At 45.3% G+C, this 71,468-nt stretch overlaps 2 protein-coding genes and 1 pseudogene across 2 annotated transcripts in view; 1 reads left to right on the top strand and 2 right to left on the bottom strand.

The window, feature by feature from the left end:
• The window catches only part of Adamts8 (ADAM metallopeptidase with thrombospondin type 1 motif 8), a 19,703-nt gene extending 13,745 nt beyond the window's left edge, over positions 1-5,958 (bottom strand). The window contains exon 1 of the mRNA XM_051197033.1: positions 4,750-5,958. Coding sequence (XP_051052990.1) covers positions 4,750-5,514 — 765 coding nt within the window. The 5' untranslated portion in view covers positions 5,515-5,958. The remainder of the gene's footprint in view (positions 1-4,749) is intronic.
• An 18,547-nt stretch (positions 5,959-24,505) lies between these two features.
• Positions 24,506-50,716, top strand: Adamts15 (ADAM metallopeptidase with thrombospondin type 1 motif 15). Its single transcript, XM_051196978.1, has 8 exons — positions 24,506-25,869; positions 35,657-35,789; positions 36,255-36,422; positions 36,660-36,943; positions 43,726-43,903; positions 44,974-45,155; positions 45,246-45,421; positions 47,593-50,716. The coding sequence occupies exons 1-8, from the start codon at positions 24,913-24,915 to the stop codon at positions 48,365-48,367; spliced, it is 2,853 nt and encodes a 950-aa protein (XP_051052935.1). The 5' UTR covers positions 24,506-24,912; the 3' UTR covers positions 48,368-50,716.
• An 18,376-nt stretch (positions 50,717-69,092) lies between these two features.
• The window catches only part of LOC127231343 (protein SCO1 homolog, mitochondrial-like), a 9,373-nt pseudogene continuing 6,997 nt past the window's right edge, over positions 69,093-71,468 (bottom strand).

Raw genomic sequence — 71,468 nt, 5'->3', positions numbered from 1 at the left:
ACAGATACAGGGAGCAGGCCCAGGTTCCAGTCAGAGAAAAGGTCAAATGGCTTGCTTGCTCTGCCACCTGGTGTCTATTTATACCCCACACCCCCTGCTTACCACACAAGCATGAACTGTTAGTTAAAGAGTAGAAATGAGTCTTCCCCCTGTTGTCTGAGGCCCCTGTTGTTTGGTAGACAACCTCCAAAACTATCCCAGAGTGATGGAAGCCCATAACCACCACAGGCAAGTTGAATCAACAACTTAATTTTCTGTAGGTAAAGGTGGCATTTCTGTGGAGGGGGGTCTTCTCTGTTAGTGCCCCCAGAATTCTTGGAGCTACAAGTATGAACATTCCTTCCCCAGGTTCTTGGATGTTTCTATGGCAATCAAAGCCTACCTTTGGGATCCTTGTAGAGGCTGAACCTCAGCAAAGTGCACTACTAATGGCTCCTCATCCTGGCTACAACATCACCTGCAGTACTTTATTTGCTCTCACACAGTGGATACTGAACTAAATCCTGTGTGGCATTCCAGGGGATGTCAGAAGAGTGGCAATGTATGCCCATATGTGGCGTTTCTACTCTTATTTCCTGCTGTGACTCTAGGCCCTTAGATAGTGCTGTATGGAGGAAAGGGGGAGGCAAAGGAGGGAAGAAAGAGCGAGACTCACAGTCATACTTATCTCACCTTTTTTGTCAAAACAGCAAAAGGTGTTGTTGCAAAAGCTACCCTTATTCAGAACTGCCAGAAACCAACCCTAAACACCCAGAGTTGGGGCAATCGGTAAAGATGGTCTTTCTGCCATGTGGGACAGCAAAGCTGAAAAGCAATGGCTAGCATTCCAGTGCATTATACCCACTCAGACAAATGCCTTTTATCACCAAAGGCAACTAGGAATAGCTGAGCCTTGGTGAGCACCAGACCCTGGCTCAGATGTGTTCCATGCTTCCTTACATTCTTGAGACAATCTCAGGGCTTGGCTATGACTGCTCCCATTTCCCCGTGAAGAAATCAAGGCACAGAGAGATAGATACTTGCCTAGAAACTCTCAGTTACTTCTATTTTCCTAAGTCTATATTCCTGACCACCCTACTACCATCAACCTTGGCTGTTACAAGGAAAACCAAAACCAGAGTTTGCAAGCAAATGAGCAATCCAGGCTACCCTGCCATGATCCACCCCGCCCCCACATTTGGATATTTGGGGATTTTCTTGGGGAAATAAATATGTTTGGTCATTCTGATTGCAGTAGATGCAAGAGATAGAAAGGATTCATTATTGGGAAGGGGGGCTGAACATAATTAATGTAACACAACAATCTTCTACCCATGAAGATTGACATAGCTATAAAGTTGATGAGTCCTATAACCCGTCTCTCACCCAAACTATCACTACTAACATCAAGAGATGACACTGTTTTTATTTATGCTACCAGGCAGGGATTCCTCTGGGCAAACCAGTGTATAGGGTAACTATGATACTAGTGCTTGTAAGAAGCATTCATTCCGGAAGGTAGAGGTAAATGAGATGGCCGAGACAGCCTCTTCCTGGATCATTTCGCAGAACCTTGATATCTGGGAATGCGCCAGTCTACTGTGGGGAGGAAGAACACCACTCCTAGACCCTCCCTGCTGAGAAGGCATAGGAGGTCTGCCTGCTGCTGGGACTTTGTTCTGTTCCAAGGTCACCCAGGGGACAGTTGGTAGCATCTGAGATGTAGACACAGTTATTGGACTCCCCCAAGGTGGTCCCTCCTATCAGAAAGTTCCCTTTGTTCCAACCCTGATAGGAATCACTGATGTCCAGGCCCCAGAATTCCTGAGCTACCGAAGCAGGGCATTTGGTTCTGTCACAGAAAACCAAGTCCTGATACATTAAGATTGGGCTCATTCAAACCCACTCCCTCCCTGCAGAGGCCAGTCCTTAACGTGTAACCTGCAGGGAAGTTCTGAGCAATTCATTCACACAGATAGAAAGTACTTTGGGTGTTTCTGGGTAATGAGGTGGGCAATGGTGAGGACAAGAGTCCTGATCCTCTAAGGAACAAGACACTTGGACAAGATAATGGATTCTGGTTTACACATCTGTGAGACTGCTTCATGATGAGCCCTTAACTCTGAAACCAGATAAGGAGGTGGGAGGTAGGGGCCTCTCTTGTGAAGGGATTAAGTGAACTCACAGAGTTCTGGTAAATGTCATTGTCACTAGAGTGACACCTATCGATAGCAGTGACAGTCGGGATCATAGCTGATTCTTTCTTGAAGCTTTAAAGACAACAGTGGTTTCTTCTCAGAATGGGGCTTGGCACTTTGGTGGGGCATCTTGAGACTGCTGGATTTAAAAGGAGCCATCACAAAGTAGACAGCTGTAGGAGTATGGCTAGGACCACAGAGCTTCCTCAGGAGAACATTCAGTAGGGTGCAACAACAAAGAATGCTAGCTTTAGGTTCAGGAAATCTGGGGTGTGTGGTAAATCTAGCTTGCCACACCTACTAGAATGACCTTAGGAAAGTCGCAAGTCCCCTTTGATCTGTATACCCTTCCTCTCTCAGAAGCATTTCTGTTGAGGTCCTGCATGAAAAACCACTCTTTAAATGGAGCATACTTAGAGAGGAGAAGTTGGGCTCATCACAAGGCAGTCTCAGATTCGTAGGCCAGAATCCATTACCTTGTCCAAGTGTCTTGTTCCTTAGAGGATCAGGGACTGTTGTCCTCACCATTGTCTATCTCATTAGCCAAAGACACCCCAAAGCGTCTTCTGTCTGCGTGAATGAATCACTCAGGAGCCTCCCTGCAGACTACATGTTTAGGACCAGCTTCTGTATGAAGGGGATGGGTTTCAATAAGCTGGGTCTTAAGATAGCAGGACTTGGTGGTTTTCACAGAGAAAGTCAGCTTGTATGAGCAACAAACCTGGATCTCAAGCAGAAGTCAGCATAACCTGGGACAGAACCAGATGTCCTGCTTCGGTAGCTAGGGAATTCTGGAGCCTGGACAAGTGTGAGTTTTGGAGATGCCAAGTACATCCTTGAAGGAAATGTTTCACATCTCAGGATTTAAATGAGGAGCTGAGGGAGGTGCTAGGGAGGACATCTTGGCTCAGAGTTCTGAAAAACTGACTTTCCGGCAGTTTCTCCTTGTTCTTGATCTACATTTTGGCGGTCAAGGATGTCAGAGACTGGTCCAATTGGGGGATAGAGACATAAGTTTTAGCTCTGGGTTTGTTCCTGGAGGAGTCTGGAGCCAGATGTATTGGTCTTAGAGAACTGGGAAGCCCTCTCCTCACCCTTTTTTACATCTCCAATACTTATTGGGGGAAAGAAGTCAGAAGAAGTGGCTGGTACCTTCTCTCAGGGTAGGCAGCAAATCAAATATGCATCAGCACTGATAAACCTCGCAGTGCTCTGAGCAGAGTCAATACCGCAAAAGCATGCAGGAAGCCTGCCCCAAGTTTAACTGGTCTGCGCAGTAGATAGAACAGCAATCATGCAGACTTCTCACCCACAACATTTCCTGTCCTCTCCACCTGGTTTTCACTGGAACTTTGTCATGAAGCACAGAAAGGCGGGGATGACCATATGAGAAGCAGAAGGCTGTCTGTCTGTCCCCTTGACTGGCCATTCTGCAAAGGTAGCACCCTTGCCCTTGGTACCCACAACAGTCAGGCACAGACTGAATCTTGGATAGGGACCCTAATAAAGGTGCTGTGGTGCTGGGATCTCTGACTGGGAGCCTATGATCTCTGGGCAGGTCAGTTTCCTCTAGCTGAGCTAACATTTCTGGTTCTATATGTTCCAGAAGATGGGACACTTATCCCTTCTCCTTTTGGTAAGAACTTTGTTCTTTTTTTTGGGGGGGGCACTTCTTGCTGAGTCAGCACCAACTACATGTAGTTAGGAATGCTCAGCTATTAGCTATAGTGTCCTAGACTCAGTTTTCCCTGCCCAGGACATTTGAAAGCTGATTCTGGGCTGAGGATGGCTGGGTCAGCTCTGGTTCCTTTAGACACAGTAAACTGAAAAGCCTCACCCTTTAGCCCAGCTCCCTCCCCTTTCACTGAAACTTCAGTTTCCTGGGCTGAATCCCCTAAGGCAGAAATTCTGTTCTCCTCCCTTCTTGTGCTGGATGCTGGCATTGCCAAGTTCTGCCAGGGCTGAGCGCCAGGTTGGCAAGGTAGCCCGTGCCCCTTGATCAGAACCAGCTGGGCGTACAGAAGTTGGACAGCTTCCTTCCAGGTTCCTATGACTTCTTTCACTTACAGGAATCTCAGTTCTGTACCCAAAGACAGTCCCAGCTACCTTGTCTTAGCCCAGCCCCCTGTACTAGGGAACCCCAGAGAATCACTGCCACTAGAGACTAGAGAGTTGAAGGAAGCCAGCCCTGGGAGGGTGGTGGTGGTGTAGCAGAACTCTTAAAGGAAAACAAACAAACAAACAAACAAAAAGGTGCAGTTTTCCTGTCCTTTGGGAAAAGCAGGTGCCTGGGTACTGCAGGAGACTCAGGATGCCAACTCGGAAGAATCAGAACCAGAGCCTCTACTGTAAATTGGAAGGGACTTAGGGGTTGGGAAATAGGAAGCCAGGATAGCAGAAGTTAATGGAGTTACTGTTCTTTCTCAGAAAGGAGAAAGTCCCCTTTAGGGTTGGGCTTGGGAGCTCGATGTCCCCCCCCCCCAGTGGGAAGAGAAGAATTGAAAGTCATTTGGGAAGAGATAGATGTTAGATTGTTAGCTGTTAGCGTCCGGGGAAGGCTCTTGAGTCCTACCTGCAGGTCTGTCCCATAGAAGGCAGCCATGGACGCATCAGCCACCAACAGTGTTTCCACAAAGCGAGCCTCGGAAACAAACCGTTTGCTCCTAGTTTTGGATTTTAAGGGTGGTGGCAGTTCACTGGAGTCTTCTCTCTCTTTGCGCAACCCCTCTTTGTCCTGCTCCCTGTCCTTTTCGTCCTTACTTCTCTCCGGTCCCAGCCCCTCACCCATCTCCACCTCCCACTCGAATCCTTGAGGGAGAGGGAAGACTTCAGCGGCGGCGAGCCCGGGGTCCTCCTGGTGCTGCCCGGGCCCCCAGCGTTGCAGGCGGTGAGGCTGGTCCAGGGAGTCCCCAGCGCCTTGCGGCTGGATGGTGAACTCCTCTCCTGCCAGCAAGAAAGAGCCGCTCAGCCCGCGACACAGGCTCACCGCCGCCAGCGATTCTCGCTCCCCATTCACGGTGCCAGAGAAGAAGCAACCGCGTAGCCCCGGCTCGCCCCCCGCCGCAGCTCCGGAGCCCCCGAGACGCTCGATCTTGAACTCGGGTGCTAGAAAGCTGGCGTCGGGCGCCAGGCGCAGCACGAAGCCCTGGCCGAAGGCGGACAGGTGGAAGGCGAGCTCGCTCGTGCTGCCCGGCAACCGCGTGGGCACCAGCAGCTCCGAGGCCTGTGACCCGGTTCCCGGCTCTGCCGGGGCGCCGCAGACGAGTGGCAGCGGCGGCAGCTGCAATAGCAGCAGCAGGAGGGGCGGCCACCGGGCGGCGGTGGGGTCGCGGAGCATGGGGGCAGAGGGCTGCGGAGCGCGGCAGAGGGAAGAAGGCAGCCGCGCGCAGGCAGGTGCTGGTGGCCCAAGGCCGCTCTCTCCAGGAAAAATGATCAATCAGATGGAGAGGTCCACTCGGCCAGCGGCAGCAGGCGCGGCGGTCCCCTGGCGGCCCCTCTAGTTCGCACAGCCGGCTCCTCCTGCGCCAGCCAGCCAACCTAGCGGAGCTCGAGCAGCTGGCGTCCCGGGCCGCGAGCACTCTTCTCCGCGCTGTCCAGAGCAGTCGCCTTCTTCCTCGGGAAGCACCGAGTGGGCTGCCTAGCCCTTCGTATTTATACTTCTTTCCCGGCTTTGACATAAGAGGTTTATTTTTGATCTCTCACTATTCCCGTTTCCCCTCCCCTGGGATCACAGACAGAAACAGAAAAGAGGGAGAGGATGAAAAAAAAAAAAAAAAAAAAAAAAAAAAAAGGTTGAAATGTAAAACCAATCAGGAGTCAGTGAGCCCCTCCCCATAGTTAAATAGTCAAGTGCCAACTTCAGCGTTTTTTCTTTCTACGTGAAGACTCAAGCCAATTCCTCTACTTCTGGACAGTCCCTGAATGCAAGGGGGTGGTGGGGAGATGCTAGCCTCTTACTGTGCTAGAGCCAGGTGCTGGGGACAGACACGTTCTGTTGAAGACAGCGTATCTGCATTGGTCTCAGCGACAGTATTCAGATTCCTGTACAGATCTGGCCGTGTTAAAATAAGTTTTTGGAGACTATTCTAGTGCCTTTAATGGTAAAACACAAGTGAGATGGAAAGTCACACTGAAATCACGGGGGTCACCAAGACCACCACAGAACTGAGAGAGAGAGAGAGAGAGAGAGAGAGAGAGAGAGAGAGAGAGAGAGAGAGAGAGAGAGAGAGAGAGCCGGGTGAAGGCTAGCCAGTACTCTTAATTGCTTACTTCTGAGGATACTGGGCGCTGAGAAGTAACCATCAACCAGGCAAAGCGCATTGAGTTCCCATTAAGTTCCCAGTCTGCCTGGGAGGAAGCTTTTCTTCAGTCTGTCTTCTGTTATACACTTCTGCCATCTGCCTTGGTGACATGAGGAAAGGTCCCCTTTACTGCATTGCCCACAGCGCCAAATACATACATACGAAACTAATTCACTCTGTCATACACTATATTTTCTTGTAGAAGAGTGGGATCCACGGAAAGTGATGACAGTCTTAAGACCACAAAACTCAATATTTGTATCCATTCCAGTCTTAAGGATGCAGACCTAGATTGGCTTTAGATGCCCATTCTCTCAGTACAGCCTTCTACCCTGTGTTCATTCTGAGTGACCAGCATGGAGGACACACCCTTTGCCAGCTCACCTACTCACAACTACCCAGCTTTTTGCTTATGCTGAGGGTGCCCATGGCTGAGAGAAGCCCTGAAGCCCCAAGTCCTCTCTGCTCTTACAGCAATATAAATGGGTGGTTGAGAGCCTTCAAGGTGCAGGGTCTCCTTCGTGTCCTGCACAGAGAATTGGAAGTTTTGGTCAAACACTTCTGGAGGCATGACAATGGAAAGTATCACTGCTTTAACCCTTTACCAAGAATGAAAAAAAATGCTTTTCCCACAATCATTTAATACCTCTGGGACAATGTGACTTGTATGGATAAATATATAATCCCATTTGCCTCAGGGCTGCGGTGACATTTCAATTACTAATCTTTGCTGTTAAGTCACTTGTTCACCATTTTCCAGTGTGGAACTCCCTCCCCCACTTTCTTAAGACAAGGTCTCTACTACATAGCTCAGGCTGTCCTTGAACTTCTTAGTCTCCCACCTTAGGCTCCTGAGCACTGAAGTCACAGGTATGTGCTGGAATCTTATGCCTGACTTTCAGCAGTTGATTTTCAACAGTTAGGTGCTTCACCTGTGCTTTCTTTCCCTTTGTGACTATATGAGAAGTGTCCTGCTCCTCTTTTGTCCTTAGACATCAATGGCTATAACCAAGCTAGGGGAACTGACTATCGCTGGTGCTTTCAAACAGGAAAGCTTTGGAAACTGCAGCTGCTACTGTTTTAAAATAGGAAGAAGAACCACGTTTGGATGCCCCCTTTGGAGACAGCTGCTGAACTTTGGACTTTATCTTGCCCCATTTCATCAACAACCACAACTATAATCACACAATTTCGGGCTGGCAAACTATCCCAGGAGCCAGCCTAGCTGCCCTCTGCCTACCATCCTTCTAGGAGGTAACTTCCAGGGAAGCGCCTGCCATTTGCAGTGCAACCACAAGGGGTCACCCGTACTTTAGCTATGCTTAATGCACTCCTTGCAGGGAGGGTGGATGGCTTGGAGGGGGAAACCCTTGAAGCATGGTGGATGAAATCACTATAGCAAAAATAAACACAATCACACCCACCACTGAAAATCACAAATGGGCCAATTATGGAGTTCCTATATTACCATTTTTGTTCCCTCAAGGAATAAAATTGCTGAAAGGGTAGGCAAACTGTGGTTTGTGGGCTAAGATTGTTTTTGTACACCCCACATGCTAAATAAAAACATTTTACATATTTTAAGTGGTAAATTAAAAAATAGAATGTTAATATTTCATGATACATGAAAATTCCATGAAATTCGAACTTCAATGTTTGTAAGAAAGTTTACTGACAACAGACATTCATGGACACTGGGAGCATTTGAGCTGTGAAGGGTATAGCTGGATGAGCTTAAAATATTTACTATTTGAGCCAGTTGGTGAGATGCATGCACACCCTTAATCCCAGTACCTGGGAGACAGAGGCAGGTGGATTTCTGTGAGTTCCAGGCCAGCCTGGTCTACAGGATGAGTTGAGTTCCAGGACAACCAGGGTTACACAGAGAAACCTTGTCTTAAAATGCTAATATCTATGTTACCTGGCTCTTTATATAAAGAATTGTTGACTGAAGGCAAAAGCGTGTTGGTTTGAATTCCTTAAATTTAGAGTATTGGATGTAGGTGCCACATATGTGATTCTTAGGAAGTAAAAAGGCTCAAAATAATTCTTTTGCTTTGAATATGAAATGAGAAGCTAAGATGTCTTTGTTTTGTTTTTAAATCTATATTTATCAGTCATTCATTATTTAAATATCTGTGTAAACTAATTAATTATTTAAATGTTGTTTTTGGTTTTCTTAAAATTTGTTTAGATTTATTTATTTTGCTTTGTCGGTATGAGTGTTTTGCCCACATGTATGTATGTGGACCACATGTGTTCCCATGGAGGTGCGAAGAAGGCATCAGATCACCTGGAACTGGAGTTATAGACAGTTGTGAGCTGCCATGTGGGTGCTGGGAATCACGCCGAGATCCTTTGGAAGAACAGCCAATGAATGCTCTTAACCACTCATCTGTCTCTCCAGCTCTTTGGTTTCCTAAAAGTCTTCATTTATTTATGTTCATGTTTGTGTGAGTGTATGTGCATGTGTGCATATTCTGCACATGTGTGGAGGCCAGAAGAAGGCACTGGGTATCCTACCTTATCACTCTCTACCTACTCTTTTGAGGCAGGGACTCTCCCTCAGCCTGGGACTTAACTTTTCTTGGCTAGGTTGGAAGTCACCAATCCCAGAGAAGTTTTGTCTTCATTTCCCTTGGAAGTCATTATCAGGGATGTTGGGCTTATGTGAGTGCTCATGACTATGAGGTAAGCGCTCTTAACTGGTGTGCCATCTTTGTAGTCCAGAACTCCAAGTTTTTAATTAACTCATACTATTTCTCATTTAATCACTAGAGTTTCATTCAGTGCTTATCCCATAAATGTGTAGTGGGCTCTAAATTCTGATAGTCTCTAGGCTTCCAGATTCCACTTCTGTTTGCAATTTGAAGAGGAGGGCAAAGGCAGGTTTCAGTGACTTACTCAAAGTTTTATAAACAACTATGGCTTTCCTTCCCTAAATGCTAAGGCACCTTCTGCAGAGGGGGAAAGACTGCTTTGCCCTAAAGTTTCCTTTGTGTAATTTGTGCTTTTTCATTAACACTGACTGCAAACCATGGGTGATGCATTGTCTTCTATGCTCATTTTCATTGCCTTGGTCACATTTACTCCTAAGTAGTGACAACTGTCATCCTTTGAGTGCTGGCTGTTGTGCCAAGCACTTAGCTGAGGAGGGACTCACACAGGTGGAGAAGCAGATTTGGGGTGCTGAAGTAAAATGTGCCCAGGGTTATTTGGCTAACAGGTGATAGACACAGGCTTCCTCATCAAAGTCAAATGCTAATTAAACAGAACATTTTTTTTTGAAGGAAGACCTCATACAGAGTTAACCATGGTATTAGAGAGCTAGAGAGGAATGTTGGGGTTTCATTGGGCCAGTGTCTTTCTTTGGGAGGATGCTTAGAAATCTCTTTTTCTGGACCTTGGCCCTTTCAAGGTTTCAAAGAAAGAATAAAATGGCTTCTCTCAGAGTCCAGCTATAGCCCTTAAACATAAACAAAATTCCTCCCTTCCAAATCTTTCTGTGCCCCAGAAATGGGTCATGCCCATTTTCTGTCATTTTAGCTGTCATATGATGGTCACCATTCCACCTAGAAGTAATAGGAGAAAGCACTTCCCAGTCCCTTTCTGTCCTGCCATTGGACACACATCCCAGGCATGCCACATTCCATTTACATCACCAATTTTGTGTTGTTTCACACCAGTCTTATTCAGCATGCAGAATTTGGTGTTGTCACTCATGTGTAAGAGAGGCTCCATACAAACGTCTATCTGCTCAATTATTTCTTAGTCCTAAATGAAACCCCTGGAATAGATTTCAGTATTTACAAAACTATTTGTTTATATTCTCAAGGCTACCCTGGTAAAAAAAAAATCAGTTACTCTGATCAATTCCTGCTTTCAGCTGGCTGCTATGATATTCTCAGACAGCATCCACAGGCATGCTTCCAATTGTGTTAACAGTATCAGTGAGAAGCAGACTAGCACAAACAACCTTAACATTCTCTTCCTAACACGAGTCTTTTCCTAACACGAGTTTAATTTATTTAAATACATTAAGAAACAAAAACAAGTTTTATGCTTTCGGTGTCTGCTAATATGAGTACCAAATTGCTTAAGAGATGGTCCCTGCCCTCCAAGTTAGTCTAATGAAGGAGTGTTTGGTACACACACACACACACACACACACACACACACACACACACACACGGTATTCAGGATTCCAGAAGGAATGCATTCATAGTTACAATCTGTAATTACTATGAAACTGACTTGTAAGAGTTACTTGGACATTTGAGCATACAGGTAATGACTATGGCCACACCGAGAATAGTCTTGGGGCTGCAAATGGCCAGAAGGTGGCACTGCTGGAGCTTTGTGTTTCTAGAAGTAACTATCATGTCATGGAAGAGTAGAAGAAGCAGTTCTTCCTTCTGCAGATCCGGGGATCTGAGTGCTCATCAGATTCCTGACAGCCATTCATAGAGGGAGGTAAGCTGCTTATCTTAGTTAACATAACCTACACGCTCTCTTTCCCACTAGCCTTTCTTCACTTCTATGATCTTCATTAAGACCAGTGCCTCTCAACTCAAAAGGGAGTCTAGAAGGGCAGAAAAAACTGAGATGTTCCCAGTGCCTGAGACCACCTCTAGCTCAAAAATGCCTTGGCTCCTGTACACCCAATTAGTTACCAATGCAAACAATGAATTTCCCTAAATTGTCACTATTTATTGCAACCACCAGATGGGAGTCTTGTTACATTTACCTTTTGTAGTTGCTATATGAAGGTCTGAAACTTCCTTAAACAATGGTCTCATCTCCACGTAACCATTTCTTAAACACACACACACACACACACACACACACACACACACACACACACCCATACTTTGCACCTGTTTATCCTTGTTTTGAAAGGAAAAGGAGATGAATGAAAGGAGCCACATATTTCAGGGTGGAGAATGATTTTATTTTTCAGATATGGCAGGGTACTTAGTCAAGATTATGAAGAGAGTTGATGTAAATACTACTGAATATATGTATTCATAAGTGAATATATTTACAGTAAGTTAGACTGCAAAGCGCCATGGTACATGTAAGCATATAGAAATCACCAGCAACATCCCTACCACTATTACCACCACCATCACCACCATTACACTTACCTCACACCACCGCTATCACAATGGTCATCATCTATGGTCCCATCTGGCCTGGGAGAGCAGTTGAAAAACATCTTAAATAAATCTCATTATCTTTCCACCAGGCTCTCAACCCGAGTTGTCTGGAGCCTCATCTGATCTCCTGCTTTGAGGACCAGCAGAGAATCCAGTAAGTGAGGACACTTAGCCTCCAGAGTAGCAACTGCCAGGAATGTTCGCATTGTAAGAGAGCTGAGCAAAGAGAGCCAAGAGAAATAAATGGCGAACAGGTTTTCAGGCATGTTCACTGCAGCTTGGGAGAGGCTGGGGCCACATGCTGCGTCCGCAGCAGCTGTGTTGCCTATTGCTGCTTGCATCTATGCAGAAAGAACTCTATCATTTTAATAGGGTCAGTGGAAGTATTCAAGCAACAACAAGAGACAAATGTAAGAGTTTTCAGAAGGAGGATTTGATATTGTAAAATGCACCTGTTGGAATTATCAAGTATTATTGAACAGTGGAACAGTCTGGGTAAGAAAATCTAGTTGTTATTGTTTGTTGTGATTTGAGACATCTATACTTACTGGAAATTCTTCATCTGTCTGCTAGTCTTACTTCCTTGCATTGCAAGGATTTTTTTTCCCCCAAATGTTCTTCTGGACAACCTAGTCTCTTTGGGTGTCATCCTGCTTGTTGTCATTAAATAATTTCAAAGAGGGGCATAGACAGTATAGGGAGATAGGACCTAAGAGTTCCCTCTTCTTATAGATAGGGAATGAGACTTAGGAGGCATTCAACCTAACAGAGTCACACAGCAGGTTGACAGGAGATTTGGGCTAGTCTTTGGGTTCTCAATGTCACATCTGGGCATAGTGTAACCCAGAACCCATAGCAGTCTGTTGATGGGGCTGCCAGAGGAACTGGCTCATCAGAGTTCAGGGGCTGTACCGATGGCATTTCAGCACCCTCTCTGTCACAGTGACCACATCTTCATTCTGACCTCTTCCTTTTATTTTCTGTCTTTTAAAAACAAGACTTACGTTCTAATTGTGTGTGTGTGTGTGTGTGTGTGTGTGTGTGTGTGTGTATGTATGTGTGTGCCTGCATGCATTTATGTGTACCACATGCATGCAGTTTCTTATAGAGGCCATAGGTGCTGGACCCCTTGGAACTGGGATTGTAGGTAGCTGTGAGCCTTTTGATACTGTGTTGGTAAATGAACCTGGCTCTTCTATGAGAGCAGTAAGTGCTTTGCACTGCAGAGCCATCTCTCTAGGCCTTTATGTTTGTTTCATGAAAAGAATCTTCTGTGTGGAAGAATTTGAGGTCTTCTGATTTTAGTCATATTTAGTGACCTACAAGGAAGTGCTTTAGTTGATGTGAACTCACTGAGAACATGAAATTACATCTTGCTTGCTTTAAAGGTGATTAGGAAAGAAGCCAGGCCTGAAGATACAGGAAGAGAATGGGGTTTACAACTCAATGAAACAGGGGAGGAAGGAGGAGGTAAGGACCGATGTGGCTTCTTGTGTAATCAGTACAAACATTTAAGTAATATTGAAACTTCAAATATTGAAGGATTTTCTTGGAATATTGCATTATGTGTGTATGTGGACATTCATTTACACTCAACCCACATACTCACCTGACTACACACACACACACACACACACACACACACACACACACACACACACACACGTGTGCACATGTACACGAATGCACATGTGGACACACATTGGAGTGGTGACAGTAGACAAAGGTGACTTTTCTCTTTCCCCTTTCTTACTTTTCTTCTCTTGCTCCACCCCTGGCTTCTGCCCTATTCTTCTCTTTTCCCTTCGACTTTGTTCATTTTTTCCTGCGTTCTACATTTTCTTTCTCTTCCAGCTGCTCATCACCCCTATCTTCACTTCCAGTCATTCCGTCAATCTACTGTGTGCCAGAAATGGTCCTAGACATCGGGACAAAGAAATGCAAAAGACAATTCTGGTGTTCCGAATGTCTATTTCATCAAGACTTCTCACGGTCTGCCTCAAAATAATGCAAGAATAAAGCTGCATGAAAAGTCTGGCACAGAGAATGTGAGTCCAGTGAACACTTGCAGGTGGGCTTAATAAGTTATTTGATTCCATTCCCAATGATAGCTATGCTTTGATGGGCAGAGAGCAGGTTGGGAAAGATTCCATCTGTGTGGGTTTTTTTTTCCTTCTTAACATTAATGAGTGAAGAAGATTCTACTAAGCACTAGAGGAGAAAATCTCTTAGTACATGCTCCCACACACAAAGACATTAAAGTGCCTGGTGTGTCTGACAAACTAAAGGGATTAGTTGGATGTAGGGTAGCAAGCCTGTATCTCAGTGCTAAGGAGTCAGAGGCAGGAGGGTTCAAGTTTGAGGTTAGGCTGGCCTATGTAGGAAGATCCTGATTAAAAACAAAGGGCTGAAAATGGAGCTCTGTTGTAGAGCACTTGCCTATCGTGCTCAAGGCTCTGAGTTAAACCCTCAGCATTAGAAAAAGAAAGCAGCCTCACAGGTCTGCAGTTCCAGGGACTGCTGAGGAGCACTGCTGGAGGAGCTGGCGGGGGCCACTGTGTGAAAAGATGTATTTCTTGCTCTGGGTGCTGTGAACTCTCTTGCAGATGGCAACACAGATTCACCATGGGCATTTCAGCAGGGAAACGACACAAATGCATTGCAGTAGTTGGTGATTAACAGGAAGACCTTAACTGGCCAAGGCGCAGAGAACAAGAGACTGCAGAAGTCCTAAAAGAGGCATCTGTGTCACATCTCCTCCTTCCATGGCTCAATGATCATTGCGGAAGAATGGATGGAAAGACTACAAGATCCAGAGGCTGTGGGTGACCACGAGAAAGTGTCCTCCACACAGTACACAAGTAGCTGCACATATGAACACTTGGCAATTATAAAACAATGTGCAAGTCCCATGCAAGCTCAAGTCAGAGCAAATCCCACCATGGAGAGGGAGGTCAGTATGGATGTGTGCCTGCATGTATGTCTGTGCACAGCTTGTATGCCTGGTGGTGCCTGTGGAGGCCAAAAGAGGACATCTGATCCTTTGGAAGCCTTGGAAGTGGAGTTACAGATGGTTGTGAGCTGTTTGTTGTGTTGATGCTGAAAAATCAAACCTGGATCCTGTGAAAGAGCAGCCAGTGCTCTTAATGCTGCCCCATCTCTCTAGTCCCAGTTTTCAAGCCCCTGGATTCCCAAAGCCTTTGAAGATGAGAGAATTGATTCCTATAGGGCTCATCCATATTGGTTTATGTGTACTCAGTAGTAAATTTTATCTCTACTTTAGGCTTTGCTTTCACCTTGCCATGAATGAGGTTTGTTTCCATAGTTCCCTTGCCTTTTCACGTTCAGAGTGAAATGGAGAGGCATGAAGCTTACAGGAAAGCAATGTGCATCAATTAGGTTAGTACCAAAAAGAGAATGCCCGAGAGATAAGCATCCTGCTATACAGTTCGAAATGAGCTGCCAGACAAAAGACTTGAGGGCCTGTATGCGTGTAACAGCTGTGTAGCTTGTGGGGCTCCTAGAAGTAGGATCAGAACCTGTCCCTGGCACTTAAGCTTGCTTTTGGGAAACTTTCCTTCATGCTGGAACGCCTCATCCAGCCTTGATGCAGGGGGAGGAGCTTGTTCCTGCTTTAAGTTGATATGCCATGCTTTGCTGACTCCCATAGGAGGCCTCAAGGGAGACAGGGAGGAGTGGATGGAGGTGGAGGTAGAGGGGAGGCATGGAGAGGGCGGACTGGAGGAGAGGAGGGAGGGGAAACTGCAATGGGGATGTAAAATAAATGAAATTTTTAATAAATAAAAAGATTCATACCATTAACAACAACTTGAGGGCAGTAAGTTACTGGAAGCCTCCTTGTCACAACCCTATTGGTGTCAGGGAAATGCTGGAGGGATGGAATATGGTTAGCAAGTGGGCTCAGCTGCTGCTGTATGCATTTGCCTCTGCTGATCTTCATTGATGAAAATCCTGCCCCCTAGAGTTGTGCACAGCTTATGAATCTGCTGACAATAACTCTTCCTGGGAGGGCCTCTCCTTCTAAGTACCCTGTCCTTACTGGGCATTATCTGAAACTCTACCATCAGAACTTGGCTTTGAAAAATAATTCGATTCTTTTAAGGATAAATAAATGTACACTAATGGGAACCATTTTCAAGCCGTTATCATGACTTTCTTTAACATCACTGTGAATGAAATGCTGGTAGCCCAATGCTGAGAAAAATGAGTGAAGATGTGTGGGAAGCGTGAGAGCCACAGAAAGCTTGTGGTGGAGGGGCCAGTCAGAGGATGTGTGCACAAAGGAGGGGGCAGGCATATTCTGAGGAGACAGAACTGGGGGAGCAAGGAAGTGTTTGCAGCCTCTGGGTTTGCACAGGCTATATGCCTTAGCCTCTAATTTTACCTAAACGAGATGAGCAAGAATCCACGACTCATTTTAGTTTTTTTTGGTAGAACAAATAAATTTCAAACTGCTGAAGTGAGGACTGTATTATACTTCCTAGTTATGATTCCCAAATGGTGTTACTCACTCTGTGGATCTGATGTGTCTGTGCTTGTGATAATAAGAATATTGTCTTTAAGGGGCAGAATAAGGAATTCTAAACACCAGAAGGCTGGAGCAAGGAGCTAGGTGCCTCCATAAAAGTAACACCAAACAACTGCCTGGGCCCTGGCTTTCCAAACTGCAGCTGGACTGTGAGTTGGCATGTTCTGTGCTCTTCTCTCTCCATCACCGATGGGCTGGCTCATTGAACTTAGGCTTAACACAAACCCTTCTGATTTTTCAAAGATCTTATCAATTTACCTGCTGTGGGAGAAGAGATTTTTTTCTACTTTTTGGGCAAGGACAGGGTTGGCTATCCTTATAGAAGTCAAAGACTGGGCTTCTGAAGGGCTGTATGTTCCCAAAGCTATTGGTAATATGTGTATGTGTGTGTGTATGCAGGTTTGCACGTGTGCATGTGCATGTGCTTGGGTGTTCTTTCAGGGGGAGGCACCTCACTATGATCTCCGAGGTTTCCAAATCATTAAGAATCTTTGCTGGGGCTGGAGAGATGACGCAGTAGTTAAGAGGACTGGCTGCTTTTCCAGAGGTCCTGAGTTCAATTTCCAGCAACCACAAGGTGGCTCACAACCATCTGTAATAGGATCTGATGCCCTCTTCTGGCCTGTAGGCATACATGCAGAACATTCATACATAACATATAAATCAATCAATAAATAAAAAAAAAAATGTAAAGAATCTTTGCAATAGTGTTCTGGTGGTCCATGGTGATTTCCAGTAAGTTGAGTCCTTTCAGTGGCACTGAACAGGGAGGGAAGTGAAAACAAATCCCATGGAAAATACGCTGTTGGGTTCCGATTTCTACAGTGCTGTTTTATTCTGAGGGTTCATTGTAGATCTTTGTAGAAGTTCCAGAGAATGTAGACTAAGCTACTTTAGGACTTTCATGGTAATTGTTGACCTAGGCAACTCAATGGAGTTTTAAGAATTCTATTTAAGCAAATTTGTATGAGTTTAAGGAGTGTGAGAAGTAGTGTGAGAGAGGGAGGAAGATCTAGAGTTGCCCATGGTGGATACTGTGGATAGCGAACATGGAAACACTGAGGGTTAAGGAGTCCTTGCGGTAGAACTTAAGGTATAATAAGTGCCTTAATCTTAATTCTGACACTCCTCAACAACAAGAGTTATGCCAGTCATTCAAATTCTGTGAGTCTTATTTCTTTTCTGTTTAATTATTATTTAAAACACTTATTATTCATGTTTATTATTATTGAATGAGTATATATTCGATGTATGTGTCTGACATGATGTGTGTGTGTGTTTGTCGGGGGGGGGGGGGAGCAAGAGCACATGTATGCCATGTGTGCCATGTGTATTGTGGTATGCCTGTGGAGGTCAAAGGACATTCTCCAGGAGTGGTTTTCTCCTTCCAATATGGGTTTCAGGATGCATAAGACTTGCTTAAAAATTTCTTTATCCATTGAGCTACCTTGCTAGTCCAAGGCTAAGTTTATTTTACTCAAAGTAGAAGTATTAATAAGTCCTACCAGTCCTTTGTTCAAAGTTATTTATAAGGATAAAGTGAGAAAATATGTGTGAATTCTAATTATATAGAATTTTGTATATTCTTAGTGTTTTGTAAGAAAGAAGGATGGCTTTGTGGAAGAAACTAACTTCTGTTAAATGATTAAAATTTTAAAAAGATTGTCTTTTTAAAAACAATTTCATAAATGTATACAATATATCTTGATTGTATCCCCTTCAACTTCCCACTCCCCACTCCCATTCTCTAGCATGTCCTTTTCCCACCATCTTGTCCTCTGGAATTGGTGGCTTTTATCTTCAAGATTCATCTAATGTCTAGAGGTTGTCCTGAGGCTCTTGAGGGGAAGGTACCATAGTGGATGAGCAGAGGAGAAGGAAGCTTGTTTGGCAGGACAATTGAATTGTTTTTGAAGTCTCTAGGTAGGAGTTGAGAACTTATATTTCAGTTTGTCTCCACTGAAGGCATCCATCCAGCAGAAAGCAAAGGTGTGGTTATGTAGTGAACAGCCAAGAAGTTCAAAGTAATTGACATTGGGGTATGTACATATAAAACTATAAAATAAATGACTGAATTGGGGAGCCTGAGCTATGGGGGTGGTGGCTGGTATTTAAGACTATATGAGTAGAGTTTAGGTTAGAAGAAGGACACAGTCTGGAATTACTTGTTGAGTTTGCTTAAGCCAAATCCCTTTGTTCTGATCTAGTATTCAAAGGAACTAGTACTGGAAGTAACAGAAGAACTTCTACTTAAGCTCTTAAACCCAGATAAAAGGACAAGAGTGGGTGGCTTGGAGGAAAAATAGAGTTAATATTTTCATTGAGCAATGAAGGATGGACCCAGTCCAGAGCTATAATTCATAGAGCCTTAGATGAACCTCCAGCTGCCTCAGCTATCCCCACATCTGGAAGGACAGTAGTGGAGGGCTCAAGCAGTAGTGGAATCCAGTAAGGGATCTCAACTCTATGGTTTATCATTTCCATGGTCCCCCTAGGCACTCTTTCAGCTGTGCCCACTCACATTCTGTTGCTCTGCTTTTCTCTGTAGTCTAGATTCCATAATGAGCAGATGAGATACCCATGGCTTTTAGGGATCTTTGACAAAGAATGATAAAGACATAAGGAGGCAAGGGATGAGTTGATAAGTTCATAAATTTTTTTTCATGTTGTGGTATAAAACATGATTTAAAACCTAACTTGGTGAACCAATGGTTTATAATCTTTAATCTGAGAAGTCAAAATGTTTCTGATCACTTTCCTTCCCAGAAAAACTCTTGCCCAACCAGCACAGTGCTTGTTCCCCTAGTCTCTACAGGGTTCATGTTGGTATTTTGGGAAGAACTCCCAGGATGCCCCAGGCCAACAGTCATCTTTGGTCTTGATGCTAGAAAATCGCCAGGCTTGTCTCAGAAGGAAGTGGAATCTAACCTGCCATCTAGGCTGCCATATCTGGCCTCAATGTTTCCCTTATTCAGCTGATCTGGAATGAACCTGGCCCAGTCACACACTCAGCACCTGTGCTGGAGACTGCCATGGAGATTGGCAAAGGAGGAAAGGGAGCCCTGAGTTTGATGAGTTTCATCAAACTCATGATGAACTACAGGCATGATGGCTGTAGCCCCGTCTCGGGATGAGGCTCCACATAACTAGAAAAGGGCAAGCAAATGGAACCTTTCTGTCTGAGTGCAAAGAGTGAGGGGCTTCTGTCATCTCTAGACAGGACTAGAGATTAAGGCAATATACTATGTGGGAGAAATGGCTTCTGTCGAGCTACTCACGAAGTAAGTGCTACGTGAAGCAGCCAAGCTAGTTGATTAGGTTAGAGCAGGTGTTTGGTGTTCCGATATTGTGAAGACAGGTGAGTTCATGAGCTGAGTAAGTCAGCTTGCTAGCTGGTGTACTTTATTCAAACCAATTAACTCACTTGAACTTGGGATGCCTCAACCCTGAAATGAAGGTGCTGGGTTAGGTGATGAGGTAGTGGGTTCCGGCTTGTGCCTGAGAGGTGGGGGACATGAAGAATCGCAAGATCGGCACATTGGGAGTGTACTTCATGGGGCAGGGTGACTTCATTTTGGAGGTGAACTCGCCTATCAAATATTTTATAGACTAGGATAACTGAGTGTAGAATAGGTTTAATCATTCATTCAGTATATATGGAGAGTACAGTGTGCTCAGCACCATGCCAGGTCCCAAGGGATAGAATAGTGAACAAGACACAAAAGGCCCCACTCATATTCTATCAGGGTCACAGGGAATCAATCAGTAAATAAAGAAGTAAAGATCTAGGGTCAAAGAGATGGCTCAGTGGGTAGAGGTGCTTCTGTACAGCCCTGATGACCCAAGCTCCATCCTCAGACCCCACAAGGTGGCAGGAGAGAACAGATTCCTGAGAGGTGTTTTGTGACCTACACATGTATGCTGTGGAGCACACACACACACACACACACACACACACACACACTCATATACACTCACAAATACATGTGATGAGAAAATTAGTTTTATTTAAAAATAGAGATAAATGCTAGGATCAAAACAAAGTATGCCATCATAATTACATTGTGATACTGGGTGGCTTGGAGACAGTCCTCAGAGAAGCTGCATGTCAGCTGAGACTTCAAGGGTATTGAAGACCAAACATGCTTAGAAGTGACAACATGATTAGGCTTCCAATCTTTCTCTGAGGCAGTGGTACCCTTTACTTTCCAAGAATCATTACAACATAGAGGACAGGTAAAAGCAAGAGGGTGGTAGCTGTGGGGTCCTAGCATGGAAATTGGGCAGCTGAAGCCATAAGGATGAAGGATGGTAATGATGATATTTACATAAGCCTTCTTCACTTGCCTGTAGGGAATATGGAAAGCTTCAGAAGGCCATGATGCCAGCAAGAAGGCTAAATAAGGCCTGATAGAGGCAACGAAGATGATGATGATAGCAGACAATATCCCTATTACTAGTAGATACTATTTTTTAAAATATATATATTTATTTAATGAACTTTGAGGTTTTGCCTGCATGTATGTTTATATGAGTCAGATCACCTGAAACTGGAGATAAAGACCATCGTGAGCTGCCATGTGCATGATGGGACCTGAACCCAGTCCTTTGGCTTATCTCTCCAGCCCCTTAGTAGATACTATTTTAAGAAACAATTTTTATGTGTTCCAAACACTATGGGGCTCTTTGGAAGTATTAGTTATTTAATCTTCACAACTATTGGAGCTAAGATATTATCTTTACCCTCTCCTCCATTTTAACAGTGGGGAATCTGGAGCTTAGGAAAATACTGTCATGTACCCAAGACTGTATAGTTGGTACCTGATGTAGGATTTATTACTCTGGTCTCTGTCTCCATCTCTGTCTCTGTCCATGTCTGTCTGTCTCTCTTCTCTCTGTTACACATCTGTTTATCTATGTGCCATTACATTGATCCCATGCCCTTACCCTTATACTACACTGCCTTTTGTAGATCCCAGTCAAGTACTCATAAATAGCTGACGCAGAAGTATCTTCAGAGACCAGAGCTTTCGAATGTGGTGTTCTGACAGAGCACCTCTTACCTAGATTGGTCCTTGCTTACTTGACAGACAAGGGAACCTAGAGTCTGAAAATCAGGACAGTAATAATAGCAGGGTGGATTCTGAGTTCTCCTAACTTCTGCTTGTCCATGCTTTAGATCACCATATCCCTCTGTCTCGATGTCCTCACTAGAAATCCCTGGCAAAAGTGACTGAACAGAATTGTCTTCCCAAGAGGATAGAGGCGAGTACTAAATAAGATAGTGCACATAAAATTTTTGGTGTAGTGCTTGGTTCATAGTAAGTGTGCAATATACACTAATGCCTTTGCATAAATCCACATGGTCAGGTTCCATGCTCAGCGGTGAGCTCTTTGGAGTGTGGCTTGGGAAGGGAGATTGGAAGTTTTTGGGTTGGGGGTCGTTTTCTCTCCCTGGGCTTGCCATGTTGATTGACAGACAGCAAGACCTTGTTCAAAGCCATTGTAGTGAAAGTAAAACGTGGTTGGAAGTCTTGCAACCCACCATCAAAACTGTTGGGTGTAGGAAATGAACTGCTTGCTCTAAATAAATGGCTTTTCATTGCTGAGTTGCTCTTAATTATAGGCCTTCTTTGAACACTCAAACACAAGGCCTTTGTAAACTGTAACTCCCTCTTACACACATTCCTCCCATATGCCTACTTTCCCTTTCATTTATAGAGTATAAACACGCATCTCTTACTCATTCACATAATGAATTTCAGATCCTTTGTTTCAGTTAAGGAGGGGCCTCAGTAGAATTATGGGCATCTGTCAGTCTTCCCACTCCAAAGCCCTAAAGGACTCTTCTAAGGTCCTTTACGGGCAGAAGATATTGGGCAGAAAGTGCTCTTCACTGATGGACCTGACCCAGCTTTCTCTTTCCTTTGACAATGGAACCTATTTACTTGAGCAGCACTTCTGAAACACAGTTCCCCAACCTTTTCTCACCACCTCCTTTACCATTAAAACTGTCACACTCTCTCTTTACTGGTCTCTTCCCAATGCAACCCAGGGCATTTTGAAAGACTTTCTGCTTATCAAGAGAGACTAGGTAGAAAAGCCTCCTTCCTTTGCTTGGTTTCTTCCTTGTCGGAGAAAAAAGAGATTCTGCTCAGATTTATTTATGTACAATGAGTGTTTTGCCTGCATGCATGCCTGTGCCTGAATTTGTTAGAATGCATCGGAGCCCCTTGCACTGGAGTTATTTATGGCAGTGAGTCATTATGTGGGTGCTAGGAACTGAACCTCGGACTTCTGCAAGAACAGGTGCTCTTAACCACTGAGCCATGTCTCCCATCCCAGATCATGCAAAGACATGAGAATTTTGAAGTCTAGTGCCACACATAGGTCTCCAGTTTTATCTCTATGCTGGGTAGGAACTTTACAGCACGGTTGTGCTTTCTCCAGCTGATCCATACTCTCCCACTCTAGTGCCCTGCTCTATGCTTGGACAAGGATCAATGACATATGGAAGATGCACAGCCTACTTTTTCTACTGCTCACCAGTCCCTTGTTGCTCCCTGGTAGAAGACAACTGGCATTTGCTTGTCTATCTCCTTCAGGCATTAGGATTCTGGTAAATGTTTATTAAGGGCTAGCATTAGCTGTACCTCCACCATGAATGATTTTGAGGGCCATTGCTATGTCCCTGTATGGGGAGTTGGAGGCACTAAGTGGCAGGTCATTTCTTTCTTTCTTTCTTTCTTTCTTCCTTCATTCCTTCCTTCCTCCCTCCCTCTCTCCCTCCCTTCCTTCCTTTCTTTTTTTTTTTTTGGTTTTTAAAATAAGCTTTTATTTAATTTTGTAGTATGTGCATTACAGGAAACAAAGCACAAGAAGCCAAAAACAGTCTCCAAGTCACAAGCAGCTCATCTTGATGTGTCCTAGATGCTGAAAATGTACATACATTTAGCTAATTGTGATTATACAGTATGTACCATGCTTTCCCCCACATTGTGAATATTCACCTACTAAAAACCCCACACTACATGAGTATTTTGATAACCAAGAATACAACATGTCATCTCAATCTGTCAGACAAAACTGTAATCCTGTCTTTCTTGGCAACAAAACTTTCATAGCAGACAAAAATGGCAGCAGGCTTCTAGATAGAAGAATTGGCGAAGTTACAATTAAAATTCGGCATTCCCTCAATGCTCAGCTTACCAGGAAACACAAAGCAACAGACTAACTAAGTACAGCATTCCTAAGTTTATCATTAGGTCTACATACTAAAATATCAAGGTGCGTTCCTGCTCAATAAATGTATTCCTGTGGAGTACTGAATATGCACTTGCAGCTGGGGTACTCAGGATGTCAATCTCACAGGGCTGCAGATCTTGCCCTGTGAACCTCTCTGCCCCTCAGTCAGCCTAGCAACATGTATTAACTCACTGTTCAGACATGGCTTAACAACTCAATGTTTAAGAGGCACCTATGTCTCCATCAACCTATGAAGCTATACTTTTAACCGTATGCTCTCCTTTAGGACATTCATGCAGTCCAGATGTTGTGGGACGAACTTTGTGGCAGGTCATTTCTATTCCCACCTTCCCCTGCTCTCTTCTCTGGGAGTTCTGGGTTATGGGGCAAAGGTTGATGGTCTCAGTGGCTCAAGATAGAGACAACAATCAGATAATTAGGAAGCGATGGGGTTTTGAGAGTTTATCATCTTTGTTTTAAAATACAATTTATTTAATTGTAAGTTTATATAATTCAATTTTAAATAGTGGCTGCATTTAATAGTGGCCTGGCAGAATTCCTGAAAAATCTGGCCTCCTAACTGGGCCCATACAATCACAGCACTGACCCCATAGGGCAGCCTGTGGGCCTGGGTGGCTCTGGGTTCAAGAATGGATGGCTCTGTTTCTTGGAGGTTGCTCTCCCAACACTCAGAAGTTTAGAGGAGCCAGTCTCCTTGGTTTGAGGTCTTTTAGGAGACCGGATGGTTCAGAAGCAGCGGTGGGGGCTGTTGCAAACTGGAGGAAAGAGGGGTCAGTACTGTTTTGACTCCTGACTCTGCACCCCAGTTGCCTTGAGTGGAAGAGTAAGATAGGGAGCTCACAGATGCTCATCCAGGCAGTAGTGACGGATGCATCTCAGTACTGGGGTACCTAGGACAAAATGCGAATAGATTCCAGCATTGGTTTCTTAGGTCAGCCCACGCCTCCTGCCTCAGCATAACGCCACTCCCTCCCGGCCAAGTGGCTCTTGTTCTGGAGGCGGGACCGAGTTCTCCGGTGGCCCCTGGAGGCTCCAGGCTGCGAGCTCTGGGAGGCTGGGAGGGGAGTAAGGGGAGGGGCGCTGACTGGGCAGTCCAAAGAGGAGGGGGCCTTTAATAGGCTCGCCCAACGCCTGGTTTGCTGCACCGCCAGTGGCTGCGGTTAGCGAAGCAGCCCTCTACCTCGCGCCACTTCTCCACGACAAAATTTCGCCTGTGCACTTGACAGCGATCGTACTAAAGCTCCCAGAGCGCGTTTTGCTTAGGGAGGAACAGGTAGGAGGCGCGGGCTGCCCTGTGCACGCTGGCTACTCTGGGAGGAGTCTACCCGACTTGGTTGTCTGTCCTTTCTGGTAGCTGCCGTTGTCCCGGGCGTTGGTTTGTAGGCTATAAGGAGACAGTGCCTGCTGTGGGAGCCGGGCTAAGTCCCATCCCAGAGCGCGGCTGTGCGCGGCCCGGCGCCATGCTTCTGCTGGGAGTCTCAATCCTGGCTCTAGCCTGGCGACCTGCTGGCAGCTCCGAGCCAGAGTGGGAGGTGGTCGTTCCAATTCGACGGGACCCGGACATCAATGGCCGCCACTACTATAGGAGGGGTACGGAGGACTCCGGGGATCAGGGTCTCATTTTTCAGATCACAGCTTTCCAGCAGGACTTTTACCTACACCTGACACCGGATGCCCAGTTCCTGGCTCCCGCCTTCGCTACTGAGTATCTTGGTGTCCCCCTCCAGAGGCTCACCGGCAGCTCTCTAGACCTGAGACGCTGCTTCTATTCCGGGTATGTGAACGCGGAGCCAGACTCTTTTGCTGCTGTGAGCCTGTGCGGGGGTCTCCGCGGAGCCTTCGGCTACCGAGGCGCGGAGTATGTCATTAGCCCTCTGCCCAACGCCAGCGCGCCTGCGGCGCAGCGTCACAGCCAGGGCGCACACCTTCTCCAGCGCCGGGGTGCTCCTGTAGGGCCTTCTGGAGACCTCACCTCTCGCTGCGGGGTGGCCTCGGGCTGGAACCCCGCCATCCTGAGGGCCCTGGACCCTTACAAGCCACGGCGGACGGGCGTGGGGGAGAACCACAGCCGGCTCAGGTCGGGGCGCTCCAAGCGCTTCGTGTCTATCCCACGGTACGTGGAGACACTGGTAGTGGCTGACGAGTCAATGGTCAAGTTTCACGGTGCGGACTTGGAACATTATCTCCTGACGCTGCTGGCTACAGCGGCGCGACTGTACCGCCACCCCAGCATCCTCAACCCCATCAACGTCGTTGTGGTCAAGGTGTTACTCCTAGGGGATCGTGACACTGGGCCCAAGGTCACAGGTAACGCAGCCCTGACTCTGCGTAACTTCTGCGCCTGGCAGAAAAAGCTGAACAAAGTGAGCGACAAGCACCCTGAGTACTGGGACACAGCCATCCTCTTCACCAGACAGGTGAGTTGATCGACATGTCACCTTTTAGGACTCAACCCCCTTTTCTTAAGGTCATTGCGTTTAGCTCTCCAAAGTCCCTTTGTGCCAGTCAATGCTTCCTTTAAATTGGTTTCTTCAGAATTCTAGCGTTGGAAGTTCTAATTAGAGCCCTCTCCTAAGCTCAGCAGAGCTCCACCTGACATGCTTCTGGGAGGTTGGAGGAGAGTCTGCTTCTTCTGAAGGTGTTGTCCTGATGCGGCCAATCAGGGCCTTCTGGATCAGGCGCTGAGGGGCTGGAACCCAGGAAGTTGCCGCCCCTGAACTGCAGTTTGTCTTCAAGGCCCATAGGAGGCGCTATGAGGATGGTGTTGTAGATAGTGGGAATGGGAACCTCCACTCCTATGTGGGTGGCCAAATTTTCTCTTGACATCTCCTAGCAGGCTTTTGCGGGATGCAGTACTGGAAGGCGATTCAAGGTCAGTGCCTGCTACATTTCTAGTTGGCAACACATCATCCTTTCTCTGTCTTGGGCCTGAGAATTCTGGATTGAGATAGTGGGGGATCATTGTAATAGTTTGTGGGTTGCTGGGAAAGGTCAGACTTAAGCATATACTCCATTGCTGCTTCTCCCTACATCCTGCTCTGTTGGGCCTCATCAAGTGGCTTCCATGCTATTCTGAGCATGCAATCTAGTAAGGACACCTGTTTGGAACTATTTCACTTGGAGTTTCACTTAGAACTGAGCTGGGGAAACCGTCTTCCAATTTTCTCCGATCCTTATTAGTAGATGATGACCCGTTTGCTCAGCTGTAGTCTAAGCAGCAGAGCAGACAAAACCACTTATATTCCAGTCCTAAGACCCTCCTCCCTTGCGGGCAGGGCTCCCACTCTGCCCTTGCTGTGCAAGGCTGTGTGAGCGCAGTCAAAAGCATTTGGACATTCCAGCTGCAGGGCTGGGAAGACACTGTGTTGGAACTAGAGAGACAAACCCAGATGGGAGAAGATAGCCTTGTTTTCCTCATGTCTTTACCCAACCTTCCATCTCAAGAAGCTATCAACCATTGAAGGTTTAGAGCCCTAAGTGTTGACTCAAAGGTTGGGCACTACTACGATCAGGATTCCTGAAATTCTTTAGACACTGAAGGAAAAGAATCATCCAAGGGCCCCACTTTCTGTGCTTTTGGGGGCCGTGACTTGAATCCTGGCAGTGCTCTTGTTTTTTTCTTTATCATAATCCGGTACATGGTTCTTGGTTACTTCTATGCCGCAAACTCTCCTTGTTTCTAAATGGCCACTTAGAGTTGGTCTGGCGCCCACGAGCTGGAGCTGGAGTCTTCCACAGTAACCCATTTGGCACAGCTAGTTTCTTCCTGCAATAGAACTTCCTCCTTTCCCAGCTTCTTCTCCTCCCACCACCTGGTTTCTCTAGGGAGGTCTTTGGCCTGAGCCTTGCTTCCTTGTGTTCGCTCATTCTTCCAACTGAGGTCTGTTGAGCTGCCGCAGCCCAGCCTGACAAGCCCTGCTTGAGTCATGGGGAAACTGCACAAGAAGGGGTCAACTTCTGCACCCAGAGCAGCTCTGCAGTCAGATTTCTGGGAGAAAAAGCAAAGGCCAAGAACAGGATCTCTTAATGGGTAAAGCAGCTGTTGTCCCATCTGCTACCTGAGATGCCCCATGTGGAGGTCGCTCCCTGGCTCTATCTAGAATAACAGACCTCGGTCCAGTTGTTAAAGCTGAGTTTTGGAACAAGTCCTGAGAAGATGAGCCCCTGCCGGGAAAGTAGGCCATGCCATCAGAAGAAGAAGATGGCCTTTTTTGAAGAAGAAGCAATCAAACAGCACGGAGCATGGCAGCTTCTGTTTCTCAGTGGTGTGCTAGGCCCCCAGGGGGCCATGTCATCTGTGCATAATGGGTACAAGCTGCATGGTCACTTGGATCAGAAGTGGTGATGTGCCAGATGTGACTGTTCTAAGCTGTTTTTCTCTTAGGCATTTAGAGGGCAAAGCCAGAGAGCAGGGAGTCTGTGTTGGCAGGCCTATCATCAAGGTATGTGTGCCATGCTTGTATAAACACCTCCTCCCCCATCTCCCTGCCAGCACAGATTTTGGGGCCTGCTCTACTTTCAGAGTCTTAGAAAATTGTCATTCCTGAGTCACCCCCACCCCCAATCTCCCCGGGGAAGGTACAGTATTGGATGAGAACACGAACAAACAGCTGTTCTTTCTAGAGCAAGACAAATGTGATCTCCAGGAACCTTAGCTGTCCGGAAGAGAGAATACATTGATCATACAACAAGTGTTTTGACAATTGGACGAGTTTCTGTAAAGATTCAGAATAAGTTCATGGACAAAGAGTGCACATCTGATTTTGCAAAGCAGCCAGCCTCCAGGCTCATAACAGCAGGGTGAGGTCAGCCCAGGAAAGGAGCGAGGAGCTGCCGAGGATCAGAGCCAGAGTCATTCTTACTTATTTCTAAGAGGAGCACAACATCTCTGGCTTCTCATTGCACCAGTTGCAGATGCCAGGTATTTACTGCTGTGACTCAGTAGACCCCGGTTTCCTGAGTCCTCCTTGATTTTTGGTCCAGTGTCTCTGTTGTTTCAGTAACCCTTCGTGGTAAAATGGCTTTTATTCATTCACTCATACATTCTCTTGATACTTCTTGAGCATCTATGACTCCCACATACTATTCTGTCTGGAGCTGTAAATATGAATACGTTGTGGGCCCACCCTCCCCCACAAAGAGCTCTCTCCCCCCTCTCTCTCTGTGTTTGTGTGTGTGTTCACGTCGAAGAGACTGGGTGCAGAAAGGGCTCTTGGCCCCAGGAGCACTGGAGTGGGGAGAGAAGTCTGTCCCTGTGTTGTAAGTGACCTTCATTCCTTCCACCATCTGTTTCACTATTGGTGACATTTCCTCTCTTGACATGACTTCATTTTCATTTTTACGACTTGCCGTTTATGCTTTCTTCCTGCTTTTGCTCATTTTATTTCTCTTTGCTTAGAGTCGTTTCACAGAATACCCCTTCCATTTTTTAACCTTTTGTTTCCTCCTCTTTTGTGAATATCCAGGGAAACTCAACTGTCTTTATTTTATTTTTTCATTCATACTCTGAACTTTCTGCTTTCCCAACCCCAAAGTTTGGCACTGATTTTGTTTTTGTTTTTGAGCAGTGCCAGTGTGTGTGTGTGTGTGTGTGTGTGTGTGTGTGTGTGTGTGCGTGCGCGTGCGCGCGCGTGTGCCTGCCTAAATGAGTGTAGGTGCCCATGGAGGTCAGATAGGTAAGATTTCCCCTAGAGCTGGAGCTGAAGGTGGTTTTGAGCTGTTTGACATGGGGGCTGGGAACTGAACTCAGATCTTCCACAAAAGCAATATGTGCTCTTAACTGTTAAGCCATCTTGCCAGGGTCTGTGTGGGAACATGGGATGGGGTATTTTCTAGACTGTGCAAAGTGGATTATTTCAGGGAAAAGAACCTAATGTTTTCTATAAATCAAATACTTGCAGTGGGATATGCCATTTAGTGTTCACATTAAAAGCTATGAATAATAAGATGATGATTTGTGGGTTATATCCTCCTCCCAGCATGCTAAGAAGGAATTTTTGTTTCATCAGGCTCTGTTTTGAAGTCAGACTTTGGAAGACATTAAGAGAGAGGGGACATTTGAAGATTTGGTATTGTCATTTCTTAGTCACAACATAGCAGTGTGCTGCTGCTTTTGAAATGAGAAAAGGGAGGTGGGGAAAAAAGCAAAATGGTGGAATACAGTTGTTCTGTGTCTCACGGAGTGAACACGCATCTTGTCTTTTCCTACTCCAAATAAGTAAGCCTAATATTAATGGCAGAGGATGGGGCGATGGTCGGAAAATCCTTCTTTATGTGTGGCATCTTCCTATGTATTCCTCCCTCCCTCCTTTCCTCCCTCCCTTCCTCCTTCCCTCCCTCCCTCCTTTTCTTCCTCCTTCCCTCCTTTCCTTCCTCCCTTCTTCCCTCCCTCCCTTCTCCCATCCCTTCCTTCTCTCCTTCCTCCCTCCCTCCCTCCCTGTCCCCCTCCCTCCCTCCTTCCCTCCCTCCCTCCTTTTCTTCCTCCTTCCCTCCTTTCCTTCCTCCCTTCTTTCCTCCCTCCCTGTCCCCCTTCCTCCCTTCTTCCCTCACTCTCTTCCAAGCTCCCTTCTGTCCTTTCTTTCTTTACTTCCCCCCCTCTTCTTTTTAATATATTCTTACTATACAGCTCAGGTTGGCCTTAAAGCTCCTGCACTTCCTGCCTCAGCCACCAGAGTGATGGCTTCCTGTCACTCATCCCTTTTATTAAAGAGATAAAACCTGATTTATTCATTTTTTGATGTGTATAAGAGATTTGCCTGCATGTACGCATGTGCATCACATGTGTGCTTGGTGCCCTCTTAGGTCAGAAGATGACTCTGGAGTCCCTAAAACTGGAATTGTAAATGGTTGTGAGCTACCATGTGGGTGCTGGGAACTGAATGTAGGTCAATCTGCAAGAGTGATAAGTAAAAGCAATAACCAGTGAGCCATCACTCCAGCTCCATCCATTATTTTTAATCACTGGGTTAGTTAACAAGGATGATGTCTCCTACCTTAGGGATTGCTGTCTACCTTCCTTTGAACTTCGCTGTGGTTGTTTCCTTTCCTCCATACCTCAACACTCTTCCCACTGTATCTTGATTCTTTGACTTGGACACATGGTGCAATGGAAAGAATAATTGGCTTGGCATCAAGCAGAGCTGAACTTGAATCTCAGCACTTGAACTCCCTATCAATGGATTGTGAGTCAGCTCTTAGAAGTCCACTATCCTCATCTTCGGAAGGCATAGCATCATAGTCAACTTGTGCAGCCATTTGAGGATGAGCTGCCTCATCATCTAGTCTAGGCACTCCATAGTAGCAGCTATCCTTTCATTATTTTAGCAGTTGCTTTGGTTATGTTTCTTGTTCTTAAATAAGTATATACAGGTTCCTTGCCAAAATGTAAATTTGAAATAGCCTTGATTTAAAGCATTTTGTACCATTGCCCTTGCAAGTATATCATACTTGCCTGATTAATACTCTTGTGTTTATGTGGGGATTGTGGGTGCCAGCACTTGCCAACTCCTTTAAGGCAGGCATCACATATTGTCTTTTTAGCCCCTGCACAGGCCCATGCATCTGGTGGTTCATCAAGTGCCTGGAAAGTGCAGGCTACCTGAAGCTGTTGGGTGTTTGGGTACTTTGCCTCTGCCTGAGGACCATTAATCCAGCTTTCAGGCTGTCAGACTGCAGTGTTGATTTCTTCTGGCATTTCTTCTTGGCTCTCTGCCGCCAGGCTTTGCCCTAGAGGAAGGTGGGGCCCCATCAAGGAGCATGTTAATCCACCCTGGAGTCAGTAGACAGGGTGCACAACCAGGACAGGGTCAGTGTGTCAGTGCAGGTGTGGGGCAAGGAGCCAGCAGCTTGCTCAACCAGCATGGCCTCAGCAGATGCTGTTGTTAACACTTAATCTAGCCAGTTCTCTCTCCCTGGGACTCTCCTCACCTATGGTCACCAGCACTGTCTTGACCTGGAGGGTGGGGGCTGGGGGTGATTTTTTCCCTCTTGAATATCTTCTGTACCTTCATTCTTGGAGTAGATGACCTCCAGAAGCAATAAGGAATCATGCCCAGGGGCTACACTCCCTATCTTTCAACCTCTGTTCTCCCTAACTTGGGGCTCTGTGCAACCCTGGGATAATTTCATACTTAATGCATGTCTCTTCTGTAAAACAGAGTTTAGTAATGGCATATCTTCCGAAGGGGGATTCATTGAGTAATTCAAGTAGAGCTTTTGCTGCAGTGTCTGGGACACTGTGGTCACTCAGTAACTGCTAGCTGTCATCATATAGTTGACAAGTACATTCTCCTGAAGTGCTAGCTTCTAGAGACGGTCTGCATTCCTACACGTGTTGGCTTCTGTTCTTCCTCAGTGAGGCAGTTCTTGTCCTTGGACTAGTCTAGTCCCTTGGGCAATAGGATTTTCTACTTCTGGAAGGACTTATATGATGGTGATACCATATTTGTTAATAGGAATAGTCCACCCTTCAGGCTTCACTGCCTACCTGTTTCTTTTCTTGGTTGCAAGAGCTCTGAATTGCTAGATTTCACTTCTGGAAAAGCAAAGCCATCATTAGAAATTGTAAACAAATGGATTTTGTGATGGACAAAATATATGGTTATACATGGCACAGATTTATGTGGGAAACAAGTCAGGGGCCCAGTTAATGCTTTCTGTTGGTGATCATGGTATCCTTCCCAGTAGGATACAATTTGGAGCAAAGAACACTGTTGGGCTGGCCTGAATGTCAAAAGCTATGATTTTAAGACTCAGAGCTTCGCTTAATGAATAGTACATGGCCTTGGGTGTGCAACCTCATCTCATCTGCAAAATGAGAGGTTGGTTTTGAAGTTCTCTGATGGTTCTGGACACTGGTATGTGGTTCTTACAATGAACCTTGGCTCAGGACTTGGTTATATAACACATAGATTTTTTTTTCCTCTCCCAAATTAAAACATTAATGTACTTGGGTTTTGTGGTTCCCCTTCCCCTTTCCCCCATGCTGCTGGGAAATAGTGTCCCAGTACTTATGTGTGCAGCAGAGGAGGTGAGGAAAACGTCCACAGGGATGTAGAATTTGCACAGTGGTTGTGTGTGGGGAGCAACATTGGTAAAGAGGTATCTGGTCATCACTAAGTGCCAGCCTTGTTTACATAAAGCTCCAAACCTAACTAGGAAAAGTTAGGAAAGCAGAGTCCAGGAGGATCATGTTTTTGGCTAAGATGATTCTTGGATCCTCTGGAAAAGCAGCCGTGACTATAAGAGAAATGACAAATTGCCAGAAATAGTGAATCAGGTAGGGACTTTCCCAGCAGAAAGAAACAAGGCAGTGTCTATATTTTAGAGACTGGTGCCTGAGCTAGAGAGGTTAAAGCGATTGGAGTGGTTCTGAGTTCATTCAAGGGTGGAGACATGCCGTGCCATAAATGAGGTACAGCTGGGCACTGTACAAATGCCTGTGGGCGTTCAAAGCTCCATATCTCATTCGTCATTTGCTTCCTTGATTGGGTGAAGGGGGCAGAACTTCTGACCCTAGCAGCATGTCTTCCCACCCTGAAGATGCTGGTGATGAGGGCCCTCTGTCCCCTGCTATGCCCTTCCACACAGAGACTTTGCTGGCTTTCTATGCTCCCTTTGTTTAATCCATGAAGCTGAGGTTTCTCGATAGAAAGAACAGGTTGCTTCTGCTCAGGAAGGGCCTACAGTTAAGCAACTTCCTGTAGGAAGGAGAATCTACTCTCTAAAGAGGAAAGATGCCTTGCTCAAGAGACCTCCCCACTGTAGAGTCTGCTACAGGGAAGTTAGAGTCCCATGTGAGCTCTCCCTCTGGTAGGGTCCTAGGGGCAGTGTGGGGAGGAGCAGGGGCAGAGGAGCCTGCATCTTCCTGTGAGTTGTACTGCTTGGCATGCATCAGAAGATTAGAGGCCCCTTACTGTTCATTCTGTTCTAAAAGTAGGTCATGCTGTGTGTTCCTGTCATACCAACAGGGCCAGGAGGGGCTGAGCACTTAGCATTGGAGAAGGAAGGAGAAGGGGCTCAAGATGGTGCAAGTTCTGGTTGAGAACTGGCTCTTCCCCAGAGCAGCAAACTGAGCCCTTAAGGAGAAGAGGCAGTTGGCCAGAGACACACAGCGACTTAGCAATGGGACCTACTCTCTTGGTTCTCATTTCTGAGTCCCTTGCTTGAGGTCAGCCTGAGTGTGTGGGTGGCCTGGAAGCCACAGAGTGTGCTTGTCCTAGAAGCTGCAGGCTTTAACCGTAGGGCTGAGATCTCAGATCACCACCTCCGGTAATTAGGATTGGTGCTTTAGCGTCCAAAGACATATGGGTGCTTTGGCCTAACCCCTTGTCTTAAGGAGTTAAGATATATATTAAGAAATAACATAAATACTATGTGTTTCTTCCACTTTCCCTCCTGTCCCAAGCTTGTCTGTGATCTTTTGATAGGGGTTATTTCTTAGGTTATTAGGACTCTAGGGAGGAACTTTCTGGGAGATGAAGTCTTTGAAAAGGGAAGGAAGGGAATTGAGGTCTCTTATGAAGTTCCTGGAAGTGGCATACCATTCACACAGGCAGTAAAACAAAGGGAGGGCATGCATAACGCCTGTCCCTGACTCTGGCACCTCAGGTTCAGGCTGGTCACCCTCACAGTTTTCTCTGGCCAGAAAAACTGTTAACTCATTAGATGTGATTATCACCTGACCATGGGAAGCCAAGTTTGACTGCTCGGGTGGTAAACTTCTGAGTGCTTTGGATTAAGTTTTTGCTGATTCTCTCTGTACTATGACCACTTTCTTCTCATGCCTTCTAGCCCCACTAACCCTGTTGCTTCCCACTGCCCCCCCCAGATCAGCATATGCATACACACACACACACACACACACACACACACACACACACACACACACACACACGGAGACAGGACAGAAAGAGACACACAAAGGGAACAAAACTGAGTAGAGATCACATGTCTGTTTACCTTGACCTCTTGGTCATCAAGTGTTGCTGAGCCAAATCCCCAGTCATACAGACCCTTCACTTGTGACTCTTTTGTGTGACTTGAGTCTCCCCAAGCATCAGCTTCTCTGTCTGTGGGAGGGGATAACTAGTCATTACTTCAGTGGACTGCAGTGAGGATTAGATAGGTTATACATGTGAAATTTGTGCATGGTGTTAGCTCTTAGTGAACCATGGCCCTGATTAGTTATGATCACTGGCCTTTGTTTCTTCCTTTTGCAAATAGATATGATATATCTGCCTCCTAAGACTGTTGTAAGGACCAAATCTCCATATGTTTTAAAGACAATGACAGGAAGAAGAGTATGTTAGTGTGACCTTCTGAGAGGACCAAATTGTATATGAGTGTTATCCATTTCCAACTTCTGGGTTCTCAAGGTTTCTAGATGCTTCTGTGGCCTATAATACTGCGTAAAGCTTTTGAGATTTCCAACCATGGAGTCCCATTTTTCATTTTAGCATCCTCTGGATATACTTCCTAATACAATGTGCTGCTGCGAAGCCTAGCTTCTGCACCATCAGGCTTTTAGATAGAGAAGAGGGACCCTCCCACTTAGGTGATGATCTCTATCTTTTATCTCCAGCAGCCCGTCAGCTCATGTTTCCCTTGAGCTTTGGTAGCTCATTAAACTGTGTATAGACAGTGGCTCATGTCCACCCCTCTCTGCTTCCTGTCAGCTCAAGTAAGCCAAGTCTCTGGCTGGGGTAGATCCTTGGCCGGCCAGCCTATGGCTGGGAATCTGAACTTAATTCATAGTTGTCCAAGAGGCAGCCACTCAACAAAGACAGAGATGGCTCAGAGCTGCCCATGGATGGGGAACATGGTTGCTTTTTACCCCCACATGCCTCAGAGAGCTATGATCAGAACCCCACCCTGCTGTGGGAGTCATTATTTTTCTGACCTTCTCTAAATAAAGCTGTGGCCCTCGTAGTCTAATTTTGTACCTCCTAATTTCCTCCCACAGGACTTCCCTGTGTTGGGTACAGTCTTCTCAGTGAGCCACAAGCTTTCTTCTTTGGGCCATGTCCTTTAACCTGGGCTGATTTCATGAATAACCCCACAAGCTTTTAGCAAGAAAGAGCTGGCTGAAAGATGCTGGGGCTGGATGGCAGCTCCAAGGCCCATAGGATGCCATTTATTTTCTTCAGGCTCCTTCTGTTACCATCTCTAACTTTAGTCTGGCTTTGCTTCTCCTCCACCTGGCAGGACCTATGTGGGGCTACCACCTGTGACACCTTGGGCATGGCTGATGTGGGTACCATGTGTGATCCCAAGAGAAGCTGCTCTGTCATTGAGGATGATGGGCTTCCATCAGCCTTCACCACTGCCCACGAGCTGGGTAAGCCTGGAGGGGAGGGAAGGTGACCTCTGGGATTGACCTGGATTTGTTTTGGGTGCTTTGATGAGAGAGGAAATGTTTATATTTGATTCTCATATTTTGGAGCTGTAGGAATCCATTCTTGGGGCCAGCATCTGCCTTGGCATTGGCTTTAATTTTTTCTGATTGCTGTAGCCCAGTTGACACTTGGGTACTTTGGGGAAAATACCTTAAAGGCAAGGTAACACCCTGCTGTTCTTACCTGGCTCATGGCCTGATGGAGAAGATGGGAGACACAAGCTTGTATCCTCCAAGACACAAGTTAGTTCCTAGGACATCAACAAAGAAGACAATGGATAGATGCCAATAATGAGCTTGAAAACCATCATAGGGTTTTCTTGCTTCTCCCATTTGCTCTTGTAGTGCTTCTTGTCTGTGCTCAGTCTTTTGCTCCTGCCTCCTGAATCCTCCTGTTTCACCCTACAGGCCATGTATTCAACATGCCTCATGACAATGTGAAGGTGTGCGAGGAGGTGTTTGGGAAGCTCAGAGCCAACCACATGATGTCTCCCACACTCATCCAGATTGATCGTGCCAACCCCTGGTCAGCCTGCAGTGCTGCTATCATCACTGACTTCCTGGATAGTGGGCATGGTAAGTCAGGGGACAGAGAGGAGCAGGAGTGGGAAGGCTTTCACCGCTGTCCTTGGTGGTAGTGTTCATCACCTCTTTAAATGTCTTCTGTACCTGAAAGATGACAAAGAATTGGACTCTGATATGGGTCTATTCTAGTTGCCCCTTACTTTACTTTTCCTCTACCATTTAGATTCTAAGCCAGCCAGGCCTCCCTTTCCCCAGCTTATCCTAACAAATGTCCTTGGATCTGTGCAGGTGACTGCCTCCTGGACCAGCCCAGCAAGCCCATCTCCCTGCCTGAGGACCTGCCTGGCACAAGCTACAGTTTGAGTCAGCAGTGCGAGTTGGCCTTTGGGGTGGGCTCTAAGCCCTGTCCATATATGCAGTATTGTACAAAGCTGTGGTGCACTGGCAAGGCCAAGGGGCAGATGGTATGCCAGACCCGCCACTTCCCTTGGGCAGATGGCACCAGCTGTGGTGAGGGCAAGTTCTGCCTCAAGGGGGCCTGCGTGGAGAGACATAACCCTAACAAGTACCGGGTGAGCTCTCATGTCAGAGAATGCTGGGAGAGGGATGGGCCTGGGCCTCCATTGCCTTGGTCTTCAATCTTGGTCTTCAATGGAAACTGCTGGTCTCACTATGACTGTGCCACATTGCATTGTGCCTCTGTTTCTGTCTGTGGTCTCTCTCTGTCTCTCTCTTTTGTGTGTGTATGTGTGTGTGTGATATATATATATATATATATATATATATATATATATATATATGCATGTGTATGCTTTTCCAGAGATTTATGTCAAGTTGTTTTCTTCAATGATTTTCCACTTATTTATTTATTTGGGTCTGTCATTGAATCTAGAACTTTCTAATGATCCCATGGGTTATATCTGTCTCTGCTCTGTAACACTGAAGTCACAGGCACCCATCACACCTAACTTTTATGTGAATGCTGGAGGTCTGAACTTAGGTCTCATACTTGCATAGCAAACACTTTATCCACTGAGCCTCCTCCCCAGTCCTCTGTTCTTTTTTGACACTAAGACTAGAGAAATACTACAGTAAGCCAGGCTTTGCAAACATGATAAAGCCTTTGGCAGGACTTCTCCAAGTCCTGGGCTTTCTTGTGTAGGGAGGCTGGTGCTCTGGGATAGAGCTGAAGGTCTGACCATGAGTCTTAGCTGTCTGACTCTGTCTTTCTTCCCTCATCAACCACTTCCATATCCAGGGAGGTGGGATCACACAGATGAACCAGGTATGGGATGAAATGAAGGAAAACCCTGGGCATCGTGAGCTCAGCTACAGTTGTGCTTTTATTTATTTATTTATTTATTTATTTATTTATTTATTTATTTAATTGGCTGAAATATAATTGAACAAAAGCTTGCCCCAGATTAACAAGATTATCAATTAAGCTGGACCAAGTACAGCAAAAATAATTCTCTGACTGTAATTCACAATTTATATTCTTTCCCCCCTTTTTAAATTTGAATTTGAAAGAAAATTGTTTTACATGTCAACCCCAGTTCCCTTACCCTCCCCTCCTTCCCTATCACCCTCACCAAACCCCAGCCAATCCCCTTTCTGCTTCCCAGGAAGGGTGAGGCCTTCCATGGGGAGTTTTCAAAGTCTGTCATAACTTTTGGAGCAGGGCCCAGGACCTCCCCCATGTGTCTAGGCTGAGAGAGTATTCCTCTATGTGGAATGGGCTCCCAAAGTTCATTCGTATGCTAGTGATAAATACTGATCCATTATTAGAGGCCACATAGACTGCCCAGTCCTCCTAACTAACACCTACATTCAGAGATCTGGGTCAGTCCTATGCTGGTTTCCTAGCTATTAGACTGGGGTGCATGAGTTCCCCCTTGTTCAGGTCAGCTGATTCTGTAGGCTTCTCCAGCCTGGTCTTGACCCCTTTGTGCATCACGCTTCCCTCTCTGTAACTGGATTCCAGGAGATTAGCTAGTGTTTAGCTATGGGTATCTGCTTCTGCTTCTATCAGCTACTAGATTAAGGCTCTAGGATGGCATATAAGGTAGTTGTCAATCTCATTATTGTGGAAGGGCATTAAAGGTAGCCTCTCCACTATTTCTTAGATTGTTAGTTGGGGTCATTCTTGTAGATCTCTGGGCATTTCCCTAGTGCCAGATTTTTCCTTAAATCTATAATGACTTCCTCTCTCTATTATGGTATCTCTTTTCTTGTTCTACTTTATTCTTTCCCTTTCTCAATCTTCCTGTTCCTTCATGCCCACCTCTCCCCTCATTTTATCCCCTTTTTTTCCTCCTAACTCCCTCTCCCCTCCCTCCATGCTCCCAATTTGCTTGGGAGATCTTGTCCTTTTCTCCTTCTGGGAGGGGGACCATGTATGCCTCTCTTAGGGTCCTCCTTGTTTCCTTGCTTTTCTGGTGGTGTGAATTGGAGGCTGGTAATCCTTTGCTCTATGTTTAAAATCCACATTTTAGTGAATACATACCATGTTTGTCTTTTTGTGACTGGGTTACCTCACTCAGGTTCCATCCATTTTCCTGCAAATATCAGGATTCCATTGTGTTTTTCCACTGAGTAGTACTCCATTGTGTAAATGTATCACATTTTCTCCATCCATTCTTTAGTTGAGGGACATCTAGGTTGCTTCCAGGTTCTGTGTATTACAAATAATGCTGTTATTAACATAGTTGAACAGATGTCCTTGTTGTATGAATGTGCATCTTTTGGGTGTATGCCTAAGAGTGGAATTTTAGGATCTTGAGGTAGACTAATTCCCATTTTCTTGAGGAACTCTCATACTGATTTCCAAAGTGGGTGTACGATTTTGTACATCCACCAGCAATGGAGGAGTGTGCCCCTTTCTCTACATCCTCTCCAGCATAAACTGTCTTTGGTGTTTTTGGTTTTAACTATTCTGACAGGCGTAAGATGGTATATCAGAGCTGCTTTGATTTGCATTTTCCTGATGGCTAAGGATGTTGAGCATTTTCTTAAGTGTCTTTCAGCCATTTTAGATTTTTTTTCATTGAGAATTCTTTATTTAGTTCTGTACTCCACATTTTAATTGGATTATTTGGTGTTTTGGTAACTAGCTTCTTGAGTTCTTTGTATATTTTAGAAACCAGTCCTCTGTCAGATGTGTGGTTGGTGAATATCTGTTCCCATTCTGTGGGCTGCCATTTTGTCTTTGACTGTGTCCTTTGCTTTATAGAAGCTTTTCAGTTTCAGGAGGTCCAATTTATTAATTGTCAATCTACAGGTGTTATGTTCAGGAAGCTGTCTCTTGTACCAATTTGTTCAAGGGTACCTCCCATTTTTCTTCTAAGAAGTTCAGTGTGTCAGGGTTTATGTTGAGGCCTTTGATCCATTTGGACTCAAGTTTTGTGCATGGCAATAGACATGGGTCTATGTGTAGTCTTCTACACACCAGTATCCAGTTATGCCAGCACCATTTGTTGAAGATGCTTTCTTGTTTCCATTGTATAAATTTAACTTATTTGTTAAAAGTCAAGTGTTTATAGGTGTGTAGGCTAATATCAGGATTTTAAATTAGATTTCATTGGTCTACCTGTCTATTTTTGTACCAATACTAAACTGTTTTCAGGACTTTAGAATTATAATAGAGTTTGAAGTTAGGGATGGTGATGTTCCCAGAAGTTTCTTTATTATACAGGATTGTTTGGGTTATCCTGGGTCTTTTGTTTTTCCACATAAAGTTGAGGCTTGTTCTTTTAAGGTCTGTGAAGAATTGTGCTGGGATTTTGATGGGGATTGCATTGAATCTGTAGATTGCTTTTGGCAAGATTGCCATTTTTACTATGTTGATCCTACCTATCCTAGAGCATGGGAGATCTTTCCATTTTCTGGTATCTTCTTTAAGTTCTTTCTTTACCCAATTTATATTCTTTAGGTCTCATGTTAGGAAAACAAAGAAACATGTACTTTGACCCAGGAGAGAACTGCCCCTTTCTTACCCTTGTTCATAGTTGGGAGAAGACACAATACAGAGTTTCAAAGAAACAACCTTACAAATAATTGTTTACCAAGAATCCAACCCATCCATTTTCTAGAAATGGATGTGGTACAGAATTATTTTCTTAAAATCTTGTTTTTGTGACTTGAGAATATGTATTTAACTAAATCTTTAACTACTTACTAGGCCAAATCCATAGAGTTCAGGGGTTAAGGAAACCTTTGTGATGAGAAAACAAAATATAATGCAGGCTGTCAGAAACCACAGTCTTGTGTGAGTTGTCATCAGGGTACAAGACAGAGGTGTGTGTTCTGTGTTAGGAAAGATGGGTGCAGTGCATCATGGAAGAAGTGAGGGTGGAAGATTAAGAACAACCGGAGGTTACTGAGGAACCTTTGAGGAGGAGGAAAGCTTTGAGGGACAGCAGGCTATGCTATCAATGGGTAGAGTGGGCAAGGCCAGAAGTGGGCAAAGTGAAAGATGGTGACAACAGGCTGTTTGCTATACCTTTAGGTCAGCAGCTTGGGAGCAAGGTTGTATTCAGCTTGATGGTCAAGCTGATGAGCTCAGACTAGAAGGTTCTGAGGACAGGTGTGTCATAACCAGCTTCATTTCTCCAGAAGATGGGTCCAGAGGATGCTGGATGTAGGTAGCATCGCTAGGACACATATTCTCTCCACTATAATCTCAACCACTTTTCTGAGCAGCTACTTCACCACCCTGTGAGCTGAAACCTGTCCCTTCATGAGGAATATTACCCAGACTAGCCAAAGCCCACTGGCTTATCCTATAAATGACTGCAGCCTTGAGGAAGTCCTTCAGCCTTCCTACTCTTAGCATCTGCCCAACCACAGTGTCCCATCTTCGCACTTATCTCCATGTAGGTTTTGGATTGCAGAAACTCTTCAGTCTGGATCCGTATTTGCTTGTACAACTGTCTTTCCCTGTTTCCTTCTCATGCCCCTACGTCTTCCCTGTTTCACCGAGAGACTGCAGCCCATTGTTAAATATCCCCCACCCCATCCCTCCTTGTCACAATCTCTTAGGTTAGTCACTACCTTGGTTCAGTCCAGTTCTATGTGTGCCTGCATAGGTGAATGTGGCTGGAGTAAAATGTGCAACTGTGCTCAATGGTCTCAGTTTATATGAAAAACCTGGAAACTCAAAACGGCCGATAATGCATGTGGGGGACAGAGCTTAACCTTGGATGCCATTCCTTGTGCATACTAGATAAGCTGTGTGCCCCTGAGCCTCATCTCCAGCTCTGAACTATTTCTATGTTTAAGTGAATCTTGGCAAGTCCGTTTGGACACCTGATAAACATTTTAAACATGGCAGCCATAAAACTGGGCTCCTCACCATATCCCCTAAACCTGCTTTGGCAACCGCACCTTCCACTTGTTTATGCCAAAACCCATTTGCTCATACACTTAACATCTGATATCTCAGCAATTCCCATTGACCCTGTATTCAAAGTCGACCCAGAACCTCATTTCTCACTACTTCTTTGCTGTCAAACTGTTCCAGGCCACATTCCCTCTCCTCTGGAATTTGGCAGTTTCTCCACATCTGCTCTCTACATTTCTGTTCTTACAGACTGTCGTGAACAGAGCAGCCAGTGGGATTCTTTTAAAATAGGAATTAGGCTGTAACACTTTGCTGCTTGCACCCTACAGGGCCTTCTTACTCAGCTTGAAAGGAGATAGCTTAGTCTCTGCTTCCACTGTGTACTTTTTGATTTCCTGCCTACTCTGCTGTGATGACACTGAACCCTCCATGCATCCTTTCTTGCCCGCATGTCTTGCTTCCCCGGCTTGGAATGCTCTTTCCATAGTTCCTACCCAGTCCATACCCATAGCTCTTTGAGGCAGGTGCACGTCTGAGAACCCAGCAGCCTCTTACACAGATCAGTCTACCTCACAAAGGCTTTTGTTAGCACTATTGCCTCCTACTTTTAACCTCATCAGACACACACAGACTCCAGCTCGTTTTTATTGTCTGTCTTCCTCTCACTGGGCTGTGGCAGCTTTCAGGACAAGGACTTGCTGCGTCTAGTGCCAGATATATAGAAGGAAGTCAGCAAATATGTAGTGAATGAATGGATGATTGGCAGGTGCACAATGGAAGTTTTTGTACAAACTGGTGGAAAACGTTCTATCAAATAGATATTGTCTAGAGTTCTGGATACTGAAGAGAAGGTGCAATACAAAGGCCTAGGCATGGCCACTCCTTCTTTAGATGGTCATTGCTGACTTTAGAGAGAGCACCTTGGTGAGGGGCTACCCACGTGTGGGAGGCTACTATGTGTAGGCTTCAGAGAAGCTCCGATCAGAGAAGAACAGACACAGAGATGACTCTCAGTACATGAAGGAAGGAATGTTAGCACTTCATGCAAGTAGTTCCTGCCTAGGACCATGTAGTCTGGACACATCATGGATGCTCTGTGAGTGACAGCTGTATTCCCAGCTCAGACATTTCTCTATGCCCAGCTGACACTTGCTCAGGGAGTGAGGAGCCATTGTACTATCAATCCAAATAACACAATGAAGATTATAAATCCTTTGTCCTCTTAAACAAATGAACAAACAAACAAATGAACAATTCACTGTGTGATTTATCCCAAAGCTGGACAGCAGCTTAGGGCTGCTTCATCCTCTCTAACACATGTTCTCTCAGCACAAATGTTAGCATTGCTGGTACATGTGCTGCCTTGGATTTTCTCAAAGGAGGACCTGATGGAGGTCAGAATCATTCTGGTTTGCTAGAAAGTCAAAATGATAGAACATTTCCACATGAAAATGTTACAGCCCCCATGGCAACATTGTGTATTGACTTTGTTGTTGGTTGTACCTGCCCAAGGTTGGAGATGACTGTAGATACACTAACTCCATTCAGGGAAGATGTTGAAATCCTTCACAGAGGCAGGCCAGGGGCTTTCATACATGCCACCCAATTTGAGTCTTCCAATCAACCCCAGATCTGAGTGTTTCTGGTCTCTTTTGGTATAGGTGAAACCTAAGGAGGTTTGTCTACCAGCTAAGCCCACTCCTGTGGAAAGGGCAGAGGCAGTTGTAACACTCGTTTGATTGACTGGCTTCACAGCCTAAGGCACCTCTTCCCAGAACTCTCACTTCTCACTGGGAACGGTTGGTGTTTGCTGATGAATCGGTTTAAGTGTTGGGTGGGTCTTGAACATACAGACTGTTTGCTTATCATGTTTTTTCAAACCTCATGATACAAAGTGGACTTCATTCTATTGCGGTGGGCTGGGAACTGATAGGTTTTACTGGGAGCTTCTGTAGGTGAGGGGCTGGGTGTGGCACCTGAGCCTGCTGAAGTATAACTTTCTCTTCCACCCAGGTGGATGGTTCTTGGGCCAAGTGGGAGCCTTACGGCCCCTGCTCTCGCACCTGCGGTGGGGGCGTGCAGCTGGCCCGGAGGCAATGCAGCAACCCCACCCCTGCCAACGGTGGGAAGTACTGCGAGGGAGTGAGAGTGAAATACCGATCTTGCAGCCTGGAGCCCTGCCCCAGCTCAGGTGAGACACAGCACAGCAGTAGCCCGGGCCTCTGGGCTGTGTGCCTGAAGGTCAGTTCTTGCAATCAAGAGCTCAATTCGCAGGAAAGAGCCTGGAATGAGTAAAGTGCAGACTGCCCTTGGCATCATTCCTTTAGCCGTTCAGCTTTGGCAAGGGTGCTTTCTTCTTGCTGCTCAGATGGGAGGCTAACTGGTGCAAGGGATGGGCCTCTAGAAGTTTTCATAGTTTATTACAAGCCTATCTTTTAAGCAGGAATCCAGGGGCCATGAACTTTGTGGGGGAAATTTACATTTTAATTTCCAAAGATGCTTCTAGCTAAACATAGTCCCTCTTTAAATTAGAAATTTAGTACTTTATTTTGAGACAGGGTCTTATTGTATATCCCTGGCTGGTCTGGTACTCACAAAGATCTGTCTAAAGAGTTCTGAAGTTAAAGGCTTGCACCGCCATGCCCAGCGCAGCACCTTCAAATTCACCTTTCTATCTAAAATTCATTATTTCCTTCACTTCGGCAACAAAGGACAACAGCAGTATAAGTACCTGTGACTTTGTCATCAATTGAAACTGTGAATATTTTTACATAATACTTCAACTGTTGAAGAATTCTTAAAATGCCATGATGTTCATCCTAACCTCAAAACTCACAGCAGTCATCATTGAGTATTGTTTTATTTTTAAATGCACTACAAAGAGCACATACCTCAGAAGTATGTTACAAAGTATATTGATAGTTGCTCATCAATAGAACTGGTGTTCTTGTAAATGATGTGATTTGTGTAATGCAATTAACAATCTAATGAGAAGAGATGTAATAGGTTTCATTATCCAAAGATCATGTTCGGACACCCACGATAGAGGGAATTTGAGACTAGATACTGGAGAAGGTGGCACATTGCTTATTGTGCACTGTATCTTTTGGCTCCAGGCACCTTTAATATTTTAAGATAGGGGTGACTGTCACATGTCAGAGGGGTGTTTAAGCTGGGCACCTCTGGTAGAGATGCTGTCTTTTGTACCTTTCTTGGCTCCTCTTCTTAGCATCCTTTTTTATGTGCTTTCTTCTTATCCAGCCTCTGGCAAGAGCTTCCGGGAGGAGCAATGTGAAGCTTTCAATGGTTACAATCATAGCACCAACCGGCTCACCTTAGCTGTAGCATGGGTACCCAAGTACTCAGGTGTGTCACCTCGTGACAAATGCAAACTCATCTGCCGAGCTAATGGCACTGGCTACTTCTATGTGCTAGCACCCAAGGTGAGTGTGCAGGAATAAGGGGGCAGAGGCTTGTCTTCACAGAGCACCTCATTGAACTGCCCCTCTCTTCTTTCTCTGGGGATAATGCAGGTGGTGGATGGTACCCTGTGTACTCCTGACTCCACCTCAGTCTGTGTCCAAGGCAAGTGCATCAAGGCTGGTTGTGACGGGAACCTGGGCTCCAAGAAGAAGTTTGACAAATGCGGAGTGTGTGGTGGAGACAACAAGAGCTGCAAGAGAGTCACAGGACTTTTCACCAAGCCTATGTAAGTTCTGGACCCTGGAGGGTACAGGCAAGGGAAGGGAAGTGGTCTGGTAGATATGGAATTACTCCTGGGCATTGAAAGTTTGGGTTAGGATGGAAGAAATGTTAGAATATGCATATCATTACTGTTGAGGACACTCATACTCTTTTTGGGCTGATAATTCCGTCTATGTATCCACCCATGTATTTACATATCCATCCATTCAGCTAGCAAAGATGGATGCATGAAGACACACCCCCAACAAGAGATGAGATGGAAATGTTGTTAGGATCTGTCTAGAATTCTAGAGCTGGACTGTGCTGGCTAGTTTTATGTCAACTCAAGTAAGAGTTATCAGAGAGGAGGGAGCCTCAGCTGAGAAATTGCCTTCATAAGATCAGTCTGTAGGCAAGCCTCTAGGACATTTTCTTAATTAACGATTGATAGGGGAGAACCCAGCCTATGGTGGATAATGACACATCTGGGCTGATGGTCCTGCTTCTAAGAAAGCAAGTGGAGCAAGCTAGTAAGCAGCACTCCTCCATGGCTTCTGTATCAGTTCCTGCTTCCAGGTCCCTGCCCTATTTGAGTTCCTGTTCTGACTCTCTTCAATGATGAACAGTGATATGGAAGCCTAAGCCAATTCCCCCTGGCCTCCCTGAGCTGCTTTTGCTCAGGGGGTTTCATCACAGCAATAATTACCCTAACTAAGAAACGGACAGAGGTGTTTTCCGATCTCAGTTCTCTCTGACTTCTGCATGACCTTGGGCAATGATTTATTCTTCCGTTGTCTAGACACCCATTTGTAGATGAATTTCATATTCAGTCCCATGAGGAGTAAGGAACTTAATTTTAAAAAGGTAATACAGTGCCTGTTATACATGCTTAACACATTCATAAGGGAAAAGAGGTAGCATGTGACAGCCGTGTGCTCTTGGGGGACTTGAGGTCCTGGGCCTGGGGATTGAGAAGAGAATGAGTGGAGTCCCCACTTCTAGGGAAGTGTACCCCATAATTAGCATCTTTTAGTTCAAACTCCAGTGTCTGTAGCTCAGCAGTTGGAACTTCAAGAGGTTGACCACACCATCCTTTGGAAGTCCCAACCTATGTTCTGGAAGAAGCAGGGTGAGCAAGAGTACTGGAGACCTCAGTTGGGAGCTGGGTGTATGGTTAGCCTAAAAATTCACGGGTCCAAGTGCTGAAGATAGAAAGATGAGATGGGCTTCCTAGAGTTGACTACCTCTTCTGGACATTACATCCTCTATTGAGCCCCTAGGGGTGATGCACCAGGAAATCCCCCAGCTCCTTTTCCTGAGCTCAGTTGTTGCTGATGCAGAATTTTTGAAGCTGCCTTTCTGAAGGACATGCAGTAGGGTGGTTCCATGTAGAGTCAGAGGAACTGGATGGAGCCTGAGAAAGCATCTACCTTAACTCACACTGTGTGGATGAGGATGTAGGGACCCAGAGCAACCAGCTGATTTACTTAAAGGGGTCTGATCTCTGAGTCAAGGCACTGACTTTGACTCTAAGGTCATTACTCTGACTTCACCCAACAACTAACCTTGGACTTGAGCACTGTACACTTACATCTTGTCTGTGCTCCTCCTAATAGCTGATGCCTATCGAGTCCTCTGTGTCAGGTGCTTTGCTTTGTTACTTATGTTCTGTGGGCTTCTTTTCCCTGGGATAGTTCTATGGTATGTGTGCATACGAACTCTATTTTTCTTTTCTTTCTTTTTTTAATTTTTTAAATTTCATTTTATATTTCAACCACAGTTCTCCTTCCCATCCCTCCTCCGACCCTCCTGACCTCCCTCCCAGCCCACCTCCCATCCACTCCTCCCATGGGGAGTCAACAAAGCCTGGAACATTAAGTTAAGGCAGGACCAAGCCCCTTCCCTCTTCATTAAGACTAAGCATGGCACCTCACCATAGGCAATGAGCTATGAGCTCTATTTTTCATGGATGAGGAAACAGCTTTAGAGATGTTGACAGGTATCTAAGATCAATAGCAACACTAGGTCCTACAGCCTAGGCTTTCAGCTTTCTGACAGCCCTGGATGGTGGTGGTTAAGTACCCTTACCCTCTACCACAGTTTTTGTGATGTATTCCAAACCCACAACCAGTTACTACTTTGAAGGGGGATAAAGATGCTCAAGCATCTGTATAACGTGCAATCTCTTTACTCTAGGCATGGCTACAATTTTGTAGTGGCCATCCCTGCAGGCGCCTCCAGCATTGATATCCGCCAGCGTGGCTACAAGGGGCTCATTGGGGATGACAACTACCTGGCACTGAAAAATAGCCAAGGCAAATATCTACTCAATGGACACTTCGTGGTATCTGCTGTAGAACGGGACCTGGTGGTAAAGGGCAGCCTACTACGGTACAGCGGCACTGGCACTGCAGTAGAGAGCCTACAGGCTTCTCGACCCATCCTGGAGCCGCTGACTGTGGAGGTCCTGTCTGTGGGTAAGATGACGCCGCCCCGAGTGCGCTACTCTTTCTATCTTCCCAAAGAGCCTCGGGAGGACAAGTCCTCTCGCCCCAAGGACCCTCGGGGTTCCCCAGTGTTGCGCAACAGTGTTCTCAGCCTTTCCAACCAAGTAGAGCAGCCAGACAACAGGCCTCCTTCACGTTGGGTGGCAGGCAGCTGGGGGCCTTGCTCGGTGAGCTGTGGTAGTGGCCTACAGAAGCGAGCAGTGGACTGCAGGGCCTCCCCGGGGCAGCGTGAAACCTCTGCTTGCGATGCAGCCCATCGACCAGTGGAGAAACGAGCCTGTGGGGAACCTTGCCCCACCTGGGAGTTCGGCAACTGGTCACCCTGTTCTAAGAGCTGTGGCCGTGGATTTAAAAGGCGTCCGCTCAAGTGTGTGGGTCATGGAGGCAGGCTGCTGGCTCGGGACCAGTGTGACCTACGCCGCAAGCCCCAGGAATTGGACTTCTGTGTCTTGAGACCCTGCTGAGGGGACTGTCACTTCCACTCCTTTATTCTCCACCCGCTGTTGGGCTGATGCTGCAGTCAGCTGGAGCAGAGGACAGCGGGCAGTGGCCTGTGTCACAGTGTCACTCACATCCGGAACAAGGACCATGGGTCTGGGCGAGAGGTTCCTTCCTCCTTGGACTGGGCAGGGGGAAGCTAACTAATGCAGTCTACCTCATGCCCTGCTCCTCGGGGCCCAGTTGTGGGGAGAGGCTTCAACAGATGGGTGCTGGGTAGAAGGTGCTGAAGCCCAGCTTCCGAGGAACCTGGAAGTTGGGTGCCTTCCAGGCAGAACTTCAGGGACCTTGGCCCCACTTATGGAGGTCACAGGCTGCTAGAAGAGCTATGGCCTGCAGCTTGGCACCCTCAGGTGATCCCAGAGCTCTGATCTATCCCTGAACAAGGCAGGGTTCTCATGGTGCTTTCTGCCTTCTTTCTTTTTGACTGATGTGGACCTAACTAAAGTTGTTCAGGGGTTACTAGAAGCCAAAGGGACAATGAGTTCGGGTTCATTTGGGTGCAACTTCCCTGTTTGGATCTGTACAGGGAGTTCCATGTTTGCTCTTATTCCACTTGGCACTCCTTGGAAGACCAGCACCTTGTAACCTGGATGGTGGGGCATTAGGTCAGCGGGAGGGAGCACTGTTGTGGCCCCTGATGCTTTGTGGGCAGTCAGAGAAACGACAGGGACCTCTTCTTGGTCAAGAGAGCAACTATTGCAAACAGATGCTGCCACTTAAAAGGGAGATGGTTTGGTGGCTGAAGCAGGGAGCATGAGAGATCTAGAAGGTTCTATTTTCACGGGGTGAGGATGGGTAGGTGCTGAGCTGTGGAATCTGACTTTAAAGATGTCACTCTGGGATGGAGAAAAGGAGTTCAGATACTTTTGTCATGTTGAGAGGAATGTGCAAGTGAGCCCAGTGTTGAAGACACTGCATGGCCACAGGGAACTTACACAGTGACCATAGCCCTGTACCCACTGAGAGGGAAACAGGGGTGCCTACATGGGTGAGATGCTGAACACCCATCGGCTAGCAAGTCAGCCTTCTTCTCCGGCAGCTCCTGCTGTCTCCTGTGGGCATGCTACATTACATCTCCAAGCTTTCACCTTTCTTGTAGGTAAATGGGGTTCATTGTTTGCTACCTCAGCTGCTGCTCTCTAGGACAGAAGTAACCTGGTGCTCCCACCAGGTGCTCAGTCATTATCATCACAGCTGGATCTGCCCAGCCATAGAGAGGAGTAGGTGCATGGTTTCCTGTTTCCCATAGCCTGGCTATCTGCTGGGACTCTGAATATGAAGACAGAGTGGGGTTCCTTGGGATCAGGTTTTAGGAAGCACTAAGAATCAATGCTCTGACCCAGGGACACTTGGAAGCTACCAGCAGAACTACTGGAGACCCATCTGTCATTCTTATAGACTTGTCAGGGAAATAGAAATGCAGGTGTTTCTTATAGCAGGGTATTTCTTGAAGACCTAGAAGCTCCAGTGTATAATAGGGCATCTTCAAAGAATAGGCATTGTGTCCAAGACCTCAGTGGAGGACTTGATAGAGACAAGAACAAAAACTCTTGTCTTCACTGTGGGGGAGGAGGGCCAGTGTCAATTCTTTTACATGTTCCCTGGTAGTCAAAATCTACATACTGGCCAGTGGCCAATTCAGCCTCTAGGGCAGTGGTTCTCAACCTGTAGGTTGCAACTCCTTTGGTGGTAGAGTGACCTTTTCTGATATGTGTCAGAGATCACATATCAGATATTTACATTATAATTCAAAACAGTAGTAAAATAACAATTATGAAGTAGCAATGAAAATAACTTTATGGTTGGGTTCACAACATGAGGAACTGTATTGAAGGGTCACAGCATTAGGAAGGTTGAGAACCACTATTCTAGAGTGCTATTCTAACCCTGGTCTATCTCTGATCTGGAGACCTTGGACAGAGTTTCTACAGTGGGTGAGGGGTTTGCAAACCCTCTGAGACTAGGCTACAGTCACCTTTGAAGGACAGCGAGGGGGAAGCAATCAGTACTTCAGAGCTGTATGACAAAAGGACCCCGGGGCTGAAGGGGAGCCTTGCTAGCTGATGACAGCATGGTGCCCTGTGCTTGGTGTATTCTATCCCTGTGAGGAGAGCTGGTGCTGGGCATACAGAAAGGGTTAGGAGTAGAAGCGGTGGGAAGTGAGGTGCCCTCATAGAGGTGGCTGGCCACTAAAAGAGCAGAATTGCTGTCGGCTGTTTTACACATTATTTCAAGGAGGGATGGCCACTTTTGTTCCTGACACATTCCAATGCCAGGTGTCCACACTCTTTTCTGTCACAATAGTTTTTTTTTTTTTTTTTTTTTTTTTTTTAAAGAAGTATGACGAAGACAACTTGGGAAGTTTGTCTTGGCTTTGAACAGTTTCTGTTTAACCGTGCTGAGCAGAGATGAAGTCAAGGCACAGGTTTCTTGTAATGGAATAAAAAGTCAAAGTGATGTCCAATGCCTACGGAGAAGAACATTCTTGGGGGGAGACTCCAGGAACTTCTTCACTGGGAATATGGACCAGAAAGACTTTGGGGTTGAGATCCCCGACCCTCTTTTGCCTATTGTGTGCACTGATTGGAGGATTTAAAACCAAACACCCTCTTAATGGACCTCATCCTGTTGGGAGAGGGGCTGAAAGGAGCTCACCTTGGAAGTCAGCTCCTGGAGACTCTAGACACTGTTGTTGGTAGAGCCCCTTCCCCTTTGGGCTTGCTTCTTTTGCATTTTGTGTACTGCAGATAGACAAGAGGGTATGGGGACTGGCCGAGCGTGTATACTGTGTATACATAGGAACTGGCTGCTGAGGTGACAGCAGCCTACTCCTAATAAAGTTGGATGTATTTAAAACTTGCATCTTGTTCTGTTGCTTTATCTCATCCATGGGTATGTTCTTTATGCTATGGTGGGGTGATTGAGACAACAGTGGCAATGGTAGCCACACCCTACTCTGTGAGGTCTCAAATGATTAGGAGGTAGAGCCCAGGCTAAAAAGCAAAGGGACTGTATCATGAGAGGCAGCAGTAAGTGTGAAGAAGGAACTCAACCATTTAAAAAAATCATCCAGAAACCTAGCTGGTCTGGAATCTGAGGTGAACTCTTAGAATCTAATTTCCTATGTGTAGAGTGAGAAGGGGAGATTGAACCATCCTTTACGATGCCTTGTGCTTTAGTCTTTTGGCTTCTAGGCACAGCTATGGTTGAGACATTTGGGTTCAGAAATTGATGCCTTTGTCTTTTTGACTTTCTGGCTGAGCAAGAGCATGGGGAATAATTTCTCCATAAGCTTGGCAGTCCTTTCAGGTTTGCTGGTGAGGAGAACAGAGCTTCAGTACTTAGGGGTTCCGGGGAAAGGCAGACCCAGACAGAAGAACCTAGCCTATGAAGTACCAGAAGCCTGGATAAAACATTGAAGGGCTTGGGTCAATGCCTAAGCTCAATGGATCATTGTAATAACTTGTAAAATTGCCCATAACCTGGCTATCTTCTTGGTGGTAATTTTTGTTTGCCCTGTGGTTTCCAATGCAGCAATTTCTAGTAGGACTTATCTAAGGTAAAGGTCCTATGGGCTGTTTTTGGTGGTGGTGGTGGTGGTGGTAGTAGTGGTGTGTGTGTGTGTGTGTGTGTGTGTGTGTGTGTGTGTGTGTAAATGGAGGAAACAGAATGGGCTGGGCTCACCTGAGCAGCCAGGTCTAGAGCCCCAGGAGAACAGCCAGGACAACATGGAGGCCAGTGTCCATGCAAGCTGCCTCTCGGAGCAGACAAGCCTGCTTATGTATGTTTCTAAGCTTTCTAGAGAAGGAAAGGGCACTTTTTTTTTTTTTTTTTAACTTCTCTGGCTTTTGATGAGGGGCAAGGACAGTTTGCTTTGTGATATATTTGTAGGAAGAAAATGTATCCTTTTGTCCCAGTAGAGAAAAAAAACACAGCCTGGATAACTTTGCAAACTATTCCTGACTCCCTGAGCTAAGCTCTGCCCGCCTAGTGTGTCCTGGCAGGTCCCCAGCAGGCTGAGCTGGCAGAGCCAAGGGCAGCATGGATGACCCTAGAGTCTTTCCATTGATCCTTGGCTTGTGCCCAGCCTTCCCTGGGTGAGTCAGCCCTGAAGCGGCCACCCTGGCAACAAATCCCAGAAGAACGAGTCTCCCTTCGGGGCCTTCAGATGCCACCGTGTCACCTCCCAACCCACACAACTCTGAGAGGGTTGCAATAAAATTCTCACTTCTCTCAAGCAGGAGAGACTGCTAAACAGAGCAAACCATTTCTCACCCTTCTCTGCCCACCCCAGGCCCTGGAGGATTTGCCCCACCGCTCTGCTCTTGAAGCTCTATTGGGAAGCTCTTCCATTGTCTTGTGTGGGCTATGGTCAGTAATGCAAATCAAGTTCCAAGAACTGACAGAATGTGGTTAAGAAGATAGGAGGCCTTCCAAAGGAAGAAAGAGGGGAGGAAAGGACAAAATAGGGACATGGTGAGGTAAGGAAATCTGAAAAATGAAAACAACAAAAACCCCTCCAAAAACCAAACCAAACCAAACAACAACAATAACAAAAAACCCCCAAAACAAACAAACCAAAACCAAAACCCAAAACCAAACCAAAGCAAAAAGCCTGTATTTTGGGAAATGGTTGGAGGCTGGTGAGGTTAGAGCTGTCCCTCAGATCCCAGTTTTGCTTCCTTGCCCCCCTCCATTCCCATTCTGCTTTAGTCCCAGACAAAATACAGGGCCTTGGACACTCTCCTTGACTCTGACCAACTGATCTGATGGCAGGAAGACCTCTCTCGAAGCTAGAGTAAGTAAACATGCCAGGTTTGCTGTTGGGTGGGCCATGAGAGCATAGCCTTTGGGTGTCTGGGGGAAAGGTGGCCAAGAAGCTGACCTCTTGGGAGTGCCTGCTTAGGGTGAGGTGTGCTGAGCCTCCTTCCAGATGTCCCCATGCACTTTAGGAGGACTTGTCAGTCAGGCTTCTAGGGAGGCAGGGAGTCAGCTGCCTGACCCTTTGTTTTGCCCTGAAGGCTTTCACGTATGGAGCATGTCCCTGCTCCAAGCCTCTGTGGCCCCCGAAGGGCCCATCAACACACCCTGAACATGTCCAAGATCCCTGCTATGTCTTCTATGAGGAAACCTACTCTCTTAATTGCTTTCTTGGCATAACTCCCAGTGGAGCTTCTGACATCTCAGGGTTGGGAATTGACACGTGGAAACCACTTTGCCACCAAATGAACCTTAGCTTCAGAGAAGCCCAGAAAGCTGGGATAGTCTGAGCTACTCTGAATGACAAAGGATGAGCAAAGCGTAAAAAGTGAACAAACTCTGGGCACAGGGACCCTTGTTTTCCCCAAAACATCCAGCACTATTGCCCCTTCATTTCTTTAAAAACAATTATGAAATATTGGACACATATAGAAGGTACAAAGAATAAGAAAGAAAATAAAATCTAGGTACCAATCACACAGTACATAATATAAAAACATTACTGGGTGTGTGGTATATACCTGGAATCCTAGCACTTAGGAGCTGAGGTAGAATTCAAACAAAGCAAAAACAAACAAGCAAACATCAATCAATCACTCAATCAGTTAGTCAGATATAGTGAATAGTTAAGACCTCCATAGATGTCTCTTGGGCTCTGCCCTTCTCCTGTCACAGGTAAATATTATCTTCAGTTTGGTGTTTCTCCCTCCCCATCATTCCTGTAGTCTTCTGCTGCATGCATGTATCCTAAGCAATGGATAACCTGCTTTGCGTACTTCTCGCCTGTGGATAGACAAGGTAGCCGGTTACATGCTCCTTCTTCCAAATTACCTTCTTCTTCCTCTTCTTCTTTTTAATAAAAGAAAGCATTTAACTTGGGTTTATGGTTTTAGAGAGTTAGAGTCCATGATGGCCCAGCAAAGGCATAGTAGTAGGGACAGTTGAGAGCTTACATTTTGATCCGCGAGTTGGATGCAGAGGGAGAGACAGACTGAGAATGGTCTATCCACAGTGACACACTTCCTCTGACAAAGCTATACACACCTAATCTTTCCCAAACAATTCCACCAACTGGGACCAAGCATTCAAATGCATGAACATATGGGGGCCATTCTCATTCGAGTCACCATATCTACCAAATTTGATAATTACTTTATAAGAATCTTTTAGTTATTTTTCCAACATTATATTTTTATTGATTATTTATTATTTGAGAATTTCACAACATACACTCTGATCACACTCACTTTCCAGTCCTTCCAAGTCTGCCCCCACCCTTGTGACTTCCCTGCTTCCCCCAAAAGAAGGAAAAAAAAAAAAAACCCTGCATCATGCCCTATTTGTGTTGCCTATATACTCACTGGGGCATGGTCAAACTCCCAGTAGTCAGCTCCTTAAATAGAGCTGAGTCCTTTCCCACCCTTACCCCCACCAGAAGCCATCAATTGTGGAGAGCATCCTTATCACAATTTTTAAGAATTCTCTTTGATGACTTTATGTTTAGGTTGTTACTTTTTGGGGGTGGAGTGGGGTAGGGATGGTTGCAGAAGGCTTCTACGTCCCTCTTTCTCAACTGTGAGTCTGCACTCATCAGAACCACTGAAATAGTAGCTCCCTTGCTGCTTACAGTCAGTGGGAACACTGATCATGGACTTCTACATAGTTTCTGGCAACAACACAGACAATGAATATCCACATGATCTACAGCTTCAGCACATGCCACAGACCTCAGCATGGTCTCTGGTAGCAGTGTAGACCATGGACCATGGACATCATCAACACAACCCTTTGCTTCATCATGGGCCTCAGGCACCATCATAGCCCTCAGAGACAACATGGACATCAGGGACCACAGACACTAATATGGTTTCTGGTGGTGCAGCTGAGCCCATAGATATCAACATGGCTTCGGGTGGCAGCACAGACCATGGTCATCTGCAGGGCTTTTGGTGGTAACAGGAGTCATAGATATGAACCTAGTGTCCAGCTGAAGCCGGGCCATGGACACCACCATGGCCTTTTGGGGAAGCATGGATCACAGACACCAACAAGACCTTAGGCAGCAGTACAGGCCCCTCACATCAATATGGTCTCTGGTGGCAATATGGACCAGAGTCACTAATATGGCCCCCAGAAGTAGTATGGACTACAGACATCCATCTGGTTTCTGGCCGTAGCATGAGCCTTGGACATTGACATGGCTTCCAGTGGCAGCCCAGATCACAGACATCCACATGAACCTTGGGCTTCAACATGGTCTGGGGCAGCAGACCATGGACACCAACATGGTCTGGGGCAGCAGACCATGGACACCAACATGGTCTCAATGAACAGCACAGATCACAGAGGTCTTTTGAGGGGGTCCAATCCAGAAAATAAATTTTTCTTCATCTTGGACCACCCTGTTGTTGCTCGGAGCCAGCGTGACCATGAGAATGGGCAGAATATTGGGGGGCTGAGTCCGCACAAGCTCTAGGCTGCTACACACCACCCTGCTGACCCTACTTCACAATGACTGTTCCCCGGTGAACTGTGACCTTCTCTCACACCTGTCACCACCATCCCATCTCTAGTTCTGCCTGTCATCACTGCACATGTACCACTCCATTCTTCCATTTTTTCCACCTCTCCATCTCATATTCCTTTGTCATAGTGGTATTGGAAACAGCAGTGTGTCACCAAGACTTGTCTTGGATATCCTGCTGTTGCCAAGAATTAGGGTGATATTGAGGCTAAGCAGGGCATCTTGTGGGGTAGGTTCCATGTGTGCTCCAGCAGGCACACATCCCCACCCTCAATGTCAGCCACCCTTGGCTTGTGAGGCTTGTGGAGCTTGATCTTTGTTCTTGTAGCCTGCAGGCAGCACCATTACCTTGTGCTCTCTGTTGCCCAGCAGGGCAAATGGTGTGGGCTGAAGCCATGGTGGTTTCATGCTAGGGGCTGGCCTAGCATCTGCCTTATTCATTAATGACACCTGGTTCTGCAGGACCTCACTCCAGTATCTCTTAGATAGAGTACATGTTGCAGTGGACTGACTCAAATCGTTGGATCTGGGCCCAGATGGCAGCTGAGTTGGTCAGTGCATGCATGCGGGCTCCTCTCTATTTCCTTCCTTCCTTCCTTCCTTCCTTCCTTCCTTCCTTCCTTCCTTCCTCCTTCCTTCCTTCCTCCTTCCTTCTTTCCTTCTTCCTTCCTTCCTTCTTCCTGCCTTCCTTCCTTCCTTCCTTCTTTCCTTCCTTCCTTCCTTCTTCCTGCCTTCCTTCCTTCCTTCCTTCCTTCCTTCCTTCCTTCCTTCCTTCTTCCTTCTCCTTCCTTCCTTCTTCCTTCTCCTTCCTTCCTTCTTTCCTTCTTTCCTTCTTCCTTCCTCCTTCCTCCTTCCTTCCTTCTTTCCTTCTTCCTTCCTTCTTCCTGCCTTCCTTCCTTGCTCCCTCTCTCCCTCCATCCCTTCCTTCTTTCCCTTCTTTCCTTTTTTTCGTTTATTTTCAAGACAGGGTTTCTCTGTGTAGTCTGGGCTGTCCTGGAACTCACTCTAGGCTGGCTTTGGATTTACAGAGATCTGCCTGCTTCTGCTTCCCAAGTGCAGGAAGTAAAGGCATGGGCCACCACTTTCCAGCAACATTCTTATCTAAAGCTGTGTTTGTGGGAGCCACTAGTAAGGTCACTGTTAGTTATAACACACTTATCTATGGTCTGATATATATTTTTTTCAGTGTGTGGATATGAAGCTAAATGTGTAGGCTATCCCCAGTACTTTATTGTTAACTATTTTCAAATTATTCTTCAAAGGGCTAAAAAATAAAATAAAAAAAAAAATAATCACATCAAAGTGTTTGACCATATTTTTTTTTCAGGGTCTGCCAAGCCCTCCTCCTCCTCCCCCCCCTTCGCCTTCCCCTCTACCTTCTACTGTCAGCCAGGCTTCCAGGACATATGCAGTGTATTCATTTAAGAGTGGGGTGAGAAACTCCTGGAATTCAGTTCCAGAGAGGGAGGAGTGATGAGAACAGGGGTCAAGACCAGGCTGGAGAAACCCACAGAAACTGCTAACCTGAACAAGGGGGAGCACATGGACTCCAGTCTGACAGCTGGAAAACCAGCATAGAACCAACCCAGACCCCCTGGATGTGGTGTTAGTTGGGAGGACTGGGCAGTCTATGGGGCCTCTGGTAGTGGATCAGTATTTATCCCTAGTATATGAATGGACTTTGGAAGCCCATTCCACATAGAGGGATACTCCCTCAGCCTAGACACATGGGGAAGGCTTAGGCCCTGCTCCAAATGATATGACAGACTTTGAAGACCCCCCATGGAAGGCCTCACCCTCCTTGGGGAATGGGATGGGGATTGGTGGGGGGAACGGGAGGAGAAGAGGGTAAGGGAACTGGGATAGACATGTAAAACAAGTTTGTTCCAAATTTAAATAAAAAATTATCAAAAAAAAAAAAAAAAAAAGAAAAAGAAAAATAGTTTAAAAAACAAAAAGAGTGGTATGAGGAGAGAGTTGAATAAAGAACAATTTATGGGGCCTGGCAGATAGCATAGTCAGTAAAGTGCTGACTGTACAAACATGAAAAACGGAGTCTAATCTTCAAAACCTATGCATGTGTGTTTTGTTTTTAAGCTGGGATTGATAACATATGCTTGTAATCCCAGAGCTGAGGAGGCAGAGATATCCAGATCTCCGGGGCTTGCTTGCTAACCAGCCTTGTGAGTTTCTGGATTTTGAAGGACTATCTCTCAAAAAATGGTGATGTCTCTTGAGGAATGACAGCTGAGGTTGACCTCTGGCTTCTGCACACACATGCACATATATGTACACCAAAGCAAATATACACTCTCTCTCACACACACAGAGAGAGGAGAGAGAGAGAGAGAGAGAGAGAGAGAGAGAGAGAGAGAGAGAGAGAGAGAGAGAGAGAGAGAGAGAGAGAGGGAACAATTTGCAGAAATGCAGGCAGGGGATAAGAACATTCCATGGGTTAGAGTAGCACCTAGGCTGGTAACCGAGTGTCCCAGGATGCTTCATAAGCACCACTTATGAAGAAAGAAAGCTTATTTTGCTGGTGATTTTGAAGGCTGAGCATTGGGACAGTCTGTACTAGCTCTGGTGATGGTGCCTCTGGCTACATTACATTATGACAGATGATGCCATGGTGGTGAACACGTGAGAAGGTTGACATAGCAAAACAAAACAGGAAGCAAGATAGTGGCGAGGGGCCACTGAAAACTAACCAGGGTCTCTGAAGAACTATGCACACATTTTTTGAGGGTAGTGTCCTGAAGGATCTCCCACCAGGCCCCACCTCTTAAAAGCCTCACCATTTTTCACACAACCACATTAGAGCCCATGCTTCTTACACATGGACCGTGGAGAACATGCTTAAGCCATAGCAGAAAGTGAGGCTTTGGGTTAGGAGACATGGCTTCTGGAAACTTCAAACAGCTATTGTATGAGCCAATGGGATTAGAGATTCAGTGTGGGCTTGATATAAAGTGAGTGCTCAATTTGCCCCAGCTAGACACTACTCCAGAGAGTTCTCAGGAACAAAATTTCCATAGTTGCTACTTCCAATCTGTGTGCTGTGTTAAATCAGTGGATAAAGCCAGGTGTGGTGGCACACACCTTTAGTCCCAGTACTAGATAGGCAGAGACAGGTGGATCCCTGAGTTTAAAGACAGCCTCAAACTACAGAGTGAGTTCCAAGACAGCCAGGACTTCATGGAGAAACCCTGTCTGAAAAAACCCAACCAACCAACCAACCAACCAACAAGACCCACCCCTTCAGGTTATTCTCATAGTTGTTTCCCTAATCAGTCTGGACTCTGCCTGCTCAGATTCCTGGTTCTTACAAGTCAGCAGGAAATCTGCCTCCTGGATATTGCTGATCTGATTTGGGGAGGTGACTCACCAAGATTCTGGAAACTAAATTTCTCATTCTTTTGTCAAGTGTTTAATTATAAAAAAAAAATCAGATTTCTTAAATTGCACGAACAATCTCTAAAGAATAATGCTGATGGTATAATGGACAGTCATGTGTCTCTCCCTCACAGCTTGTAATTGTTATTTTATCACATCCGATTCATCCCTTTCATAGAGAGATTTTATGTAGACAAACTAGAAGGTTGCAGACTGACACTGTACCCAGTCTGTATTTCCCAAGGTGTTAGAGACATAGAAGGCCAAGGCCTGTCTCTCCTTGATGTCAAAGATAAGCAAGATAAAGTAATAGGTGTATCCTGTTTTTGTGAAGGATCTTTCAGATACTTTTGGATTTAAGTGGACATTTAAATCCAGTTATTTTTATGATTGCATCTTTATTTATCTTGGATGAGTGTGTGTATGGATGATGTCACATTGTGTGGAGGTCAGAGGTTACAGGAGTGGCTTTGTCCTACTAACATGTGGGGCCTGGGACTCAAACTCAGGTTGTTAAGCTTCATGGTGAGCACTTTTATCTCTCAGTGGTAGAGCACATGTTTAGCATCAACTATTGATGTTTAATAAGGACCAGGAGAAACAGATAGGCCGAATAGACGTTTATTTAGGGAGAAATAACTCATAACATAGACAGATGAACACCATCAGGTTCCTGGTCCCAAGGATGCCTCCAGATCTACTCCTGTCCCTGTGCTGCAAGCAAAAGAGCTCTCAGAGCCCCCTCCTCAGACTTAGTTTCCCCAGGTAACAGCAGGCCCTGTCTCCACCCCCAATGGGCGTGGTCTGTGCCACAGGTATGGACAAGGTGAATATCTCACTACAATCCACGAAGCTCCAAGTTTAGTCTCTAGCATCAAAAAAAGAAAAAAATTAGTCCTTCATGAATCCTATAAATATCATCTATGCATCTCCCAGGTGCCAAGCACAGAGATTATAAAGAATGTACCTCTTGCTTCCTTGGCACTTCTGAGTCAGACTTATCTTTTTTTGTGGACTTTTTTAGTTCAGTATTCCCTATGAGCTCTTCTTTCTCTACTGGCCTTTACTTGCCTGTGTCCTGGATACCACGTGCACTTCAGTGGCAGAGACAGGAAGATCCTGATATGTACCTGGGCTACATATCAAAATACTGTTTTAAAAAAACGGGTGAAAAGGAATTACAAAACCAGAAAAAGGCAAAAGAGGAATGTTAAGACAGACTGGCAATAGAATCAAACTTAGCCTGCCTCACACTTTCCTAGAGGTCTCCCATGCTCACTCATTGCTTGAGGTAAAAGAGGTATATCAAAGGCTCCTGACATCTACATACTTAACTCTCTTCAGATCCCCATGGTCAGCAGCCAGGCTGTTAGCTCTGTGTGTGTGTGTGGGGGGGGGCAGTTCATAGTTATAAGAACAGAGTGAGAGACACTTAAGTTTTGGGAACTGAACATTGAAACAGTCTTTACAGGCTCTGGTAATGGTCCTCCTGGCTACATTACATCCTGGTATCATGGTGGGGAACACCACATCTGCATCTGCCCTCACTGCATGACGTGGTGCATTTCTTTTCTCTCCATTGCTACTGTAATGCAGGCCAGTATACTTATCTGGAATATATCATATTTGCCTCTGTCTTAGTTGAGGTTTCTGTTGCTGTGGAGTTACCATGATCATGACAACTCTTATAAAGAAAAACATTGAATTGGGGTTATTGCGGTTAAATAAGGATCAGGATAAACAAATAGGCTGAATAGATGTTTATTCAGGGAGAAATAATGAACACAAGCAAGTTCCACTGCATGCTCTCTCTCTGCCACCCACCAGCAAGAGAGCTCCTCCTCAGACCTCCTTCCACAGGTCACTTCCGCCCCTGGCTCCACTCCCAATGGGTGCAGTCAGTGCCACAGAAGGAGACAAAGTGAATATCCCACTACAGGGGTGGCAGCTTAGAGTTTAGAGATTTAGCCCATTATGCAGGGAGTATGGCAGCCTGAAGGCAGATATGGTGATGGAAATTTCTACATCTTGATCCAAGGGCAAACAGGAAGTGAACTGAGACACTGGGCAGTATCTTGAGCATATATGAGACCCCAAAGCCTGCCTCCACAGTGACACACTTCTGATAAGAGCACACCTATTCCAATAAGGTCACACCTCCCTTTGGAGGCCATTTTCTTTCAAACCACTGTAGCCTCCTTTGTTTCCAGTTCCATCCCTTTTCAACCCTCTGCCTAGAAAGGGCTAATAGCCTGAGAAGTAGGAGTTCCATCCAAAGCTCTCCTGGCTCCTTTTGTGTCCTCTGCCCCGATGATGCATCCATTGCTTCTCTTAGCTTATACTCTAAGGAGCTGAGACTTAATTGCCCTTGGACTAAGTAAGTGTTTGGCACACAGTAGTAATATAATAATTGTATTAGTTAGGATTCTCTAAAGGAACAGAGCTGATGGAATGAATCTATAAATATAGAAAGGGGATTTATTAGAGTGGCTTAGAGGCTATGGTCTTGCTAGTTCAACAGTGGCTACCAACAGAAACCACAAAAATCTAGTAGTTGTTTAGTCCACAAGATTGGATGTCTCATCTAGTCTTCAGCATAAAGCTGACTCCTGAAGAAGTATGCTCCAATGCCAGTGATGGAATGGACTTGCCAGGGAGAATGAGAGGAAATAGGTAAAGAGCAAGGGCTTCCACCAGAAGATGAGGCCCAAAGGTGGATCAAAGGTGGATCTTCTTACCTCAAAAGATTGGGTTAAAAGTGAGTCTTCCCACTTCAAATGATTTAATTAATAAAAAAAGTCCTCAAAGTGGGGGTAGTGGTGGTACCTTTTATCCCAGGTGGATGCCTTTAATCCCAGCATGTGGGAGGCAGAGGCAGGTGGATCTTCAGGTTTGAAGCTGGTCTGGTCTACATTGTGAGTTGCAGGACAGAGAAACCTTGTCTTGAAAAACCAAATTAAAAAAAAATTATTCCCTAACAGGTATACTCAGTCATTTGGGTTTTAGTTAATTCTAGATGTAGTCAAGCTGACAACCAAGAATAGATATCATAATAATGATAAAGGTCAACCCTTAGTGTCAACAATATATTAATGGTGATCTTAGTTAGGGTTTCTATTGCTGTGATACACAAGTAACTTGAAGAGGAAAGGGTTTGCTTAGCTTACAGTTCCAACAAAGGAAGTCAGAGTAGAACTTGAGACAGGAACCCAGAGGCAGGAACTGAAGCAGAGACCAAGGAGGACAGCTGCTTACAGGCTTGCTTCCCATGGCTTGCTCAGCCTGCTTTCTTATACACCCCAGGACAACTTGCTCAGAGGTGGCAACACCCACAGTGAACTGGGCCCTCCCATATCAACCATTGATTAAGAAACTGTTCCACAGGCTTGGCAATAGGTCAATATTTGGAGGCATTTCCTTAATTGTGGTTTCTCTTCTCAAATGACTTGAGCTTGTGTAAAACAGACAGAAAATTAACAAGACAAATACCTTTGGTTTATAACAGGGTTTTGAATTATATTCTATCATTACCCCTTCTATATATGAAGAAGCTTAAAACCAAAGATGCTAGGGACATTGTTTCTGCAGCTTCTTAGTGACAGATTTAGAAATATGTGCTGATAGTTATGGAATGAGTTGTAGAATGAATTCCCATATTCTGTTCCTCAAGAGACATCTGGAGGAGAAGATAGGTACAAGCAAGGCCTAGGAGGCAATGTGATGGGTTCTAGAGTAGAGGTTTGTGTGTTGAGTATGTTCCACCAGCAGCGTTCTTGAGGTGATCTGAAAAGACCTCACAAAGGAAATCATGCTTAAGCTGAGCCTTGAAGAATGAACAGAAGTTGTTGTGAGGAGTAGAAGGCTCCTCACATTGTTGAGTGCCATGGGAAGAACTTGCTATGCATGGACAAATACAATACACAAGAGATAGGTGGATGGGCTTGAGAGCTGGGCTAGAGTATGGTTAGGAAGAGCTCATGTGCCATGTTGGGAGCTCTTGATTTGTTTGGTATTCGACAGAGATCCATGAAAGTATTTTATATCTTTTCTTTAAATCAGAGAAGATTTTAATCAGCCCACAACTGGTGGTATGGTGTGAACCTGGTTTACAATAAGAAAAGATGGAGTGGGAAGACCAAGTAAGAGTCTCAAGCTTGAGTTAACACTTGTGTGTGACAAACTCTCTGGTGAGACACAACACACACACATCTACCCACCCTAGGGATTCCATGACAGACCAAAGTAGAGGTACCACGAAAGTCCAACTTGGTGAAGCAATGAGTTCTTTCGGGGTTCTCATGTGAGTATGGGTGAGGGGTTACTTACAGGAGCAGAAATGACTCAAAGATAGCTGCATCACCAAGGCCCATCCCTGGATGGGTGACATCTCTTGAAAGCTGGGAACCTGGAACACACTGCAAAGCCTGCAGGCAGCTCAACAGGTTGGAAAGTATCCTTTCCAGGTTATTCAGTTGGTCTAAACCTCTTCCAGGTTGCTCAGCTGGTCTCTGGAATCTTCTTTACAACTTGGTTGATTTGAGAGTCTTCTTTGCAGTTTGGCTTCTTTACCATGGCAGGGAGGGGCCTAATGAACCTGGTAAGTTTCAGGGACTTCCTGGTGCAATTTTGAATTGTTTACCTTGCCACTTTAAAAAGCTTCCCTGAAGGATGGAAAGTTCTAGTCTCCGAAGAAACTGTTACAAAATAGCACTGTGGATTACTTTTTCTCATCCCAATAACTTTTCTACTCTATGAAAGCGGTACACAATCCTAATGATTCTTTATATGGGAACATGACTGTGTAATGAGGAGAGAATAGCAGACATGTTTAATAACCTCCTGGGATTCAATTTCTAAAACTCGGTATTCAGAATTCAGAGGGAGGGGATGACTGACTTTCTACTATTCTGGACTCCCACCGTACCTCTTTACACATTGTCTTAATTTGCTTTATCACACCTCGCCCAGCTCTAGCCTTAGTGTTCTGTGGCTAAGCTTGGCTCTGCGAAAATATACACGCAGTCATGAGAAACTGAAAGAAAGGAGAATAGAGAGATCAGAGAATCTGTCAGAGAGCGTCTACATATGTTACTGTAAAGGCGACTGGATGGTATTTCAAAAGTATTTCTGCACAGGTCATATAAACATATTTATTTTTTAATATACCCCCTGTATCTTTCAATGAACTCCGTGTTGTACATAATATATTTCAGTGTTAGTATCTCAGGATGGGAATAGCAGAAGCATATGTTGGCTGAGTTCTATTAACTCTAGAGACAATATCACTGAGTTACGAGATATTGTGGCTACATGTTTCAGTAACATATGTTACCCATAAGGAACCTTGGGATTTAATGCAGAATATAGTCTGGACTGGTAAGTGGATTGGAGTCAGGCTGAAAAAATGAAAACCTTCAGAATGAGAAGTGCTACATACTATATTTGGGTCAGAAAACCTTCCTTATGTAATCTGGCTGAATCTCCTGCTCCCCAGTCTTTATCTAAAATGCAGATTCCCATTGGTTTAGGACCCTGCTCTTTTGTTCCACCAAACTGAGAAAACTTGACCGACATATATCATCTTAAAAATTGTTGGATAAATACCTTATTGCTGAATGGAAATTTCTCCTAGTTCCCATGAATCTGAGGTACTATGTTTGTTTTATTCTTATTTCTTCATAACCCATCTATTTGGAGATGGGTCCAGTGGCCTGAACAACTAATCTGATGGTTAATCTTGATTATTGATTAGACTTGATTAAGGGATGCCCAAGAAATTAGCAGAGCACACTCCTGGGTGCACCTGTGAAAGTATTTCAGAGGCAGTTAAGTAATGGTGCATGGTGGCAAAGACCCACCTCGAAGGGCTTTGATGGAATACAAAGGGGAAGCAGGAAGTCCCACTGTTTGTGTCTCCTCTGCCTCTCTGTCCATCTCTGTGTTTTTGTGTCATTCCCTTTCCCTCCTGTTTTTCCTGGCTGCTATGATGCAAATAATCTGATACCACATGCCCACCATCATGTTTTGCTTTTATCAAGACCCAGAGACAAATTGCCAGCTGACCATGGATGAAAACCTTTGAAGCTATGTGCCTCAGCAGATGCCTCGTTCTTTAAGTGTACTCTCTTGGTCATGTTTTCCCAAAAACCACAGCTCTGACAGCAAGGGACCTTGTGGGAAGGACTTGTTCTTTGAGGGCTCCACTTCTTCAGTTACTAGATGAGGCTCAGGCTTTGATCATCCTCACAGTCTCCCTTCCAAGTGCAGACTCATTTACTCCATGCATTCAAGTATCACCTCCAGGGGGGTTTTCAAGAGCATTGGTCTGATGCTTCTCAAAAAAAAAAAAAAAAAAAAAAAAAAAGGTGTGCTATTTTGATTTTGTACTTTGGAAACTTCCATGTTTCTCCACTCCTATTTGGAGTTTCCTTGCCCAAGGCATGTCTACCTGTTTTTCCATCCGTGGGCTGTCCTTCTGTGGGAGAGCAATTCACTGGGAAATCTCAGCAGAAAGGTGTACAACTGCTTATGGGGTTTTCTTAGTTCATTCAATGCTAAAAGAAGTTTTTGATGGTGAGGATCAGGAAAATGATACTTGAATGTTTCTTATCTTTTTCTTTCTTGTGCTAATTTATTTACCATGGTCCCCCTTCATACTTAGAAAAGGGACCACTTTTAACTCTGTGCTGGCAACTAGTCGGTAGCTCTCTCTATTTTAGGCTTTATCCTTTAGGAAGGTGTTATCATAATACAGCTGTTTTCTCAGCTAACAGGGTTTTCTATATGCACCTGTTAACTGTGTTTACAGATTGCACATTTGATGTGGGATGTCTTTCTGTACAGTGCAAATATGTATTGCTATTATTTATTGATGAATAAATCTGCTTTGGCCCATGGCAGGGCAGAATATAGGTATGTGGGAAATACAAGCAGAGATATAGAGAGAAAGAAGGCAGATTCAGGGAGATGCCATCCAGCCATCTAAAGAACAACATGCCAACAGACTGGTAGTGCCATGGCCATGTGTCAATATGTAGATTAATAGAAATTGGTTAGTTTCAATGTTAGAGCTGGTCTTCAGATCCACAGAGATTCTCAGCAACCGAGTTTCTGACCCAGGTGCTTGGGTGAACTCAGTGGTAGACATTACTTTCAGTTCAGTTTACAGCTGCCTGTGGCAGTGTGTGCTCAGAGACAAAGCATGGTCCTCATCCTTAAAAGGTGTGTGGTCCAGATCAGGGGATTGTGATAATGTTTACTAGAAAGTAAATAAACAGTACAGGATTGTCCAACAGTTTCATGAAAGGAGATGGAGAGAAAATTATAGGTCGAGTTTGCAGGCTTCAGAAGTGAGGGAAGATGGCCAGTGGATGATCTTGAGGCAGGGGCTATGTCCTTTCCTGTTCCTTTTCACCACCTCCTGTTCAATGTCTGTTATTTCTTCACTGTATTCCAGGAGTATGGAGTCAAGGCAATCCAATGGTGAGGCCATGGGCAGAAGTGTGAGACAGGTGTTTTCTGAAGCTTCTTTGTGGGTGATGAGGAAGGTGACTATCAGAAGGCTGTGTGCCTGATATGCTTTGGGGTGGGAGGGGAGCAGAGCTAGATTGTAGTATTCCCCAAATTCAGTCTTGATGCTGAACCATAGCCGCGGAGAGCCTGGTTTCTAAACAAGGGAATAGCATTCTGAAACCATGCGGCTGTGACTTTTTTAGGTAAGAGAAATTAGGGGAGGAAAGACGAATATGCTTTGTGTCAGAAACAAGTCTGTGTTAAATGTGTTGAGCTCTTTTAAACCAACTTTGGAGAACCCCCCTACACTGTCACACCACTGCCTTTCTCCACCCAGAACTATCCCTGGGGGCATTCAACAGTGACATATTTAGCACTGACAGCCATATTGACTGCTAGGGTTGCATTGCTCCCTAGGTCCTTAGAAATGGTCTCCAAAGTTTAAAGAATTTCTCAGAGACCTGATGAGATGAGGGCCCCCACTTTGAATCTAGAGGCACACTCCAATCTCTAGAACATACTCTTTGGTGGCCATGGAGCTGGAAGTTCTGCCAATTTCCGGGGTTAAGTATGGGAATGGCTTTTTCCATCTTCCTGTTTGAAAACTGCCTCTCTCTAGGAAGGTAAAAAACAGTCTAAGAAATAAAATGGGCAACCTAAAAAGGAAAGTAGGAAGATACTCATTTACTCAGAAAGAATGGTGATGGATTATATTTAACAGACCAGGCAAGTGAAAGCCAAAGAGTCCAGGAAACATTATAAGATAGCTTTCTTATTCAAGATGAAAACTCTTTGATGCTGAACCCGAAATACAGAAATATTCAGAAAAACATCATTTTAAAGTGATTTTTATAATTGAAAAGGAAGAGAGAGTAAATCATTTATGGTCCATTCACAACAGATGAGAAGAAACATGGTAGAGCTGTGTATAGTTTATTGGAGCAGTCAGGAAGCTTAGCAGCAGGAACTGGGTGGGCTTCTTACAGTTCTGGAAGGTACAAGTCTAAGAGCAAGGTGTCAGCAGGATTGTTTTCTTCTGAGCTGCACTTGACATGGTCTTCACTCGGTGTGTGTTTCTGTCTTATTTATTTCCTTCTCCTTCTCCCTTTGCACGACTTTCCCTGGATGGATATATGCTGTTATGACTTTGATTATGGTTTGTTTTCTCTGAAACTTAAACAGATAAATTTACCAGAGTAGAGCATATTATTGAATCTCAACTCCTGTATAACAAGAGTGAGACCAGAGGACACACACACACACACACACACACACACACACACACACACACACACACAGACTGCTCCCCTTGGCAATGGCTTCTCTAAACATTTGAGTTACATTTGCAATTGGAAAGTAATAAAACTTTTTGTGACAGTCAATTAGACAATGACAGCAATACTTGAAGTGCAATGTTTGGCACCTGTACTTGCTAGTTTTCTGTCAACTTGACACAAGTAGAGTCATCAGAAGAAGGCTCCTCAATTGAAAAAATGCCTCCATAAGATCAGGCTGTATGCAAACCTGTAGCGAATTTTCTCAATTAGTGATTGAGGTGGGAGGGCCCAGCCTATTATAGATGGTGCCATCCCCTGGCTGGTGGTCCTGGGTCCTATAAGAAAGCGGGCTGAGTAGGCCATGGGGAGCAAGCCAGTAAGCAGCATCCTTCATGGCTTCTTAATCAGCTCCTGCTTCCACATTCCTGTTCTGCTTGAGTTCCTGTCATAACTCCTTTGATGATGAACTGTAATGTGGAAGTATAAGCCAAATAAACCCTTTCTGTCCCAAGTTTCTTTGGTCATAGTGTTCTACTATAGCAATATTAACCCTAAGAAAGCACCCAGTAAGGCTAACAATTGGTAACTATTTTTATTACTATGCTAGTAAAGGAGAAAAATTCTCACTTGCAAGGTTGGGGTAACAGGCATGGTGTTATCAATAAAATACTATGCAATTTAATTGATCAAACAATGGAAAGTCTATTGTATATGCAGTGTACCCTGCTTAAATCTCCAGAGGAACAAAGGTATCGGGTCAAAGCCTGTTTATTCATAGTTTAAAAATAGTCAGCTATGAGTTCATCTATACAACCACATACAACCACAGCTATATAATCATAGCAACATTGTGAATGTTTTTTTTAAAAAAACTGATTATAGCTTTATTTTATACACTGTATAATCTGGTACATGTGAAAAAAAACTAGATCAGTTATAATTAATATCCTCATTTCCATTTGGTCTACCACTGAAAACCAGACAAATCATTTCACCTTAAAAAACAAAACAAAACCAAAAAAACAAAAAAACAAAACAAAACAAAAAAGCAGGAACTGAAGCAACAGTTATGCCCAACAGTAAGTTTTCTCCTTCAGTAGTCAAAGCAGCATCTGCAGAGGGAATGAAATGCAAACTTGACAGTGACATTCCTTTTCAAGGAAGACTGAGTTCTATTCTCAAGTATAAAGATAAACTTGAATGCTTATCTTGACCATCAGCAAGCAAATAGGCACACAAGTTGAAAAGGCAAGAGCACTATGGAAATGACACTCCACTGTAGAATGTGGCCCCACAATTTGACTGAGCAAGGTCCCAGGCATTGTTGGGGTAGCAATGCTGCCCTCCTTCCTATGGAAGGGTGCTCTTGATGGCTCTGGGAGGCCTGTTCTCCACTGGCTCTGCTTATCCTGGCCCTTTGGACTCATGGGAGCTATGTGGCAGACTGGGTTGGCTGAGTCCAGGGGCAACATCTCATGTAGAATGAAACATCTCAGGGTATGAAAGGCCATTCTGTACATGTTACATTATATCCGGGCTCCTCTGGGAGACAAAGCCTCCTTCCTCTTCAACAAGACAATCCTGTGTCTGGTGACACCACTCTGGCTACCTCTTCTTCATGTGTGACCTCATGTGTGCAGCAATTGAACCAGCTATTTCTGCCGCCTTCTTGTTTTGGCCAAAGTAATCAAGAAACTGTCCATCTGGTCCAATCAAGTACATTATTATTGTATGATCAACTATGTAGTCCTCACCTTCATCCATAATAGACCCTGTATGCTCTGACCACTCCATCAATCTCTTCTTTTGTGCCAGTCAAACCAACCAATTTGGGAGAAAATTCTTTCACATAAGTTGAGATGGCTTTTTTTGTGTCCCTTTCTGGGTCAATGGTGAAGAAAAGTGGAGTTAAATTTGGCAGGGACAGAATACTGTCTATTTCATCCACAACTTGAATCATTTTTTCTAATTCTTCTGGACCAGATACCAGGGCAATGAGTGAAGCCAAAATAAATCAATACCCACTGGCCTAGGAAGTCCTTGTCAGTTTTGGGCTCTCCATCATGAGTTGTGAGGGAAAAATGGTCCTCCTAGTAAAGGCTTCCCAATGCTTCGATGCCGTGGCTTCTCCAGCTTTTCTATTTTTTCTTTCTTGAAGTACTTCATTCCAGCCAATAAAGATCCTCCAATGGCAAAAACTTCCTGGCTGCGCGGCCCCGGGCTTCGGGCCGCGCAGCCAGGATTGGCTGCCCTTGGGTTCGGCCCCTAGACAGCAGTGCGCCTCTCCTGGCCGCGAACTCCCGGCAGGACCCCAAAGCCCAAGGCCTGAGAGAACAGACACCAGAGCTGGCCGCATTGCGGCGGGCAGCATGCACAGGGCGATAGCACCAACGCTGCCTTGAGTTGAGGAAACTGCCCCTCTTTTCCATTGTGAATGTTTAATGAGGAAATAAATCACTTAGAGTTCAATACATGTCAATAATAATTGGTTTTTGTTTGTTTGTCTTTTCTAGTAAAACATACTAGGAAAGTAAATTTAGAAAGAAGCTCAAATATTGTTTTAACTTCAGCATAGTGGCTGTGCCTTTATCTACTGTCAGCAATTGTAACTCCACAGTTACCAGCCTGCTTCTCTAACAGAGTCCTGACCACTCAAGTCACAGCCTAGCAGGGACCCTGCTCCTGCAGGTACTGGTCCTGTTGCTGCCTCTAAAGATAGCTTTAACTAAATCTCTATCATTCTATTTATGAATAAGACTAGAGATTCAAAGGCTGGGTTGAAAACTTGTTAGTTAGACCCATGTTTCTGCTTCACCAATCCAGAAAAAGTTGCACAACTCCAAACCCCACCCTACCACTTCCTGTGTCTCTCTATCTCTCTTGGATGCCCTCCGATGCTCTATGATTACTCTCTGTCATTTAGTTGCTAATGCAACCTCTTGACCCAAAGTTAATTTTACTTACCTAATGCAAATGCAAACTCAGGGTTCACATTGTAATCAAATATCCCCCAACAATCAAAAATGTAGGTTTAGGAATATTATGAAAAGTACTACCAAAGTATTTAGGGTTTGGCCATTCCAGGCATCTCTAGAAGTAGCTAGGAATGATGACCAAATGTCCACAAATGCTCAAGTCAAGTCCCTTGTACAAAATGGTGTGGTATTTACCTGTAACCTACATGTACCTTTCTCTGTATTTTTAACACTTATTTTATTACTTTTTGAGCTCTATATGTGAATTCTGTTTTTATATCACTTCCACCCTTCTTACTCCCCCTTCAAGTTGTTTCCCCCTCAAAAATTATGACCTCTTCTTTAGCTGAGTCCATTTAATGTTGCTCATATATGTATGTGTTTAGGGCTGACTACCTGGGAA

Source organism: Phodopus roborovskii, unplaced genomic scaffold (assembly GCF_943737965.1).
Source record: "Phodopus roborovskii unplaced genomic scaffold, PHOROB, whole genome shotgun sequence".
Classification (NCBI taxonomy): Eukaryota; Metazoa; Chordata; class Mammalia; order Rodentia; family Cricetidae; genus Phodopus; species Phodopus roborovskii.
Note: the sequence above shows the minus strand (reverse complement) of the source record. Positions and strands in the feature narration are given on the sequence as shown.

Coding starts and splice junctions, on each gene's coding strand:
- Adamts15 (XM_051196978.1), top strand. CDS start 24,913: ATGCTTCTGCTGGGAGTCTCAATCCTGGCTCTAGCCTGGCGACCTGCT. Junction 36,944..43,725: donor ATAACCCTAACAAGTACCGG/GTGAGCTCTCAT, acceptor TCTTCCACCCAG/GTGGATGGTTCTTGGGCCAA. Junction 43,904..44,973: donor GGAGCCCTGCCCCAGCTCAG/GTGAGACACAGC, acceptor CTTCTTATCCAG/CCTCTGGCAAGAGCTTCCGG.